Raw genomic sequence first — 60,948 nt, 5'->3', positions numbered from 1 at the left:
GAGGGATGAATCCCACCTCCGCTGAGGCTGGTTCCTCGCCGTCGCTGCGTGCGGGGAAGGCAAATGGTTTTTCCAGGCAGCGCCGGGGAGAGCGGTGCTCACCGAAGCCGAGAGCTGCCGCCGCCCCGTCCCGCTGCCGGGACGGCTCAGCCGCCAGCTCCAGCTTCTGCAGCTCGGGATTTCCTCCAGAAGAGCTCCCCGGCTCTCGGCGAGGGAGGATGGAGCCGGGCGCGCGCATCTCGGTGCCCTGCCACCCCAAAAACGCCACCGCCCAGCCTAACGCCTCTTCCAGAAGCACCGGTGACCTCTTGGTCATCTCCTTCCTCGGCTGCAGCCTGGCCACCGCGCGCGTGGCTGGGGTGGTGGGAAACATCTCCACCTTGGTGGTCTCCGTGAGGTGCACCGGCTCCACGTACGCGTACATCGTCGCCTTGGTCCCGGCCGACCTCCCGCGCTTACCCGCCGTCCCCTCCGTGCTCCGCACGTCCTTCGTGCAGGACCGGTACTTCGGAGACCTGGGCTGCAGGATCCTCTTCAGCCTCACGCGCGCCAGCATCTTCATCCTCACCGTCGTCAGCACCGAGCACCACCTGGCCGTCGTCAGGCCTCCGGCCACCCTGCCCGGGTCGAGGGACCACCGGCGGGCGGCCACCTACCCGGTGGGGCCGGTAGCCTTCCTTCTCGCCATGCCCACCCCAACCCTCATCGACCCGCGCGCCGGCGGCAGGGCGACCGAGCGTACGTGCCACCCCAGGCGTCGGATGGGGACGTGCGAGGTGTATCTTGCCATCCTCTTCGACACCCGCATCCTCGCCCCGGGCACCGTCGTCTGCTGCTTGTACGCCGAGCTGCCCGGGACCTGCCGGCGGTCCCAGCGGGCTCTTGTTCTCAGCACCGAGGAAACCCGCCGATGTCCCAGGCAGAAGGTCCCGCGTGTGGTCTTCAGCACCGGGCTCGCTTTCTCCCTTCTGCCGGGGCACGCGGTGCTGTTGGCGCCTGTGGGAGGCCGGTAAGAGCTATCGAGTGTGGTAATAAATAAAAGGATGGAAGGTGGCAGCAGAGCAGCTCCGATCGCTGACCTCACCCTGACCCTTTTGCTAAACGTCTTTCTCACAGTAAAGTTTTTATCTAGGAGTTCTATTGAAAACTAGTTTATTGCCAAATCAGTCCAAAAAAAAAAAGTTTTCCCGGAGGGAATCGGGGCTCGGGGCTCCCACTGCAAGTCCTCTGGAAACGGCTTTTCCGGATCGTTTCAGCCAAACCCTTTGAGATGAGCCGTTTGCCCAGGGCTCCCCACAGACCACCGCCGTCTCCCCCGCCCCGCAAAAGGGGAACGACATTTCAGTGCCTGGGAAGCAGCGGACGGGGGAGCTCCCCTTGGATTTCCACCAAAAAGCAAAGGCATAAGGGACCCCGGCACAGTGGGTTCCCACTCTGAGCACTGCATGTGGGTGCTGGGGGGGTCCCACCCTGTCCCCCCGCACCGTGGCCATCGATGCTCGTGGAGGTGAAGCGAGTGGCATGGAGCCACCCAGGACGCTGCATTTCCCTCTCGGCCAGCGGCTGTCGCAGGCGGGGACCCCGCTGTGGGGCAGTGCCCTGGCCCTCCCAAATCCCAAAGGCGAGGCTGCGTCAGAGGACAGTACAGGCACCCGGTGACAATAAACACAGCCCGCGTCAGACAGCAGGGATCGGTCTCTTTGGATAAAAGACATTCGCTTGCTGCTCTCCTGCAGAGCCAGACCAAGCGGATCTACCCATCGGAGCATCCAGCCCAGATCCGTATCGCGCAGGCACGTCGCCGTCACTGCCCCCTCCAGATCCGTACCGAGATACGCAGCATCGCTCCCAGGCGTCCGGACACGCTCCTGGACCCCACCGCTGCGGGACTTTGATGGCAGGTCCTGCCTGGCCGTGTCCAAGACTGGAATCGGGGGAGGCAGCCAGGCTCATTTAATCAGCATCCAATTAAAATTTAATTTCAAAAACTCCCAGACCAAATGCTTTACACCAGCCCGGGAAGATGCTCCCTGACCCAGGTTACCTCTATAGAGGAGACAAAGCTGGACCGGCAAGACTCACGTTGCTCGCTTATCTTTTCCTCCTCATCACCACATCCAGAAGTTTCTCTCTCAGATCTCTCTAAAACCCGGCCAAATACCACGACCAGTGCGAGGGTCTCCCCAGCCCTCCAGGAACATTCCTCTCCCTCCTCCCTGCACAGGGACCGCTGTGGCCCAGCCATATGGTTTCCAGCCGCAGCCTGACCTCCGCTGCGGGTGCCAACTGTTTCTGAATCTGGGACAGAGATCAGCAAACTTGGCACGACTCTCCTGCGGCTGTCTGCAAAGCCACGCTTACCCGCCCCTGAAACACCCCTCTTCTGCAGGCCGTAAAAGCCCGGTTGTGGTGCAAGAAAACATCTATCCTGCTCAACCTGCTGGTGCCTAACCTGCTTCCCGTCATCTTACATCCAGCCCCGAGCTCTCCAGGCAGGTTTTCTTTTATTGCGTGTCTCCGCAACGCAGCAGCGTCCTGGTCCCGTGTCAGGGGTTCTTGTTCTCTCGAGGGATAGAAGCATTACAATGATGCTGCTGCCAAGGCTGGGAGAGGGTCTGCAGGAGAGGTGGGAGTTGTTTGCATCATCCAGCCAGCAAGTAGTTGTGAGATTGCAGAAGGGGGTTATAGAAATGTATAACCCCCTTCTGACCTTGTTTCAAATTAGCAAGATCAGAAAGAGAGGCAGCATCCTCTCCTCCTGCCCTCCATCCCCCACCACACCTGGAAGGATTTAATCTGTGATTATTTATTGGCAAAGCTTTGGGGTTTTAGTTTTACCCTAAGCCACATGTGAAGAAAGGCTGAAAAGGGAAGCGAGAGGGAGGGTTTAGCTAGGCATCAAACTGCAAAGCACCAACAGAAAATATCAAAAGGTTTGCTCGCGAATTAAAACCCATTCCGCCATGCCTTTTTAAAGCGCAGGCTAGTGGGCAGGGGCCGTCTTTCCCAAGCGGGCAGACTGCCCAGGACACAGGAGCATCATCATCAATCAGAAAAGAAATTGCCGCTACGAGACCAGTGCTCCTCCTCAGAGTCTGGTTTTGTACATCCTGCAGAAAGAGGCAGAGACTGGAAAATTTAACTTGAGGAATTTCATTGACTTGCCAAGCTTCCATGAAAGAGACAGTCAATTCCTTGAGCTCTGTAAGATTTCCTAAGAGAAGCATTAATTTTTTATCATGTTTTCAAAAAGTTCACATAGCGCAGAAGTCCCACAGCAACCCCTCTACAGCATACCGCATCCACCGGAGCAGGCTACAGGAATCCTTCTCTCTCTCAGCTCTGTCCGCATACCAAAAGGATACCAGAAATCAGGAATACTTTGCAAAAAGTATTTATTAAAGAAAAAAACAAAGCAGGACCAGTGTTTGACAGAGCACTGAAGGACTGACAGCAATTCTTGCTCCAAATCATCAAGCAAAAATTGTTCAGTCCCTGCTGCTGGTGGAAATGAGGTGGTGGGCAAAACCAGCTCCCCAGTCATTTGCTCAGTGTGTATTAGTGCATTTTATCATACTGTGAAGTTACTCAAAGAATAAAAAATATTATTGAATTGCTTCCCCCCCCTTTAAAAAAAAAAAACAACAACAAAATATGCAGAGATTAAAGAAATCCTAGTTTTCAGCTTTAGAAAGCGCACACCCTGACACTGAGCACTGAACGACTGAACGATCACTGCCAGCACCGTCCTCAGACTCGTACTGTCTTTCTCCACTTGCAAAACACCACTAATTAGAAAGGAAAACAAACAGGAAAGCAGAAATTCCTCAGCATTAATGAATCTTTCTCCAACTCTCATTAAGGGGGGGGGGGGGGGAATTATAATTTCTTTCCTGAAAATTGAGGTTTTGGAAAAATAACAGGATAAATAAGGTAAGAAGGGAAAAAGATTAAGGCTGGTAATTAATCAGTTAAAGAATGAATGAAACAAAGTGTTCTACCTGGAAAGGAGGAGTTTTATCTGGGCAGCCCATATAAATCTGTTAAATAAATTGCATTTCCACACCTTGGCCACTGAGTTTAGCTACCACAACCACAATCCCACGGCAGAGGTGCTGGTACTCAAAACAGCGTGAGCCAGTTTTGTGAGCAAATGATGCTCGATATTCATGAGAGACCAGTGCTAACACCAGGACAGCTTCATCACACGGAACTCTTAAATAAACTGGATTTTTTTTAACCTTACTCACTATTTGGTAATGCTACATCATTTTCAATAACAGCAATACTTTTTTTTTTGTTGCTGCCTTTAACACTTTGCCTTTATCCTCCACCCCTATCTCCAGCTAAGCTAAGCACAGCACTACCACACTCTTTAATCATGAGCATATCAATTTTCCTGTGACTTCCATAAATATTTTAACAAAATGGTGGATACCAAGGGTTTAAAGTTGTGAGTTTATTGCATATGTAACAAAAATGAACATGACCTCCTGGGTCCAGCCTACTATACAATCACTGTTTATTCCAGCTGGTTCCATAACCACATTAAATAGAACTAGTATTTCTTTAAATACTTTGATTTAGACATAAAATGAAACATTAGTGTACAACTTTCACAAAATAAATCTGCAATAAAAACAGTGGGAAGAATAACAAGGATAGCAGCAATACTTAAACATGACATTACAAAATAATAAATTAAAAAAAATACATTATAAAGTGGTTGAGGAACAAAAAATTAACAAATTAAAAACAGATCCATACTGTGTTTCTGGGAACTTGCTGTACCACACGGCCCTGAACCTGGGCACTGGCTCCAGAGGGCCCGGTGGCTGGATCACTAATTTACAAAATCTGTTGGATTTCATAACCACCTCGACTTGAACTAAGTACATACTGCTGAGCAAACGCTGATTTCACCATCTGGAGCTTTGAGCAGCCTTTTTGAAGCAGGGTCTTGTCTAACATAATGCCCAAGTTAACGCTAACATTCATAAAACAGTCTCGTTTCTTCCCGATTTAAAAACACGAGCAAAGTGGTGGTTTCCTACATCCCTGAGCATATAGTATAGGCTGATGAGCAGTATCAGGGCAAGCACTGAAGGTCTGTGCCAATGGACCAGCTTTTAGGTTTGCCTTTAGGACAGGAACAAAAGACACACTGTACCTTGTATTTCCTTCAGGTCAGATCCAAGAGTATCCGTGTACAAGGTGGAACGTGTAATGACAAAATGAACGCCAGACTTGATGTTATTCTTTGGGCAAGTTTGAGAAGTAACAACCAGTTCAAGTGCTGGCAGACCAAGTGGGAATGAACATACAAATTCAGACAGCTGAGGTTATCCGAACAGCTCCCGAGAAATCAGAGAGTCAATGGCTCAAGCCACGCAAACTCTTGTTTGCATTTCATCCTTCCCTGGCCTTGAAACCAGCCATAGGAAGAACAAGCCATCGCTTAAAACCCATTCTGCCTCGCTTCTTTATTTTCCTCCATCCAAGCCAACCAGCTTTAAGGCCTGCCTCAAACGCATGTACAGAACAATACAAAAAAAATGTCTTCATCGTCACTGAAGTGGCACAAAATTGCAAAGACAACACGATGGGAGAGGTGGTGAAGCTGTTTAAAAGAGAATTGAAATAATTAAAAAGACAGTGCCCTATTCTCATTACTGTCAGCATGGAGGAGGTACCTTGACAAGGGCTTTTAAATACAGCAAAAAACAGACGGACTTTTCAAAACAACAATCCTTGCCTATTCTTATTTTGTGCATTCAATAAAACACTGACCTAGCAAAGACATTAGGAACTATCATATGTCAACTGTGTCATTGACATAAAGCTACTTGACCTATAGATCTCCAAATCAAGGGCCTTTACCTTCACCTCGCTTGGTTTTTACTGAGCCAGTTGTGCTGCATGTAGAGCTTGTGTGATAGGATTTTTGTTAGTGGTGGGCTTTAGTATCTTTTTTTTTTTTTTTAAACTCTTTTAGTGAAAAATCCACATGAGACTGCATGCAAAGCTTTTGGGCAATAATCCATTTTGCAGTTTTCCTATCTGACTGGTTTATTGCACATTCAAACAAACGTACTGAAAGGATTAAATACACTCTATGAACAGGTATGACTTCACAGCCATTTTGAAAAGCCAGGGCTGTGGGGATTCTGCTACTCAGCCCAAGACCGTACAGATGCTTGTCTGCTGACAGTTGCATTTCCTCTCTTTTCTGCAAAAGTGTCACACAGTTTCATTTACGTCCCAACAACCACTACTGCAGAAACTGGTCCCCAAGTGCCAAAAGATTCCTACAGAACATGGGTCTAAATATGCCTCTCCTGTACAGTCTTGCAGGATGAGCATCTTTAGCCACCCCGTGCAAATCTCACAATATGGTACAATTTTACACCTCCAATGCAATCCTTACTCCCAACAACAAATCACAAGAATTATGGTCAATGGAAAAAAGAAAACCACAAACAAACAAAACAGAGAAAGATGCCAGGGTTTTGACAAGTGTCTACTTTCTGTCCTATCACAGTTTAAAGCTATTATCAAATTCAATTAAAAAAAGACAAAATAGAAGTATTCCAGTAGACATCTTCTAAGAACGATCTCTCACCCACAGCTGAATTTCAATGCACTATTCCATAAACATAACATCTGTTAAATGTTTCAGTAATGAATCTCTCTAAAAATCAGGCTTGCCAAAGAAAAAAATCCTATACAAGCAAGTCTGCTTTACTTAAGTTTAGACATGTTTGATAGATAACTGGGTCTTTCTGAAGCCGTGTTATTTGTTAAAATACTGTCTCATCTTGGTGTGCAAACTGGAAAAATTGTTAGTGATTCAGGTATTTGATTTGCTTTTGTTTCCCCTGGGAAGTTGTTTTAGCAATGTGTTAGAGAACAAACCTTTCAATATTAGTTTCAGATATTTGACAAAATAGCCTTATATGGCTCTCTGGAGAAATTTTCATCCCTACAGAACTGAAGTCATAAATTCTTCCAATAGCTTTCCATAACATTTAAAATGTACTCACTGTATAGTTACCCTTTTACCTCAACCTCCAAATAAACCTTTCCCAAGGCCAAAAACCTCAGAAGTCTGCTCTGGTAACTTAGCTTTCAGCAATTTCCATGTGAGTCTTAGAATTTGAAGTCACACAAACACATCTCGGGTAAAACAGTGGCACAGAAATCACAGCTTTGGGACTGAATAGATTTTTATCCTCTGTCTCTTCCTTACAAGGCTTCTCTGCAAGGTACTTACATCTGAATGAACTATGGAAAGTAATTCTGCAGGAGGAAATAATTGTTTTCATGTGCAAAACAATTAGATTTCAGCCAGGACAACCAAAAAGAAATCACACAATACCCATTTAAGCTGTCCCAGATTCCTTCACTTTTCTCAAGGTGAGCCACAGCTTCCACTGGGAGCTTCCTGCTAAGGCAGAACTTGGATTTCTTTACCTTTCAGTTAAGTGTTCATATGGAGGTATTTTCTGCTAGAAGTTTACTTTTTAAACAGGTGTTTAAAATGTGCAATGCAAATTCTAGTGCCAGTCAGACACTATGCACCCGCCGGACTTTACAAGGGCTCAAGCTTGATTTAAGACAAACTAACCAGGTACACCTACCAGTTGCAAGTCCTCAGCAATTAAGCTCATTCTTAATTATACTTTGATTCTCCTGTTAAAAAAACCCCACAGGTCACTGACCCTATCACAATATGTGTTACAAATCTAGCAGAATATCCTGTGTAACCAAAGCCAAATGCTGAACTTGGCTGCATTTCATTTTATGGGGGATGGAAGAAGAGGGAAGGGGTTATTGTAACAAAGGGGAGAAAATAGAGTTGGAAACCACCAACAAAAGCCCCTACCCCCACCCTCATCCACCAGCGGCGGAAGGGAAACAGCCCCATCTCTAAGTTGTCTAGAGTTCCGATGCTTCAGACAGCTTAGCAGGAAGTTCACAGCAAGCTTCTTCTAGCTTTTGATTTGGTGGTCCATGAGCTAGCATCTGTTTCCTTTGGTTGCTTTTTCACTCCACAGCAAACCCACATGTCTCTTCCACAGCTGTCAACAGCTTCTCATAAAGCTTCTCATATGACTCGTAAGGCGGAATGTCAATCCGGTTAAAGCTAGAGGTAAAATAACAACACATTGCAGTATATGAATCTAAAATATTTATTGGAAAAACAATTTCTAGACTAGCTAGATCAGTGTAAAAAAAAAAAAAAAAAAAAAATCAAAGAAAGCCTCAGCCACTTCCGTGGCCAAAGGAGACAAGATAGAAAACAACTGCATTTCTGCAGCAGGAATGCACGACTTAATAGGGCAGCATTTGGGAGGAGGAGGCAGGTGTCAGATGCAGGAGACGTGCAAATAAAGCAAGACATCAGACAGGCGTACTCCCTGCTCTGCCTGCAGACAATCTGTGCCACTGCTGAAATGATTTCCTGTCTCTGAAAGAGTGAGACTTCCGTACGAGAGCTCAGTTCTGTGCCTATACTGTACCAATAGCACGCTTTTCCTACATTTTACATCTGAAAACTATTCTTTGTAATCCTGTATGAGGACTCACTGATGTGAGTCATTTCTCAGTGAATACTTCTGCTGAACACATAGAAATAAACTTACAAACACCTCACTATCCAGAATAATCAACTCTGGGATAAATGAAACCACAGATAGAAGACAAATCAAGCTATAAGAAGAGAAGTCGATTATTTTGCTGGCTGCAGAGCACAGATATTTCCAAGCTAGCAGAGCACACTTGGAGTCATCTATGCATATCACATGGTTAATCCATACACAGGACAAACAGAGATGACTCCTTTAAACCAAGACAAAAGGAAAGCAAGCACTGACAGGCAGAATGTTTTCATCTTACCAAGTGTGGGCTTTTGGAAGGTTGTCTGTGTTTGCATCTATTAAATGGATGGTAAACAGTCTGGGTCCTGCAGCGCCTGTAGAACCTTACAGACAGACATTCTAGTTAATGCACTTCAACAAAACATCATTCATGGACACAAATTTTGCTACTTATAAAAAGGCAAGAGAGAAAATTACAGCTGCAAACACAAGTATGTCATAGGCTAAATCTGTAGATCAGATTTGCAGCTGATGAAGGGATGGCAGAAGTGATAGGGCTGGTCATGACAATTAATTTGCAGACTAGTATTTCGGAAAGCTGCTAATTTTTATATCAACAAAGTTGCACCTTCAAAAATGAAAAGACTTAAGTGCAAGAAGGTTTTCCTTGTAAAACAGAACTATGTATTTCAATTTTGAACATCAGTTTACTGTCAGCCAACAGATAGAACTTTATCAGGAGAATCGCAACAGCCTACAACACTGCCACCCTTTCTGATGACAAAACCTGCAATTTTCAGGAACTTGTTTTAAAGTCTAATGGTTTGTTGCCAAACAATGAAGGGAATACAATTCTCATGTAAAAATGTTGTTCGGTCAGCTCTATAATCATGTGCATGCTTCCACCCAATGATTTTAACATCAGTCCGCAGAGTTGTAGGAGACTGATTAGCTAATATTGACACCAGTCAAAGCGCTACATGATGACAGATTTACCAGCTTCTACCACTATCAGCAATGGCTAAACTGTTTGCCATCAGCAGAGCTGCTGACAAATGTAAAACTGCTCTTGGGATCTAAAGTTTGTAAGTGCTTGAGTTGTCCAGTAATACACTGGTATTTTACAAGGGGCTAGTAAATACCACACAATTTTTATCTCTTTCTCCCACCACAGATTAACTCGGCCTCCACATCAGTCACCTTGTAAAGCCTTGAAACCTTGAAGTGGGACGCGCGTCGAACCCGTCACAAACTGCAGCAGCCTTGCCCTTCTTTCTTCATCGAATGTTTCCACTGCTTGCCAGAACCACTTCACAATATTGCTATCTGCCATGCAGTGCTTTAGACGTGTGTTTGACTTCCAGTCATTCAGGTCTATCTTATCCAGGCCTCCTATGATTAGCTGTTAAAGGATTAGAAAATGCTTTAACATTCATTCAGAGTAATTTCAGGTTTGCAGCTATAAAAACATACATCCAACCATTTTGCAAAGCCTAGCATTCTTTATGTGCTTGAACCGCCTTTTTGGTGCAAGGTAACACTCCAAAACAGTTTAGAACGGATGTTAAATCTCTCCAGTTTAACTGCAATGAAACTGAGGCCAAGGAGTACACTTATCAGAACTGGAATTTTCACAAGGAACTAGAGTCAGAAGCCCATTCAAGACTTGCTTTGATAAATCTACGCTACCTGAAAAGTACAGCATATCTTTGAGGGCATAGCACAGACTTAGAAGGCGGCATGCCATCTACTGCATTACACAACATCATTGTCCTGATGCAGCTTTGTCCTAGAGGTGCCAATACCAGCTAAGACAGAATCCTGCTCAGCTTACAGTAACATCCTAGTTGGTTTGTTGTTCCACAACAAACTACAGAAACTTTTCATCTGTTTTCTGATGTCGTTTGGGAGAGGCTCTGACACAGACCAGACATACTACTTCAATCTCTTTTCCAGATGACACCAGGTTGCAAAATACTGTAAAAGGAAGTCACTGCTGGCCATGAATCTAACCACCTCCCATGGCAATGACAAATAAATGGCATAGAGAAAACTTCATCACTCAAAATGTGTGTCATATTCTAAATTTCCCATAGTATTACAGATTGAAGATCATGTTTCTAAGAGCTACCATTTAGCAGCTGCCTTTTTGTGCCACCAAGACAGCACCCGCTTACACTCATTTACATTATTAGGACAGTTGTGACTGTTCTGACGCAGACAGTATTGAAATATTTAATGGATTTTTAATCTGCCTTTTCAAGCAGCTAGCAAATGGAATGCAATAACTTCATGGGATTAATGAGTATGCACGAACAACTAGCACAAAGCTAGTGCTTCCAATACCACAAATGGTCCATATTCCACAAGTTGCCTTATTTTTTTGAAAAGGCAAAAACAGAGGAAAAATTGCTGTAACAGGAATTATTTTAAGAGGTAGCATTCTGCATCTCAGGATTAAATGAGAAGACAAATTAATTTCTTTTCTATATGCTCTACACTTCTATTTTAGCCCCTGTAAACCATGCCCTCTGTGCATATGGAAACAGCCATGTATGAAAACAGTTACTGAAGAAAACAAGTTCTGGGGTAGGTAACACATTAGGTCTTGCCAACAGTTCCTCAAACTTGCAATACTTCCTCCCTGCCCAGACCACCTGCTTTGAGCATTAGTCCTTGGTTAGACAACATGGAGTATTTGTCTCTCCCTGTTTAAGTAGCCCTCTCAATAATGTTAACCCAAAGAATGTCTAGAATAAACCAAAAAGGGTTTGGCTAAACAAATACACAGCTTTCTGGTACGTAAACTGGAATAAGATTTGTGCGGTTTTTTTTTTTTGTTTGTTTGTTTTAAATCAGTGCTTGATTGTGGATCAAACAAATTACAAAACAATATTCCATGTGGATAAAACTTGTACCTCAAGTTCCTTCTGGTCGAAAGGCTTAAGGAGATGTTGAGGAATAAGTTCATTAAAACCCTTCTGCAGAGCCAGGAACTGTGCCTCTATTCCTCTCATAAATCGCCAGTTTACATACAACCTGGGGGGAAAAAAGAAAGTCAGGGATGATGAGCTAGATAGGACTGGGCTTTTTATAGCAGAGCTGGAAAATGCCCATATTACTGAGGAACTTGTTTTAATACACACGTTTTGTACTATGAAAGAAATGCTTATCAGTTCCTTTTTTCTATCCACAATTAATTATTGCACTATCAACAGAAAAACCAAAGTACAATTCACAGCTTCATCTTCCCAGGTCTTACAATAGTGCATTGTGTGAAAACACTCATGGCATTTATGATTCAGGTGTTTCCCCCCAAAATACTTATTTGATTAGTTTCACTATATAAAAAAAAATCATCTGTTTACTACCTTCTTTCCACTATATTTGCAGGATACATTTTTGGTCTGCAATACCTGACATATTCTTTCTTGTTCTCTTCTGTCACTGGAATATTCCTGCCATTTGGTTTGAGCTCATGCTGTAAAATCCGCCCAAAAGCATTGTGTTCCACACAAAATGTATGGTCCAGAACTGGGGTGATATCGTTCTCTCTGGCAACGGAAAGACAGAGGGTAAACCTAGTATTTTTGATATTTTGATAACTCTCAGTGGTGATGCTGACACTTTGTTATCTGAACACTTGGTTAGTCTTCAGGATGAACCTAGTAACTAGCCATCTGCATTTCACACCACTAGACGAATATTGCCACAATCACCAATTTCTATATAGCTTAATGCATGTTGAAGAGCCTGATCAGATACGGGTCATCCATCTAATTCTAGTAGTACTCAGGATAATGAATAAAGCCCTATATACACAAAAACACATACACATACATATATATAGCAATAATCTGATCTGCTGTCATGTATCAGAGTGAAGCACGGAAGAGATCACATGCAGTGAACTTCAACAACATCAGTAACTTTAAATACAAAATTCAAAACAGCATTTAGGGAAAGAAATTGAGACAACACAGAGCCGTGCTGGAGTCCCAAAGCTACACCGAATATTGGATTTTGTTCTGAACTGTAAGCATACAGAAGGCCACATTACTTCCATTTATTTCCATTTTAATCAAAGTTGTTTTTCTTTTGAACAAGGCTGTACTTTCCCGCAGAACTCTGTCCTGAGTTTGGGGTTTGATACTGTGATATTCTACCATACCCACGCAACGTTTAATGATTTAGTATCTACTTTGCTGCAAGGAGAGCTAACACAGAGTATGCAACGAGAACTTTTCCTCAAGTACCTTGAGCTTTTTGACACAGAAACAGTAGTTTAGTAATTTTGTACAGATCTCCACCATTACAAGATTTTTTGCAAACATTTTTTGTAAGGCTTTATCTCACTATTGCCAACATACTCTACCACATCTTCTCTACAGTGAGACAATTGATAAATACAGTACTTACAAGATCCAGACTAAACTTTTGTGTAATTCTGGGTCAACAGATTCCAGATCGGAGAGCTGAATGGGCTTCCCCAGCAGCTGTTTGTAAAAGGGAACCGTGAAACCCCCATTGATATAGTGTCCATGGAACACAGCCAAACCCATTATCCGACCAACAAAATGGAAATAAGACAAATGGTCCTGCAGGCAGAGAGGAGAGAAAATCAGGCAGCAGGAAGACACTGACATCTTGTGGTTATATCTGTGCCATCAGTTCTATGTTCAGTGCAAGTTATCTGCAACCCCCTGGGCAAAAGGAGCCACCATTTTTCCTCATAACATGAAATTTTTCCTCATAACATTTTCCTCATACCCATGAAACTCCCAGAATCCAAGAAGATATGACAGTTCCAAACGAATTAGTTTATTCTTTGTTTAACCATCAAAATCTTTTTGCTCTTGAGGAAGCAGGCCATGTGCTTGTTTCCTTCATGTCTTTCATGTTGCTTATAAACTGACTTCTGAAAACTGAGGCATAAGTCCTATGGATGAGATTCTTCTGATCTATCTTCCCCATCTTATAGAGCAAATGTCAGGAAATGTCATGTCAGGAAAAATTCCCCTGTACTAATACAGAACTGCTACTTCTTTTAGGGTCTGCACCAATACAAATCCTCCAGTAAGAAAAGAAAGCAAGCACAGCAGCTTACTGAGAAAGGGCAGGCAAGGCATACAAGCCCCTACAGTCATGGGGTGAACACTGCTTAGAAATACAATGCTGTCTACACAACTACCTGCATTCACAGTGAAGATTAATTTCACCTACGTGTATCTTCTCAGAACCACCGTGCATCCCAATCAGTACCAAGGAATCTCAAAGAAATCAGATACTTATCAAAGGATACCTCCTCTGTCATGTTTTTAATTTCTGAACAAAACCCCTCTGCTTCATACTATATCAGTATAAGACTCATTAACACATCCTTATTCTGCTTTACCCTTTGGTTCACACTCTTGTCATGGAAGACCAGCTGTAACAAAAAACTGCAGGGGACGTCTGTTAAAGTAGGTATGTTGCTCAGAAGTTAATACTTACAGGATTGATAGAAGAGTCTGGATTGATTTGCAGCATGTAAATATTATCTGTGGAGTACTGGAAGAGTCCATAATAGGGATTCAACATTTCATGGCACAGTAAATACAACCATTCTCTGCCCAAAAAAAACCCAAAGGTATTTTAGAAGGGTGCAACTTCCACTTAAGTTTCAGACAACACAATTATTGTGAATCATCAGTTATGAAATGCTTATTTCAAAATCAGATCACCTTCTACTGCCCGCCATTTACAGACCAAAAAGGTATGCTTAAAAACCTATCAGGTGTCCTACTTCACTCACAGGCAGACTTGTTTTAGTTTAGAAGTACTGAAGGGATTAACATCAATTAGAGAAGCTATAGCTAGCTGTTAGACAACGCCATCAACAAATTGAGTCTGAACAAGACCCACTTCCAAAAAAATCTTGACTTTGTACACAGTTCAGATATTTGGAGACTAAGACATCCACTCCTCTGCAACCTGTACAGTATAAAGAAATACTCAAAAAATCTGTTGTTTAAAATCAGCTCAATCACTGGAGGTCTTCAGAAAAGCTGTTTTTCTGCAAATGCTTGATGACTAGAGAAGCTCTGCTTTCAGCAGAGAGGCCAGAAGGGGCAGAGAGACCAAAAGCAATGAAAGAGGAGTTGTTAGGTAAATTCTCTCACCTCAGTAACATACAAAGACTGGAATGGAAGTAAAGCTATTTCTGACCTCACAACTCACCATGACAAATACCCCTTTATTATTAAATTTGGACACCCATCCCAGGTCCAAAATATTCTGAGAACTATCAACTTTAATGCTTAGAAGTGGAGCCATACTGATCTGAAAGAGTCTGTTACAGCAAATGAGCAATTATGAAAGCCATCAGGGCAATAGGATGTCAACAGTGGAGACACTCAAGGTTGCCTCGGGTAAGGCAGCTCAGAAAGTTCCAAATTCTTTCCTTTGTCCAGGGATGGGTTACTGAAAGACACCTAAGTGGGTGATGCAGCCTTTGTGGATCTGAGAAATTTCTCAGTGAATTTACACAATGCATCTGAGCCACGGCAAAGATGAGCATTTTAGCGATGCTACAATCAGCTCCAGAACTTCAGATCTGATGCAACCCACAGGGAATTATTATTTTTAAGAGGGAGGCAAGTCCTCTCTAAAATTTTAGCCTTTGTTTAGGATTAGTTCATCTCCACTCCTGCTCCAACAGATCAGAGGACTCTCTTGAATGTGGCTGAGATGTAACAAAAAGGAACCCCTATCGTCTTGCAATCCATTTGCTGGAAATCATACAGGTGTATTTAACAAAACCTTTACTGTGATTTGGATTTTACTTCAGAGTCTATACGCTTCTTGAAAGACCTCACAATTTGAGCTGATCACACTTTCACTTATGAAACTGGAGCCTGTTGCTGGGATCAGCACTTTCTCCAATAAGATCAATAGCCTGTCCTGAACAAGCCTTTTACACTCACTGCATAATGGTGATGAAGACAGAGTACCTATGGAGAAGAGGGGAAACAGAAACACCTCAATCCGGTGTTAATTCCAGTAATGTTCCCAAATACAAGGCACACCAACTCATTTAGTATGAGCCTTTGACACCAGGAGGGAGGTGGGACAACAGTTAAATCGCATGCTTCCACTTTCCAATCTACCATGATATGAAGACTGAAGCTACAACCACTACCTATAAACTAGATCACAAATAACTTACTTACACCATTAACAGATAATTTGAAAGGGAATGGTATCAGCCATGGGTCACTTTAAGAACAATTTTACAGTTAAAAAGTGTCAGACAAACCCCCAAATCTCACCTTGCTACTCCTCCATAATCCAGGCCTTCCTCTCCTCGAAATTTCACCATAAGCCTCTTTTTCAAGTCCTTTGGCCTCATCTTCATTATCTGACGGTAGGATTCCTGTATGTGTATTTTTACAATTAGATATTTTATTTCCTTCCTATAATTAAGTCAACTAATATGCATTACTGTAATACATACATTGTTACTCAACTACAGAAAACATTAGTCTGTGAAGCAAATTCCAAGGACAACTCTGTAACACTTCATGGTATTCACTACCTCTCTGGTGAAGCAAACTTGCTGTAATCAAAGATGAGTTTTACTTAACTCTTGAGTGACAACAGCTGCTATTAGTAGTAGAAAGTCAATCAAATACCTCAAATATTTCCTCTCTGGACACTTCAATGCGACAGTGACCAGCCTGTGGTTGCTGAAGAGAGAGCTCATGTCTGAGAACTTTCAACTTTTGTACCAAGTCTCTTTCATATCTCTGTGCAGGCAACTCCTCACCGTCTTCTAGTGATCCCTCATTTGGAGCTGGCAGAGGCTGCTGGCTCGGCTCTTTTAGCTGGCATTGATGACTTTGAAAGAAAAGTAGAATATTTATTCTAGAAGCTTAACAATAAGGAATATGTAAAACAATGATGGAAGAACTGATAAAGCTTCTCCAAGAGGAACCTGGAGCGAAATGGGTATTCAGCTGGGTAACTTCTATAGCATCATTACTCTACATTCAGGGACTTAAGGAATACAGATATTTACAATAAAGAGTTTCAGCATTTTTCAGCTCAGTTTTTACATGGCAATACATTGTGGAAGGCTGTGGAGCATGATCACTGAATGCTGACTGAGCAGTAATTAAAACGTTTGTGTGGTATTTCTCCCATATGGAGACAACTTTCAAGAGTGTAACACCAAGAGAGACCTCTAATGGAACAAACAACAGCTTTATAAATGGAACTACCTAACAACCGCAATGAATTTTATTCCAGCTCCATGCAATATAAGGCTGGGGATTCTTGACACAGTAAAAGTACTGCATCTATCGTTATTAAAAGAGAAAGATGTACCTGTTCCAAATAGTTGCAGCTCCATACATTCAAATCTCCTTACCCATCAGTGCTTTATTTGGGTTGTGGAGCAATATTTTTTAGATACAGAGATTCCCCAACTGGCTTTAAGCACAGACAACTCAGATCCAGGAAAAAGTCTCATCTTGCGCTCAACAAGCACTGCCAAGCTGCTTCCAGGGTCAGTTCTGTAACAGTTCAGCTGCCTTTGCATGATGCAGAGCTTAGGCTTATTAAATCCTGCTAAACCCAAACTGGCTGTGCACAGCACCAGGTGACCAGACTCCAGCTGGCTTTATATTCCTGTTGTCTGGAGCTCAATGGAACATGAAGCCAGTTCAGGTCTAGCATAGCTAGCACAGAACTAGAACTGCTAATCCAGACAGGCACGAGCTGACTGCTGTGGAACCACCTGGCAGTCCCTCTACCCCACATCCCAGCATTTCCAGAACTGCATCATATTCGCTCCAGCACAGCTTGGGGCAATTTTGTCAAACCAGCCTAAAGAGATTAGTGTTGTGCCAAAATAAGCAAGCCCTCCCTTAAATCTGAGGGCTGCAAAGCATAGTAAAAACATTTTTGAAGAGTCTCTGCCAAAAGCTTAGATAAAACCAGCACCGAGAACCAATGCTCGGACCCTGACTAGAGCATTGGTTGCATCTGTTCTGCAATATCATTATCATGCAGTTTTTCAGCTCCTCATGACTCCCAGACTATACTTAAAATTGGACAAAAATAAAAGATTTAAGAATCCAAACTTGACATGAACTATTTATCAGGCAAGGTTCTTACTTCATGATGTGATGTAGTCGTGGATCTGTGAATTGTGTGGTTCTGTTGTTATGATCTACAAAATATATTCTTCCTGAAACTGTACTTCTAACTTCCCAGCCTGGAGGCAAAGGTCCCAGTTCATCACAATTCACACTGTTAAGGTCTCTAAGGAGAAAACCAAACAAAATGTTAAAGCACTTCTGAAGTTAAGATGAGACCAATTTACATTAAGGGGAGACGGGGGAATGAATTTGGTGCTCAGTGATTCTAGGCTATCAAAGTGTTAGGAAGGAGAGAATAGCTATTTTAATGCTGTCTTTTTAGAATCCTCAATCTAAGCAGTGCAACTCCCTATGTATGTGTGGTACATGCATAGAAAGGTAAATCAGCAAAACACCTTCTGTCTTTGGAAGGCTTGGAAAGTAACAAAGCCATACAGCTTAAAAGTAACTTCAATATGCAATATCATCATTTAGGTGATGACAGGGCTTCTGGGGGCTGTAAAAGGAGGAAGAGACATTTTTTCATAGCAAAAATTTCATGGAAAAATTGCCATTAACACTAACGTGATCCACATGCAGAAAACTAAACAATTAGCAAAGGCCTCTGCACCAACCACTGTCTCCAAACACCCAGTAAGCTAAGAGGCTAAGGCAGCCAAATACTAAGATCACCTAAAAAAAAAAAGTCACCTCTTTAATTAGACAAGGTTAGAATCCTAACTATTTTACTGATAAATCATTGAGAGTAAGGCTTTACCAACACATTCACCCCTTTCATCCTAGATAAATTTCGGGTATCACTCTACGCGCTGCTAAAGGTAGTCACTCACTTTCAGGTAGTGTTCAAACTCAATATGTAGGATGTGCTTACACCTAGAAAACTGAAAACACTTAAGGCCCCAGCCACCTAATAGAGGAAAACACCAAGAGTGTCAAGAAAAGGAAGGAAGGAAGGAAGGAAGGAAACCTGAAGATTATTTTTAGACAGAAAAGCTATTGTTAAGTAAAGTATTCTTTAGACTGCTGGCATGGATTCATCTGTTACCCAGGGTTGAAGACACGACTCTATATATTTCCTTACCTAAATCTAACCATGCAACATCAGTATAAATGAGTAAACGGAGAGGCTTTAGAAAGGTAGAAACACTTTGTACACCAAAGGCTTCATTAGTGTCCCAGTGAGTATAAGCCAGCAGGGGATACACAGGCAGACAGACAAGCCTTTGTTAGGCTCCTTAAAGAAGATTATGGTTGTAACCATTTGTTTCAATCAGCTGTGCATCTGAAAGTACTGTAGAGATCTGATTACATCAAGTTTTAACCTACATCTGTGCTAAATGCCAAGGTTAGGTTTTGGCACTGCAAGTTGGTAGTATGAAAGCCACCTTCAACTATAATAAGACTGACCTGTGACTCACAAGATACTGTTGTGTCCACTTACTTTGCTGGTCCTGAAAACCTGGCTCAAAGGTTTGTTGAGAGAAGTAGCAATACCTTTCATTAGGCCAACCAAAACCACTTGAAGAAGAGACAAGGCTTTGGGTGCACAAGCCTGACATGAGTGATGTGAACGAATGAGCATTGTAATTTCTTCTTCCAGCGATACTAGCTAATCTAACATCAGCTATTTTCTCTCTCTCAACTTTATTTTTCATATCCTTCCATATACTGTGGTTTTATCAACACTTCTGCCCACACTGCTTTATATCAGTTTTCTAATATCCTGTATCACATCCAGGTATTATCCAGCCAGCGCAGCAGCTGAAGGAGTAACAAACTTTGTGTTTCACTCTTCAATCTGGTGCGCAGGGGGTCCAGTGAAACAGCCCAGATTCAGAGCTCCTCAAGGAAGAGCGCCAGACCTTAGTCACAAAGACCTGGATTAACTGCAGCTTAAGGTTTAAAGAAGCTTTACTAAATTAATCATGTGCAGGATTCAAATTTTCTAGCTGCAAATCACTGGTCTAAAGCATAAAAAACCCCAACACCACTTCAAGTTTAAAGTTGACAAGTAATCTCTGCTTCAGTTATACATGAGTGAGCACTATTAGAGCAAAAGTTACAAGCTCAATACTCAAGAAACAATGGTTTTAAGAAAGTAGTCACTTTTTTCTTCCATTTGCAGTCCACTGTTTTCATACAAAAAAGAAATTTAGGTAAGATTCAGATATCTGTAGCTTCACCAAAAGTCATATTGACATTTTAGGAATAATTTGTCAAATGGGAATTCCTGAAGGACTACATATTTTTTTCCCTTTCGTTTTACATGATTCACAAGTAGATAACTCTCTCTTTCAAAAAGAGCAATCGTTAACGTTTGGTGAAAAGGTAACTAGAAAGATCCAAAACTATTCCTCTGCTCGTAGCTCTCCTTTTAAATTTAGACAGGCCATTTAATAGATTTTTGCTCTTAAAGATTCAGCCTACTGCCACAGGACCCCCCCCCCCCCCAAAAAAAAAAAAACAAAACCCAAACAAACCCCTGACTTCGTAACTATAAATACATACCTTGGTATCCTCGGGTCATGCCATGTGCTAACTCCAGTCTGTGTGTGCAAAAAATAAACCTGTCCCTGTACCGTTGTTCTTTGTTCTATGAAAAGGGAAGACAGATTATTCTTAATTACAAATCTGAAAAAATCAGAATAAACAGTTTGTTCAAAGCCATTACCATATTATCTTTCTGTCAGAGCTAGGAGAAAGTACCTGAGCCATCATCCTGATCTCTTGCAGCATAGACTGTTTTGTCCTTAAACGCTGTCTTCGCAAATTTACTTGACTACACATTTCTGTGTTCTTTTTGAAACTCACAAATCCATGCACCAGTATGTTTTAGTTTGCATTTTTATTTTTAGATTTCAAGACAACCCAAACCCCCAAACTGGATTTCTTTACTCCTAAATTTGGTGTGCTCTTTTCTGAGATTTAAATTCTCCTTAATCTCACCCTCCCTAATCTTCTGTACTACTGGCTTCTTTGTTGCTTTTATATATTCCTGATCTTTTCTCAAATGTGGGCTCAAACCTACACAACATGCCAAGGGGGAAGGAAAAAATAGCATTACTGCTCTAGTTTAAAGAGCTCTTTACATTCGTTCTCCCTAGATACACAGCCAAGATTAGCAGTGAATTTTCTGTAACAGCATCATACCACAACCTCATGTTTAATTTACCATCAACCCCTCAGTGTATCCTGGCATAGCCAACTGCTAATTAGCCAATCTCAAACTCCCATCTGCACTGCTTAGTTCCTTTTCCAAAATACAGACCATTAGATGCACGTGGATGCTGCATGTTCTAACAGGTAAACCACATCTATATATTAAAATGGGAGAATTTTTCTCTGAAGTCTTTTGAAAAAAACTTCAACTTTATAGTTCTGGAAAACTCTTACCGTAGCCTTCTGGTAGGTCAGGCGACTGGTGACCATGCGGTCTGTTCTGAGGTGTTTGTACATGACCTCTGACTTCAGGAGTCCGAAGTCGCTGTGCCTGAAGCCTCTGATCTTGACTGGGGGACTCTACGAAGCGACAGTTGCCTCCCCCAGCAGCCCCCGTAGTGTCTGTATACGGTGCTGGCTCTTCCATAAAACAGCTCAGCGGCCTTCCCGGCCCGGAATCTTCATAAACCGTTCTGAAAATGGGGAAACTTCAAGAGTTTCCATCACAAGAGAAGTGAATGCAGAAATAACTGTTTCTCTCTCTCCCTCCGTTACTTCAAGTACTGCAACTTTTAACCCAAGATATGCCACTTTCTTAATGGTTTTATCCCCCACATTTCCCATGGAAGTGCCAGAAGCACTGGTAACAAAAAATATCAAGTCCTACCCAGTTTAGCTTATTTTCTTCAAGTATCCAGCTACAACCTTACTACCTGATATGTATTCCCAGACAATATATTAGTCACACTGCTATTTAATATTTTTAGTGTTAATTACATTCTTTCCACATATAAACTATTCTTCTAATTAAGTGTAAAGAAAACAATCCTTACCCTTCATTCTCCAAAAGCCCTCTACAGTCTACTACAGAACCTCCTGTGCCTATTCTGTCCCGTGTCTGTAAACTGACTGAAATAAAAAAAACAAACACAAGTTAATAATAAAAGAACAACTGTTCCCTTAAAAACAACATAAAGACAAAACCCCCACATTTTTACAGGGTAAAATATTAAGGAAAGCTATATCCTACACACAAGAGCACACCACTTACCAAAACTCCTTCTATAACCCTCAAGCATTACTGATTTTTTTAAAAAGGGAGAAGCAAAACCAGAGGCATCACCCCCTCAAAACTTAAGCTGAGCCTATTTCTGTAAATATCAAACATGTCAGGTTCTACATCTGTGTTTCATGAGGATCCAGAAAGGCAAGGTGGAAAGACATTACTCACCACTAGATGTCATCATTACGGTGAAAATTTGGGGTTTGCCGAATACATTTCCTTATCAATGAAAAGCTTGGGTTGGGTGGGGGGCAGCAAAAGGTGGTAAAATGGGGTAAATTAGCCGTAAAACTAGCACTGCCTTGTTGAAATTTGAAAATCGGTTACATGAGTCAAAGGTATTAAAACAGCAAATTTGCAAAATTTCTTTAACTCCTCCAGATCCTCTTTTCCAGGTAAGATTCTCTTTGCCTGTCACCTTGGTCCAAATGCAATCAGTTTCACAGTAACATTTACCCTTCCGGACCTGCATTAGAAACCTTACCAGATGCATTCCCTCTTTTTAATATTGTTTCCCATTATCAACTGAGAGAAAACAAACTCCTACATAGCAGTACGATGAAAATTTTCAGGTTATGTAATTTAATCCCATTAAAGTCAGAAGAAACAACACAGAAAAGGCACAGAAGCAATAATGACTACAGTTTTGTTTTTTTTTTTAATACAACATTTGTCCAGATAGCGTATTTACCCAAGAAGATGAACATTTAGCTGAGAGGATTCTTACCCACTATTTGGCCTCGTACAGCATCGGTATCTGTGGGATTTAGTTTGCATAGATCCAAACGCTGGTCTGCAAATGAGAAAAGGGAAGATTAACTAAACACCAGGGGTGGGTGGGAATACTATTCACTACTTAGATACAAGGCACTGAAGGTTCTTGATTGCACCAGGTAGGAATTGCTCTTACATCCAGTATCTTTTAGCCTGCTGATGGCATTGGAGAGGAGTCGGACACACCCCAGGAAGCCAGCTCCCTGTTTCTTGTGGATTTTTTTATGGTTCCATACACTGATGGTTATGGAATCTGTCTTCCCAACATATCTAGAAAAATACATATTAGAAGAGTAATTTTAGAAAAAATAACCTCTTTTTACTCCACAGAATTTATGCTTTATTTGGTACAAATTCTGATACATTTTAGTGCATTGGTCATGCTGCTTTATTATCAATACAGAAGTGCTTAAGCCTGAAATGGTGTTATTAATGAATTACTGCACTATGATTTCACACAACATGTTAAATTGTTACTGCTGCAGCATGAATTTAACTACAGACAGCCTCATTAAAAGCTAAGCAACAAGCTGATTAACGTACAAAACCTTTAAAATTTATGATTCTAATAATTTGAAAAAAATAAATCACTACAACAAGGACAATCTTTTGTAAAAGCTGGGCTGCACTGCTCCAGTAGAGCTTACTCTAAACAGTTGTGCTGTGTACCTGACACACAAATATTTCCAAATTCAAATGCCTAAAAGCAAAGTACCACTCCTTTATTAACAGGTAATTTCTTGTTGCAAAAAATCAGTCCTCCTCAGCAACTGTGACTCTTCTTGCTAACACAAAATGAAGCTGCAGTGCCAACCCTTGCATTCTGTTTACTAGATAAATCCCTGGAATATTTTTTACTTATGACTTTATCAACAACTCACAGATCATAATGCTGGTTCCATTTGGGGTCCAGTGTGTTCTTCACAGTGTCAGTTGAATGGCACTGACCTGACCCATCAACAACTATTTTTGCAAATGGGTCAGGAAGTCCTGTAGAAGGGAAAAGGTGCTATGAAACATAATACTTTTTGGATTGTTTCTTCCAATATAATGCTATCATGAGCTCCCACTTGTGTCCCGCTCCCCGTCAAGAAAGGAAAGTTGCCATTATCCTAAAACTATTTTAGTAAATTCAAAATAGGGAATTGAGGTCCTAATTAGATAATGTACTTCTGTCATACAGATTGGTATCTGCCATAAATTCTGAAAGTTTTTAGAAAACAAAAGGTTAAACGTGCTTAATTTAGCAGTGCTTAAGTAACCCATGCATACTGATAAGTAGTCATTCTTATTCAGTCCTTAACATAATATGGAGACTGCAGCACTGGGATATTTTACTCATACCCTTGGCACTCTTTACAAATAAAGCCCCCTTTGAGATTGATGCTCTTGGTATCCCACAACACAGAATTGTAAGCAGCTACCTGCCTGCAGTCTCATCAGCCAGACTTTCAACCAGAGTTTCTGAGTCCTTGGTCTTTCCAACCCTAGAGTCTATGCTATCTAAATACAATACAGGGTAACGTGTACTCATGTAGTAATGCAATGTTACTGCAAGAATGGAACGACAGAACAAATGACATACATAGATGAGCTACGACAGTAATGCAGAATCCACAAATAAATCTGATTAATCAAGAGCAGAAAGTTATACAATTAGGGCATACTTACTGAAGAAATCTTTCTTTGCAAGATTCTTGGCACATAATACTGCAAAACAAAATATCAGATAAAGAAATCTTAAAACCATAAAAAAAAAACTTTCCGGCAATCATACCAGCTACAATACTACCTGATCATAATTCATAAAAAAACCAGCCAAATATTAAATGTGAGCATTGTTTTCGTTAGATAAAAATTCACATAAAGAGAAAAATTCCTTTGCTGCTTTTGTTCTATTGTTACAATACACAGAAGATTTAATGAACGTCCCTCTGTGTTAAAACCTCCTAATTTTCTATACTGCATGCTTACACAAATACTAAGCCAGATTTTTTTTGTTGTTGTTTCAGAACCCACCCATTTTAGAATAAGGACTAAGCAGTTTCTGAACCAAGAACAGTTCTGGGGCTCCTGGATGAGACCTCTATGCTAAGTCCCATCAAACACAGTGCAACCTCCTGCTCTTTGCACACAAAAGGTACATGATACATCATAAGACAAAACATAGGAGGTACGCTATAACAGCATAAGCAGTTTGCAAATACAAAAAGGGTTTGTGGTAAGTATGACAGGACCTCACTCAGGAGAAAAAAAAAATATACCGGAAAAAAAATTGCATCAAGATGTTTTCCTTTGAAAGGGCCACAAATGAGACATCATTTTCCTCTTTCCAATTCTACTAAATAGCACAGTAGTTTAAGCAAAAATTAGATCAGGAAACTCACATCAATCTCCATTTCTACGAGGTCTATTACCAGCTACAAGTCTAATTTTGCTTTTCAATAAGGACTGCTGAGTATGATCTCAGCAATCCAAATTGTTCAGTATCCATTAAACTCTTATAACAGGCCAGGAAAAATAACTACAGAGCCAAAGATGAAAATATTAGACCTCTAACTTATCTAAAACTAGGATCCAAGAAAGGAAGATAACTATAAAAGACCTAAGTATTTTTGAGGGTAGTCTGTTTCCCACTCAGTTCTGATCTTTCAGCATGAGAATGAATGCTCAGAAGATACTCAAATGGCCATTTCCCCTGGTACAGACCATTTCTCCTCCTCATCTCCATCACACCTTGCTCCTGACTTACACTCAGTCTCACCTTAACCCTATATAGGGGAAAGTGAAGACGCGGTAGCAAAGATATGGCTTTTTTTTTTTTTTTTTTTTTAAAAACACTTCTACTAGAATTCCACCTCTCAACTCCAGAGCAACATTCCCCACCTAACATAGCTAGGAGAATAAAAACTGCCTCACCTCACGTCAAGCAAACAGACCAAAGTTGTCCACTCTTTAACCCAGATGTTCATGGAAAAAAATACACAAATCCTCCGTCTTAGTAATAATTAAAGCAGCCACACCAGGAAACTATTCTTAGAATGGATTAAAAATTACTTATTTCTTACATTGGCAAACTGCATAATCAGAGAGAGCTTCTCTTGTATTTTTTTTAAACAGCTGATCAAAAAAGAGAAGTCTGCAGGACTATGGCAATTCAATTTGAAACAAAACAGGATTACAGAATCGCCATCCGCTGTTCTATGGAAGCACAACAGGGCAACCTTTAATTTCCTCTTCCTATTGCGAGTGCTTCAGAAGAAAAAAATACCAGAAAAACAGGGAATAAGTACAGGTAAAATCAGAACTTTTATGTTCTGGTACTAGCAAAAATGAATTTTAAAGCTCCTGTGAGTGGTGGAGCTTTTCTTTTTTTAAAATCAAATAAATCATTTTACTTCCCCATCCCCAATTTTAAGAACACATTGAGCTGGAAAAGTATGCCACCTGTAACTATCTGCATATAGTCTGACTATATAATTATTACCTTTATTCTATATTTCAGGTGTGCTTTCTAGAGCTAACTAGCAGCATAAGTTTCTAAAGCTATTATTGAGGAATTATATTTTTTCATTTAACTCTTCTGCCTCTGCCACAGGCTTTCGGTTTGCAGTAGATGAGCACAGCTGCCAATTTTCCAGTTGCAGCCTGTGAAACCCTCAATTTTAGGTTGCAAAAATCATTACTCTTTCTTGTAAGAAAAATATTGGCACAACAGCTAATAGTCGAAATAAACCTTTATGGAGCAATCTCCAGAATAAGGCTGCCTGAGATGGACCATTGGCTCTGTTCCACTATGTGCATATTAAACCCACTAGAGCAAAAAGATATTGTCAAGTGCTCTATCACTTAAAAGCCATAGATTTCTAAATTCCAGTAAAGAAACAGGTGACAAAGGTCAGCAACGGGAGACTTGGACGTGAAACCATGCCGTCGGCAGAGCAGACTGCCCCTCCCTGCTCTGTAAAGCTGGGTATACGCCAGATTTGCTTCTTAAATGCATTGTCTCCAACAGGACTTCAGCAAGACTGCTAGCAGGATCTGACTGCTGCTACTTCAAGCCCAAAACCCGTGAACTTGGGTAGATTTAGCTACAAAGGCTTAAAACGTTATTAATTTTATCCCTGCATCAGAGTTGGTGGAGGAGAATGGGACGGATACTTATCTGCAAACCACGCAACTGAGACAGGCTTTGCACAAGCTTTGCACAAACCCCCCTTTTCCTACTTTCCATCTTTCCAAAGTGCTTTTTCTTTTCGTTTTTCTTTCTTTTTAAACAAGAAAGGTTTAGGGCTTGTCAGCAGGAGCAATCTCCCCACATTTGCTGCAATGTTACAGAAGGTACTAATTCTCCTGACTTGGGCATTTACATTCTGCCTTCTCAAAGTCAACCGACTTGTTTCAGCTTGACATAGTATTTGTTTATACTCCGCTCTGGATTGCTGCACAGCACTGAAGAACTATTTTTTTTAATACAACAGATCCCAAACAACACTGAAACAATGTCTTTACATCTAGATTATAATATTTATAAAGGGATGGGAATGTTTTTTTAAGTACCTGACATTATTGAGATAATTTCAAAGGCCAAATTAGCCAGCTGGGTAAAGTACTAGTGTGAAAGCATATTTGGCAGGAGGTGAAGAAAGGACGAGCCTTATACAAAGTGAGTATTCACCCTGGGGATGTCTTCAATGCAGATGTAACTTGAGCGAGTTGAGCGGTTCCTCTGCCAGCCCCCGGTTGTCCACCCTGCTTCCAAAGCAGAAATGAATCATCTGCTGTGGTTCAGGAGGTGCCGCAGGAGCAAGCTACAGACGGGTGTAGTAAGGCAAGCACAAAGTGGCACCAATGTCTGAACAACCCAGCCGAGAATTGCATCAGAAAGCTGCTGCTTCATCACCGAGACACCTATCTCTGCAGCAAGACCAGCATTTTCAGAAAGGAGCCAGAGAAAGACAGCCTGGGTGAGGAACCATTTCAAGCATCCCCAAGTAAACAGACCCAGTCTACAAAATCAAAGCCTTCGTGGCCAAGTTCCTCCTTCTGAATTGTCAGCGCTCAAAGGATGGCTGCTAGTCTGCAAGAGAGTCCTCACATTGCTGTCTCTGCATCAACACCGGATTTATTCACACACACCATACCCCATCCCATAGCACACTGCTGAGACGCTACAACGATTTTCAGCTGCATGGTGCTAATATGCTACAACTGTTTTCAGCTGCACAGTGTAAAAACTAGGTAGGCGTGTTTTGAGACCCAGGGGAAAAAGAAGAGGGGGAAAAAAAAAAAAAAAAAGGTAAGCAATAAAAATATTACGTAGGTCCCAGCCTGTACCAATGCAAAATAGCAGGCAAATTTGCACCTGGGACTGCATTCATTCACACTTTGTGAGTTAAAGGTAAGAGCCTCCTTGCTCAAATTACGGACTTTTACACGTGGATAGGATCTGAGCTAACGACGGCCTTCAATTTAGTACTCAGGTTAATTCTGAAGACAAGACAAATCAGCAGTACGTCCACATCTTCCTTAGGAAAGGAGGGGGGGAAGGTCATACTGAACGATGCTAGCAAATACACCTTTCAGCCATCTTTGGCCTTCCCTTTGATATTCCAGGTTAATCATTTGTGCTTGTACAAACAGGCAGCTAGATTCCAGGATACATTCGTTTTGTTTTCTGACAGAAGATAAACACAGGCCAGCAGGCTGATGACGTAGAAAGGACTTTACTTAATATTTACTTCTGTGTAGACCATCTTTAATCATAGAGATATGTAGCATAATCATTAAAAGCATTACAGGTTGGTTGGTTTGTTTTAAGATATAAGCAAGAAGCAAAGAACAATGAGGCTTTGGAGGAGAGGGGAATAAAGATCTTGACATAAAATGAAACCAAAATTACTGCATACCATTGAAAAATAAAAAAGGCCGCAAAGCAGGTCAAATTTGATGCATCCAAGTAATGGAAACATCTCTGCTAATGCTTCAAAGTCTGCCTAGCTTTTGACTTGTGAAGCTGGTAAGCTGTGTCGGGAGGTAGGGTTGCTTCAGCTCTGCTGTATGACAGCAGGACAGCCCCCTGTGCACGCCAGCTTACAGGCTGGTTTCTACACCAAAAATTCTGCCATTCTGAAAAACAGTTTTCAGAAGGCTGCACGGCAAAAATAATGTGCTTGAAGTGTAAAAAAGCCTCCAAAAAGAAGAAAAAAGCAAACATCAGCTATTTACTACATGCTGCTCTAACACCCCAAAGCGCTGTGACCCACAATTAAAATCTTTGCTGAATCTGTTATGTGGAATCACGTCTCATCCAAAGGGTTTGGTGTATTTTGTGGAAAATATTCTGAATACCACAAGCCAGCTCTCCTGAACTGCCTTTATGAATGACTCTGCTTACCGTTCCTATTCTCTGCACATAACTTTAAATGAGACTTCACTGCAGATAAATGTCTGTTTTTATTTCTACTACTAGGCAACCCATGAAGATTTTAAGTGTTCTGCTTTTTTTAAGGGTGATGATCATTTTTATTTGGTAGGGTACAAAAGAAAGGGCTTATTGGGAAAGGAAAGATGGCTGAAGGCACCAAGTGTGTAAAAATGCAGTTTCTTTACAGCTAACTGAAATATACCACTTTCACAATTCACAAATTGGAGTTTAAATTGTCACCACAAAGGCCAAGGTTTCTATTCTAGTCCTTTTTTTGTTTGCTTTAGGAATACTTTTGGTCTTTCTCTTCGTCTGCTTGAGACTGAAATGCATAAATCCACAGACTGCTTTAACTTCTCAGTAACCAAATCTGAATCACTGCAGCGCCTAGTATGCAGAGAAAAGACAAACAAAACTGAAGTCTTCGGTTACATTTGCCAAATAAACCAATTAGCTGTACAGAACTAATTTTATACAGACGTGTACATTGAGTGGCCTTCACTAACAATCTTAGCATTATGATGCCAACGAGATTTGCAAGCTGACATGTAAGGCAACAAAAAAAACCCTGAGACCCCTCAGACTTCAGGACCAGCGTCCATCTTGCCCTGACATTGGAAGACTCTGCCTGAACTCATGCTAAAACAGACCTTGACTACCAGATTAAAGCAGTGCTTCATTAAAAAACCTCAATTCTCAAAGAGTTGCTAGATTTGATACACGAAGCCTTTTTGTGGCCCTTTTGTGTAGGCTGCAGTAAAAATCAAAGCCTCTTTTCAAGGCATGCTTTCCTCGTGGGTTGGAACTTGGCTTCATGTAGCCAGTTGCAAACACTAGACAACTTTGAAGAGATCTTCAAAAAACCACACACCCAGAAAAAGCCATTTTTATTAGTCCATTAACATGTCATTAAAGTATCTACTTAGCCAGGAATCAAAATTCCGTCCTACCTAAGCAGAAACCAGTCACGAACAAGAGTCAGTCCTCGTAGTGCAAACAATACCAAGTTGACAGAACAGAAGAGTTTCATCTCCAGGATTCCTAAGAATTACTCAAACTGAAAAATCCTCCTGGGCACTGACCAACAGTAAGTCTTCATATACACACCAGCAAGGGCTGATTTAGCTCGCAGTAACATAAGTCATTAAAAACCAGCACAGGACTATTGGAAGAACAAGACTCATTAAATTCCCAGTTAACCGAGACCATGTGCAACACAAGACCAGTAAAGCAAGTTTAAGAATGAACTGACTGAGATGTAAAACTTGGAGAAACACTAAGATTTATGGAATAGGTTCAAGAACTTTGCAGGGATGAAAAAGGGAGATCAATAGGAAGCTGAATGAATGCTGATGTACAGAATCAGAGAAAGGCACACAAATCAGAGAGGTGGAAATAAGCATTATCCAATTATCCCTCATACTAACTGTTCTTTCTTTTCTTCCCCCTCTGCTCACCCATAACAAATGCCTGATATAAAGGCTACCTCCCAGATTAAATCTTTCATTAAATCCTAGCTATTACATCAGTTTTCTTACGACTCTGCTATGCCTTCCTCTAATCCAGGCCAAGAACCTTCTCATATTCTCTATATAGTCTCCTATTTCCTAGATAGACATAAAACCCAAGAATCCCCAACTGCTTGAGTCTTACAGACATGCCCTCAGCCCAGCCTCAGCTCCAAAAGCAGAAGCTGCCCATGGGATTTATTTGCCCCATGTACCATGTGGCAAATTCCAGCTACATTAAGTTCCTATTTCTCACTCAAATGGTACCTCCAGGGGCTTTTTTTTTTTAAAAAAAAAAGTTTATTTTTTAGGGCAAACATTTCATAACCTGCTGCTTCACCACCTTCAGTTATTTATTCTTCTTGGCTCTGCAGAGACTGCAAAGCTGTAAAGAACACAGCCAGAGATGCTGGGGCAAGAGTGAGACCGTAACTGATGAAGACTCCTCTGTCATCAAGAAGATGCCCTTGAAGCACTGTCCTCCCTCACATCCTTGCACCTTTTCTTTGCAGATTGTCTCCCAACACGTTCAAAGCACAACCACTTTCTTTGACAACTGGAATTCAAGAGGTAAGTCAATTATTACTATTGCCATTTTACACTCTCAAAAACACCCTATCAATTACACAGTCTTACCGGAGAAAATGTTAACAGAACATAAAGTCATTTATATTGACTGTATGGTTTTTAAAACTCAGTCCTCCACCCCCACCAACACATCTGCCAGAACCACAACCAAGTGGAATAATAATTTTGTAGAGAGAGAGGGATTTACCAAATTCAGTCAAGTTTTTCCTTTGTTAAAGTGTCCACAAATGGTCTCCCAACTCTCTGAAAACAGAGTATACACTCGGGCTTCAGCTATAGTATCAGGTTCTCTATATGCTAGTAAGAAATAGAAATATCTGGAAAGAACTCAAAATTTCTGTTAAAACTACACAGAATAGTATCTTGTTCTCAGGGCAAATACAATCCCTCAGCTGACAGCGAAACAAAACAATTTCAATCACAAAATTCCTACTGGAAATACAAAATGGCATTTTACATTTACTCTACACTTCATTGTGCAAGTTATAGTTACTGGGGTCAACAATTCTGGATTTCTTCCCTTACATCTCTTGTATCTCCAACCACGTGCACTTGCATTGAATAATTCATATTTTCAAGCAAGTAGTGTCTATCAAGATAGGCTTATCTGCACAGCTTGCACATACTTGTGTTCACATTTTGTGCTGTGCGACATCATCGCCATAATGAAGTTAAAAACACACCACAAAACTATGTGGCTCAATTTTCTTAAATTACATTAAAACTAAGGAATAAATCTACACTGAAGTCTTAATACTTAGCTTTTATAGTTACCCAAGCACTGAAAAAGCATCTGGAAAAAAATTCCTAAAGCATGAAAAACATGTTCCTCCACCCACATGCACTCATAACTCAGATTCCAAACTGAATTTTACTAAGATTGCCAAAAATATTTTGCACTTTTAACACTTGGAGTTTTCAAAGCACCTTTTTCAAATCCCTACAAATGTCAATACCTAACAGGACCATATACTCAATCTAACATTGCTCACAACAGGTTCCAGGCAGAGCTGGGGATCAAGCTCAAACCTAGCCCTTCTCCTATACTCCCAGTAAACAAAAGGCCCTTTCTAGAAATACTGTCCAATTCTTCAGACATATAGATTTGTTTCCCTGCAAAATGCTAGACAAACAACAGTGAATTACTAATCAAATATAGAAAAAAACCCCCAACCCAAACACTCTAGATATTACTTAGGCAGAAATAACACATAGTTGACACTCCTATAACAGAGAATGAGAGCCCCTGTGCAGCACAGTCTACTGCTCAGTCAGCATTTAATTTCGGTGTGTTTCATATAACGCGTCTCTGATCTCCGCTTTCGTAAGTTAAATGTATAAAGCGTTAAACACCTTATTTTCATTACCAAAAAGAAGCTTATAAGGACTCTCCTGTGCAGCTGATCATTTGCTTACTAATTCAGTACATAAAAGGCTTTTCCAATAAATATTATGTTCAGTATAAACCACAGAAATTTAGATTCCCCTTCTTCCCAGATATTCTCTATGGGGCTACCCACACCACTACTACAACTATACGTTTTATAACCAGTCTGTGAGACTCAAGTTACAAGTACATTTCTGTATTAACAGCAGCTTTTCTTCCCCCACAAACATCATCCAATTAATGGACTTGGAGCTTTTACAAGACATTAATTTCCTAAGTCCGTGAGGAAAACCTGCACAACTGCTCTCTGCTGCTTTATAAAGGAGGAAAAAGTACAGGACAAGAGACCAAAACCAGAAGCAACACATTTGTGGATGCTTACCATATACCTAGAATTAGTAGAAAGCCCAAGCAATCAGACCAATTAAAACAGATCCAGCCTTGGGTCCTGTCCACGGAGCAAAACATTTTTGAAATGACAGGAACAGAACACACAACTTTTGTACTTTCTAACCCAGTATTATCTCCAGCTCTCTTCATATACATATTGTCTTGGCTCAAAATAATCTGCTTGTTTTGCAGAAAGCAGGAAAAAAAAGACTGACCTGCCACTGCAAACATGTAAAACCTGTGAAAGCAGAAACCTCAGTATTGAAAATCTTGGCAAAGGCTGACTAGATACAGACAAGCAACTTTTCAATAGAAACACTGAATTTCTGTCAAACAGTAAAAGGTCTAAAACTTCCAAGCTAAAGCGAAGCAGATTTTTCAGTTGAATACCTAAAACATATGTTTTGTATCTCCAAAGAGTGGCTGGTATTTACATCCCTTCACATACAGGTAGTGTCAATATTTCAACAAAGCAATTTGAATGTTAAACACTATTGTAAAGGAGGAAAAACAAATGCAATTTAACACATCTCAATTTAAGAACTGAGATTTGTTTTTCCAGAACCAGTATTTCACTTCTTTGATATCTTACTGCAATTAAATAAGGTACAAAATCAACTTTATAGGAACAAAAGTTTCCAATGGGGACATTTTAATAAACAGTACAAAATTAATGTCTGGTTTTCATCAAGCTCTAAGTAGATTGCTTAAAAGCAAGAACATTGTTATTTAAAAAATGAATGGCGTTAAGTTATGTGTAAGTTGTAAACTATGTAAACTATTAGTTCATCCCATGAGGGCTTAAATGTATCAGTAGAAGAGTTTTAGTTAAACAACTCACATGGAACATTGCCTTAAAGTTAAATATACAGGTTTGGCTCTGGCCAAAGTAGGACTGCTCAACTCAGTGTTAAACTAAAGCTGCGCTGTGAACCAAGAACAGGAAGCTGGCAAGAGAATTGCTTAGGTGACCTAGGACACTGCTGATGTTGAAATTAACTGCCAGCAAAATGGGGAAAAAAAAAAAATCTTTAAAAATATTGAAAATAAGAAACAACATATTTTGCCAGAGTAATTTTTAGAAGTTGCAGTTAAATGTATAAAACACTGATGACCACCATGGTCACAATATTCAAGAATCCACGTTTTCGTTCATTCTGAAACATTCAAGTGAAGAATCTCCAATACAGAAATTCCACAAAAAAAAGAAATTTAGCCTATAGAATATTAGGTACATAAAAAGAACAAGCCTCAAGAAAAACAGTGCACTGGGTTTAAGTTGTTTTAGTAAAACTCAGACACATTTCGCATTTAATAACTGGACAATCTTACAACATGCAGTTGCTAGAAATGTACTGTAAAGAGTAGCACTTACCAAGCACCTCTTCTAGCATTACTGACAACTTCAGCAACTGCTGCCAGCACAAATTCCAACAGGTACTGGATGACTTTTCAAGAGGCACAGTAAACACCCCAAATTTTTTTGCAAGTAAATGAAAAGCATTCTTTCTTTCAAACAAGGCAGCAGTACGATATCATTGCTTTAAAACCACATACCTAAGGTTAACAAATTACTTACAAAGTTTCCCTAATTTCTAGTGCATCTAGTTGTTTTCCATGCTTGTATTTTAACTGAGGTATGCCAAGTGCGTTTTGCCATGTTTGGATAGAAACATAAAAAGCCTCAAGTCTTGTCAGATAAAGCTTTTCAAAGCTATGGGCCTCACTGCCAAAGAAACTTTTTCATGCTCCCTCAGCTTTTGCCTTCTTTATTAGCAGATCTGTCGTTCGTTTTGCAGTAAGCATGATAACAAACAGATGAGATAGAGTAGTACTTTCTGAAGAGACTGAGAGCAAGCTCAGATTTAAAAAATTGGGGCAGTGAAAGTCAATATTCAGTGAAGAGTTAACAGTGTACAAAAGCCTAGAGCAATGAGTTCATTTTGTTCTAGGCTACTTAGTGAATGGACAGCCAAAAATTGAACCAGCTGGAATTCATTCAGAAGTAGTTCTTTCTTCCCGTAGCTCCCCAGGCTGTCATTATCAACCTGAGGATAACAAACATACAGATCTTCAAGATCGAGTTGGTGCTGGAAAGAAGTGGCATAGCCTAATAGCCCATAATAAATGAAGTTTTGATCCTAACTTGGATCTTAGTACTGAGGTATAAATGCTTTTGGTCTCCTGTGGGGAAAAGCGTAAGAATTGCCCAAGCTAGATGGAATTAAAACATTCTACTGACTTCTCTTCTTGATGACTACCTTGTTACCAGCTCTTGTACATGTAGTATTTAGTGAACAGTTTTAACCTATTCTTTTGCTGGGTTTCAGCTGCTGTCAATACAGAATAGACAGTATAGATTACTGAAAGGGGAAGACCGCATTTGTTTTAAAAATACTCAGTCAAGTAAAGCTATTACCGCAAAAAAAAGCCAGAGTTGTTCAAAATAGCACTTGGATACCTTGCTGTAGCAAATCAGTACTAAAGAGGAGGTGAGCAGTTTTATTTGTTGCACACAACTGACACCGTTATGTTGAGAAAGGAGCAGGGGTTCACATAAAGGACAATCCAGTATTTTTTCCAAGTCCATTCAGCTGGGCTGAGCAGAGCTTGGTCATTGGTATGGGCACAGCCACCCCACGATCGGCACGGAGGAGGATTGCCCTTGCAGCAGCTGCCGTCAGACCGGTGTTCTGCAGGAACACGAACCACAGGCCTGTTACAGCAACTCTGCGTACTGACATTGGGCAAAATACAGCCACGCATCTATTTTTGTCTTCATTACCATTTCATATTCAAATTATATCCATCAGGTTCCAGACGATTCAAGAGGCACATGCAAAAAACTGGAAAAAAGACAGCTTAACTGTCCCGGTAAAATTTAAAAAATAATTCAGGCTGATTAAGTGCTTAGCTACAAAAAGGGAAAAATTTCCAATACAAAAACTAAAATAAAGGTGCAAAGTTTAAATTCAGGAAGAGGAAAGAAAACTTGTGTTCACCCAAATTAATTTCTTGGCAACACTTCTGATTTTGAGTAAAGTACATCAGCTCTTTTAGAATATTGTTTTTAATTCTTGGAAATTTTCAACTCTAAAATCTTCAGTAGTTTGTTTTGTGATTATTCAGGCAGTTATAATCCCTTTCAACATCCACCCAAGATGTTACAAATCGCTCTCCGCTTTCTTTATGTGTTTTTTTTTTTTTCATTTTTTTCAGAGAGCTCTGCTTAAACCTTCCTTGTTTACAAACGAAAAAACCACAGTAAGCCCCAAATGCACGACTGTATTTGTGAAGGGCACCGATGCTAAAAGGTGAGCAGCGATGCTGGATACCTGCCAGTCAATAAGCTCGTCTCGGCTTATTAGCCTGGGCCCCGCGCCAGCACTGCTGAGCTCGCAGGGGGTGCGTGTGACAGCGGTGGCACCAGTTAATGGGGAAGGAGGGGGGCTGTGCGTGGGTATGTGCGGGAATAAGGAAGCTGTGGCAGAGGGGAAAGGAGAACGGGACAGAAACCAGGCTTGTTCCAAAAAAAGACTGCAATTACAGAGATATTAATAACTTTTGGAAGCCAAATTTTTATCATTCATTCACCTACTTTTGTTCTTTCTATTAACCCCAGTACAGAATCACTATTTTCTTCTATAGGACATTTGTGCATTGGTTGCAGGAAAAACATCCCTACGTAACAAACTTTCTGAGAAATTAGTACAAAAGCTTTTATGTAGAGAAAAAAAACCCACCCTGATTTAATAACCAGCCCTATTTAAAAGCTACAATAAGAGAATGATGCATAAAAGACTTTTTTTGCTGCTGCTGCTGCTGTTATACGGCAAGTCTTGTCTACAAGGAGCACATACACACACTCTCTACAATCCACCTAATCATGTATTAGTCACACAAGTGGTAAATCCCTAAAAGCACTTTGGCTCGGGTCATGCAAATGCTGGATGAACCAAGTTACATCAGTTCTCATCTGATTTCCAAGCAATGAGATGCATGTGACTGCTGCTCTGCCCGAGGAAATGTGGGTCAATACGTGTGCATCCTACTGCTGAATTTGCACGCTCTCTAGGGACTTGCAGCAGTGTGACTCAGGAGCACCGGGCTGTCTGCAGGCGCACGCTGCACATATATTAATATTATCGCTGCTCCTTGCTGGTGCGTTCACACTACACCGCCAGTCGTCTGTAACGGATCTTCAAGGAGTCCAGCACACATACAGCAAAATACTCTGTCTCTCTTACAGCCATGCTCCATCTAAAATGTTAAAATGATTTAGAAGGCTGACAGGCACATCGCATGACAGTAGCCATTGAAAGGAAATGTCTTCCTTCAGAAATAATTAATCACCCGTTGTGTTTGAGTATAAACATCCAGATCTAACAGGCATGTGTTTCTCTCAGCTGAGCAGCAGCGAGATGGACAATCAAAAACCGCTACTGCTTCAGAGCTGGCAGTTGTGCTGCTCGCTTGCTCGGAGCGGTATTCCTCCCCGAGACATGCTCTAGCTGGATGTGGTTAACCAATAACCTCACGTTAGCACCCCCTCCTTCCAAACACGATTTCCAATTAGTATCAAAGTTTAGCAGATCCATGTTATATCAGTGTCATCGCTCTCTTACACAAGCAAAGCCATCCTCTGCACTTTAGGTATTTTAAACGAAATGTCTAATTCTTGTGTGACCTACGTGAAGGCACAAAACTGAGAGCTGAATAGCACCAAACAAGATTCATGAAAAGGAGGCTTTTATTCAGAATAAAGCTGTATCAGCCTATGTGTTACTCCCTTGTTCTAATTATATAGGACAGCATCTATTTAAACTGCCAAGTTAATGACTTCAAATTTGATCAATAGTCTCTGTTTATTCAGCCCAGTGCTACTGACAGTCACCAGGGATGAACGACAAAACAAACAGACTGGTCAGAGCTAATCTATGGTTGAGCAAGAAAAACCAATCCGCGACAGCAAATATCCTTCGATTTAGTCGGAAGGTGGGGAGGGAGGTCTGTTGCCTATGGACATTGACACAGTCCCTTTCCTTCATGCCCATAAAACATTTATCCACATTATTCTGCTAACAACCAACTCATGAGCTGAGTGAGCTCAAGCAGAACTAACATCATGGATACAGAGTGACTCCAACCCTTATCCTGTACCATCTAGCTATGTTAAATATTTCCATTTGTTTTCAGATTAAGTGTGGTAGAACATGACAAGAACAGGAGGACGTCACTAAGCCTTTGGATCGTAAGCAGTGACTTCCCTCATTGTCACCGAACCCGCTAAGGAAGGAAATTTCCTTTGGAGCAGCTTCAAGAAAGGCTGGAACCATCTTCTTGAAAGCAGGATGAAAAACGTCCTTGAGTAAATCTCCTGCCAAAAGATGCTAAGAATGTTTTAGTTATAGACTGGCTTCAGAGAGCAAAATAAAAATAGAGTTTAGAATGAAAACAGATAACATACAGCATGCGTGTAGCATTCTAAGATTTTTTTTTAAAATTAAAAAAATAAACACTTTCATTGCAAAGTCAGTTTCTCAGCAGTAGCTTAACAGCAACATATGTGGACCTCCCCCACAGCCCTGGCAGTTTTTTTTAAGAACAACTTGCAAACTACTCAATAAAGGAAACCCCCTTTCTAATCCCAAGTGAATCCACAGTCACAAAGGCTGGGATCTTGATGAAAATGTTTCAGTGCATTATTCTGACCAGGATGTTTGGTTACAATTTTCTCAACATTATACATTCATCACTTTGCCTGCAACAGCAACTGTTTGCTGTTTTCCTTGTACAAAATGTCAGTGTCCATTACATCAATAAATTATAATCCCACTACTGCTCTGAGATACCTCTATCAGAGGTACTATATAAATAAACTGGAGCTGGAACGAAAAGATACCATGCCTCTTCCTATACAACCTTAATGTATGTGTTTCATGTTCAGACATAAGATTTTATGCAAGTGACACCACTTGGCTGCAGGATCCTGCAACAAAAAATATGAAGGAAGTTCTCTTAAACAAAAAGTTCTTTATCAAACTACTATATTAACACATCCAAGATCCAAAATTTAATATCTAAAAAAAACAATACATGAGGACAGCTGGTTCAGTCAAAGCCTAAGACATTTGCTTTCCATTTTAAATTGATTAAATAGATTCAATACATTACATTTCGCACGGATGGTTAACAGTGCTAATATTGCAGATAAAATGAAATGCTGTATGAAGAAAATTCTCACTAGGGCTAGGTCTCACTGGATACATTACTTGTTCTCACAGTAATTTAGTATAACGGAGGCCTAACAGTTTCACCGAGCAGGATTACAAAAAACATTTCTTCACAGTTCATGACACAGAAGCTCCCAGAAATATCTATTTCTTCACTACCTTCTCAACACAGGGAATGCACCTGAAAACAGGCTAACACTTGCTTTGTGGGAACCATAAAATATTTGTTTGGTTTGTTTTTTTTAAGAAGGTGATTTCTATTTATCAAATAGTCGAGATATTAAAAGCAAGCCTTTTACTTGCATTCATATCACTAACAGGACTCGCACACCTAGGAATCTGATATTGTCCAAATACTGAATGACAAACGACTAGATAGAACCAAAAGAGAGCAAAATTTAATAAACAATTTTCATAAGAGAAAAACCTTTAAACACCATTTCACTCCTTACTAAAATAAGCTATGTGGCACTAATTTGAAGTGATAGTGCTGTTCTTTTAATTAAAAAATGCCAGTAGGAGGTTGATGCATTGGCTGATGCTGTAAGCGACGTGCTCACAGGACACAGATGAATCTTTGTGTAAGGAATTAGCACACAATTTCATCTGGATTAAAAAGCAAAACAAACCCCCTAAGTCAAAACAAACATACAGGGAGTGTTATTACAGGTGCTTGATAAAGTCATCTGGATGTTTCTCTTGGAGAATGTTGATAAGTTCTGGGGGAAAATAAACCCCAAAACCAAACCACTCTCGGTGTAGTTGTGCAACTAGGAGTTTAATTCATGAAGTCTGATTTACCTATAGGTGTGTGGTGGACTTAATACACGTATGTCCTTCCCCTTCGTACCTCAGAGCTCCTCTCCCACTCTCCCAGGTTGCTCCTTCCACATCTCCTGTCCACACAGCTGGGGCTGGGACTGGGCACCCCTCCTTGCCCCCTCTGGCAGCTCCAGTGGACCACGGGAGGGGGGATTTGTTCTACCAAGCTACTCGTCTCCAGGAGTCTTGGAGACCTGGTACGCTTAACATCTCTGCCCTTATCAAGTTTGACTGAAACCAGATGAAGAGCCAAAAATAAGTTAGAGGAGAATGACAAGCGCGATCCCTTTTTCAGCCTGGTAATTTTTCAGTCTGGAAAGAAGATTAAGCTTGTCCCATAAGTTTATCCATCAGCCTGATGGTCAACTAAGGCAGCACCATCTCCCAAATTCTGTAGACAGCTTTCGTGTACCAGGTTTAACTGCTGATTTGTGAAACCACCGAAAGCCTAGAAAACCAATTAATATCAGCTTTCCAGCCTAGAAGAAATCCCTGCAAAAATATTTGCTGGATCCTTTTCCCCTTGGTCTTGCAACATCTTAATTCCACCACCCCAGAAGAGGCTGGCAGCCACGACCAGGACCTCCTGCACGAGTCTTTGGTTGCTGCTATCATAAAAAAAGAGCTCTACATAGGCATCTGGAAGCATGACCATCCATAAAACTGGCAGCTGCTCCACTTGATACAGCCTCCCTAGTGAAGAAACATCACAGAAACAAGCAGGACATTTTGTCTTTACTTGGTATACAGACTATCAAAGAGAAGTCAATTTATCCAAAGGCTTCTAGTGTATTTACTCACCACTCCTACAATGACTATTTCAATCACGTTTACACTACCAGCATCATCTCAAACATCACAGATTAATCTGCTCCCTTCTGGTGTTTCAAAGTCTGTTTTCTCTCTGCACACTTGTAGGATTTACATCCTAAGGCAATGGTAAAAAAACCCTGGTACTACTTTCCAACCAGGCTTTGTTTTCTTTCCCCTCCCTACCCCTTCTATCAAAAATAGTTCTCATCTATGCTCTAGTTCAATTTGAAAGTAGCATATGCAGACTTGATAAGCATCCTGCGAAGGAAATGCCTTGAATTGCAGACTACTTACAACACATTTTCCCATGCAACTTTTTATAAAACCCATTTGATGGCTGGTTTGCTAATTTCTATTGAAGTTTATCAAAACACTATTTGTAGACTAGTCAAATTACTTCTGTGATTAAGCAAACAAAAAAACCCCTAAAAAACTGCCACCACTGTGACTGCAAGTCCAAGCCAAGCTGTTGGATTAATACTGAAGTATTATTTATCCTGTTACCAGACAGACCTTTAACGTTGAGAAAGTATTTAATTTTAAACTAAATAACACAACACAGAAAAGCGCCCATTTACATGTTTCATTTGCCTAAGTCTCCTAGACCATGTAAAAGCACTACTAATAAGAGCTGGTGACAGCGCAATTATTGGAACTGATTACATTACCCTAAGCAGATCTAGGGGTTGCACACTGGTGTCGGTCTGGCCAACTGACTCTCATACCTGTGCTCATTTATCGTGCTGTAGCAGATACATCTAATTAATAAGTCTTGAAAAAAGTCTATTAACATTTAATTCCCTAAAAATCTTGGAAAGAAGGACTAAAAGATGTAGGTGCTCCTATTATGGCATATTAGCTGTATACGAAGCATACCATATTTTAGTTAATTATTGCACAATATGCAGAAGTCAGTCCTACAAAAAGCCAGACATTTATTCCTATAGCCTATTTACAGTACTAAATTTAATGTTGGATTATTTAATGAATTATAGCGCATCTAGGAAAAGGTGCAGGGGCAGAGATTTAAACCCGAGTGTGGTTACATCACACAACTTGGTTACATCACACAACTACCAAGATGAACAGAGTCATTAAAGCGTAAAAGCTCACAGTTTGGACCCGTTCTCTGACTCCAGTACATTCACAGGCTGATGGACCACACCATGATTCAAACAGTTGTGCCACTCGCTGGCACCTACTAGCTCCCTAACTTCACTTATGCCTTTTAACCTTATCTCACCTTATTTCAGCACTCATCTGTGAAAGGGGGACCTCAACACAAGTATTTTCACTCTGGTTTAAAAACAATGTCAGGAGTGGGTTAAACGCATCAGCAGATCACAGCATAAAAATGCTTCAAGTAAGAAATAGCTGGGAGATGAGAAATTACGTACGCAGAAATTCTCTGCAAATTCCAAAAGCAAATTCCCAACACTTCAGGTATTTTGTTTTTCTTTTTCCACCAAGCCATTTCTGTTCTCTCTGATCTGTTATTTAGTAGGGTGTTTACAGACACATGAAATACAAACAGGCCCATCGTAGTACTTAGCATGACAGCTACCTGCTGCTTGGAATTTCTACTATATATGATGCTGAAGTAAATGTCATTTCAAGAGCCCAGAAAATTCACCCAATTTTTCTTTCAAAGGCTGACATCAGACCTTTAGCTTACATTTACCTACTTGATTCCAAACCCAAAGTTTACCAAATCTAACAGATTCTCTTCCCATTAACGCTAAACAAGCTTTTTTCAACAATGGGGTATCTGCTAATTAGACTTCTACTTCTAGAATATGACACCTCTGCATTTTAATTCTGAGTTTAAACTGAAGTTCCCACATGCTTAGAAAAACATCTGCACATGCAAAAAAAAAAAAACCAAAACCAAAAAAAACCCAAGCCAAAACTTATCAGCTGCAAGGATAAAAAACAAGGCTTCCCCTGGAAGTATATCAATCACTGCAAGTCTGAATCAAATTGAAATTCCTTGCTTTTCTAAATTCTGCACTTGTGTAGTCAAAAAACGATGTTAAAGCAACAGCACATTCCATACACTCAGTTAATTTTCATATGCAGTCTGGACTACTTTTTTTTCTTTTGCTCTTCAGGAAAATGGAGCACATGCATTTCAAAAGATGTTTACTTTTCAATAAACTTTTCAGGTCATACACCCTATGTACTAGAAGATGTAAAAACACTGACCACAGGGACTGAATTTTCTGCTGTAATGTCTGGTTTGCTTTGGGGATGCAATACAGACCACATTCGGGGTGTGAGAAAGAAAAGTCAGGACCATGAAAAAAGAGAGTTCAGACTGATGTTAGTAGTTGCCTTGAATTCAAAATAAATAAAAAGGCAACTATCTTCAATGGGTTTTTAACTTTTATTTTAAAGGAGAAAAATACAAAGGAGAGCTTTTCATATACTGTCCTGGAAACTAGGGAGATTAATTAGAAGAATAGACTTTTACACATGCAAATTTAATTTGCCATTTTGTGAAGTAAACAAGAGATGGAAACTTCAAATTGATAAGAACATACGCATTTTATTTTAGTCAAACCATCAGAGGAAATAGGCTGATTTTTATGAAAGACAAAAATGCAAACATATGAAAAGGTCAGAGAAAATGCTATTCCTCCTAATTCACTCATACAAAAATGCCATTTTACTCCCAATAATACAATGTATCTAGAAAGACCTCATCAACCTGAGGAAAAAAGATTGCATCCTATTGAAAATATTTCTTTACCTACTACTTGTTGTAGAAGCAAAAACTGTAAAAGCAAAAACTATTGCAAGAGAAAGATAATACCAGGTTATCTACGAAAGAAAGAGAAACAAATTTTATTTTCTTCAGCGGAGCTTCTTTGCAATCAGTTGGGAAAGAAACATCTACCATTCAAAAGAACCAACCATGGCTAAAATTGCACATTAGTGAGGACATTCAGGGACACATAATATTCCTGGAGAGTTCTAGTGGTCAATAATACTTGAAGTTAATAGCATGGTTTAACATCGCCCTTTATTCCTAAATGGGCTGCTGTATATTCTTACAAGAGCATCAGGAACCAAAGTGTAAAACACAAAGCTATTACAAACACCTAATTCCACAGGATTTTCCATCACTTCTTATGGTCATAACAGCACGATTTAGGATTATGAGCTTAACCCATTTGAACTGCTTCATCACACAACAGCCAACGTAAAGGGCTGGTGCTCACCGGGACGCAATGTGGAGTCCATCCTCTGCCCATGACAATTCCCTCCAGCTGTGGCGGAGGTGAGCACAGCTGGAAGGCGGAGCAGCCTGCAGCACCACGCAGTCACTGGGGGGATTGTGCATTATTTTTGCATTACTCCCACACAATAATGGATTGTTTTACCCACAAACAGATGAACAAACCTTCCATTTAAATACTTTCTGTTAAATTGTATTAGTATGCGTAATAGTGTCCCTATCCTCAAAAAAACCCAGGCAAGAGGATTTTTCATGGGGGAGGGGAAGAAGAGTAAACGAGTAAACCATGCTCTGCCAGCTTTATCTATCTATGCTGTGAATTGGGTAGCCTTGGGGATTTTTGCCTGCTGTGCTTAGTGTCCTTGACAACAAGCCAGTTTGAATTTTGGCCTTTAACTTGACAAAAATGACTTACTGAAGAGGAAGGCATCAAGCTATTACAGCCCTGTGGAGAGATTCTTTCTAAAACAGCATGCATGCTTATTCTGCCAATTCAACTAGAGTATCGTCAAATTTATCATCCAGCTCCTATACCCCCAAATATTCCCAATGTATTGCCAGTTCATAAGAGAATATTTGAAAGAAAAACCGTCAACATTTTTTGCTATGTCCTCCCATTGCATTTTAAGACTCTCACAAAGAAAGATAGAGATGGAAAACAGAAAAATATCCCCTGGGAACCTCTCTCAGAAATTACTTAATTTCCCTTCAAAGACATGTGAAACAAAGTTTAAAAACATGTAGCATCTTAACCTGTTACGGACCTACTGACTCTCCTTTAGCAAACATATGTGCCGGTTTCTTCCTATATTACATTAATACTTAAATAAATATTTTGTAAATTGATATATACTAATAAACAAGCTCTAGCAAAGCTTGCTGCATGGTTTAAGAAATCACTACTCTCACTTCTGTTTTTCTCTCCCAAAATCAACTCCCAACAGAAGGCAACACATGCACACACCTCAGCTTTTCAAAGTCCAGCATCTTAGTTTAAATTCTTGAGCAAGACTTACAGTGGGAAGCTGAATTTGTACTGAAGCAGCTGAAGTATGAGCACAGGTTTTCTTCCACCAGTTTCCCCATGGTGGGTGACAAATTTTTGGCAATGGGGGTCAGCAGACTAGCAAGGAAATAACATCTTGAGTTACTGCAGCAGTATCTGCAGGAACTCATTTGTAAGCACCCGAAACATCACAATCTAAGAGCAGCGCAGCTTCCTCTGCATAGCCATAACATGAGTGCTCAATGTCGACTACCCGCATGCTTAACTTCAAGCTTTCCAACGTACATGCTAAAGAAGGCGAGATGATATCAAGGTAAAGAAAGCTGGAAGTCAATCTACTGTAGTGCTGTCCTCACCGTCAAAAGAGGAGGCATCCTGGCATTGGCAAAAGCATCGAGGACTATACGTGAAACCTCGACACAGACGTACCCTAAAAACTAAACAGAACCACAACAGGAGGAACGACATGGTGGTTGTCAACAAGTATCTCGAGACTCAAGATCTCACCAACTCCTTTCTCCTCCTGCAACTGCTGCTATAGGAAAGAACAAACCATTTTCAGAAACAGCTTGTTTCACTCTGGGAGAATAAATCAGCATCAGTTTTCATGAAAAATATCAAAGCGCTAACACAGGTAAAAGCTTTCAATGATATTCCAGAATGTGGTCCTTTTCACAGTAATATTTTGACCATTTCCAGAGGAATCATAATGGAAAAACATAACGAAAGAGATTCAATTCCTAATTTAGAGAAAAAGATGGCAGATGGAACTGTCTTTTCTAGCCTTTTTTTTTTTTAACATTCTCTTCACTCAAGTCTTAAATGAGTTGCTCTGCTGTGTACATCCCTAAACTTCACAAGTATACTACACCAACCAATTTAACCGCGTCTTTTCCAAACCACTCTGCCTTATCGCGCTACCTGAACCAACATGGCCCAAACCAACAAGGCAGCCAAGTGAGTAGTTAAGTCTAGAACCATAAATAGCAGCAAGTAATGTAACCAGATTAATCCAACTTTAAGCACATCCACTGGACTTGCTTCAAGTTGGGCAGCAATCCAGGTAAACCTCCAAAACACACACACGGATGGTATTTCCATACAGTACTTCTTCATTCTGTGACCCACCAAGCACACCTCCAGCCAGCTACAGAAACAACCGAGGGGTCTCGTTTGTCTGTATTTACAGTGGCAGTTTTAGCAGCCTCTGAGTTGCTGTCAGTAAGAGGTCAGCTACCCAGCACATATAATATGGTGGTATAAAATCAACTTCCTCGCTGAGAAACTGGAAACACTGCTCATGTTACCCAGAATTGATGCTTAATTTTGCAACGCAAAGAGAAAGTATGATGCTACAAAATTTTAGAAATGTGATAAAGCCATTTAAGGAAATAGATGAGAAAACTGTTCTTAGACTGCTGGGTAGTATGGAATAAAGAAGAAATCATTAAGTAACTGCACAACCACATCCCAAATTGCATTTCTTTATATGAAGACATTCAGTTTGAGAAAAGAAAGTTTCAAGTTAGGAATAAAGTAGTTATTGTTTCTACTTTCCCTGCCTGAGGGGGATATTCAAACAAACTCCTTTTGGAGATTTAATTTACTTCCACTAGGACAATGGTGCTGGCACAGCTTTGACTTACTGGGAGAAACAAAAAAGGAGACTCGCTACCCATAGCCTGCCCAGAGGAAAAGATTGCTCTTTGGATTCCCACTCCGGCAGCCCAAAGATGCCAGCTGGCCGCCTGCAAAGGCTGCGCTCTCCACTTCCCCCCATGAAAGCAAGATTTTTTTTTTTTTTGTTAAAGTCCCCATAGTTATATGCCCCAAGCCTCTTTGCTATCCCTATCCAAGGGGCTCCGAACAGCCACAAATCTACCTTCATGAAAACGCTACTACTTCATAACACAAATGAGGAAGAGAGGCAGAGAGAGATTAAGCGCCTTGCTCAGCATCGCACAGGAAATCTGCGGCAAAGCTCAGCGTCGAGTTCCAGCCCAGCGCTCGAACCACAACCAGGCAACCCGCTCCCAGAAGACGTGGAGTAGAGAAAATCCTTACGAGAAGAAAATAACGAGACATAGATTTCGACATACTCCCAGATTACCATGCAAAATAAATTTGGAGCTACTAAACTGCCACTTCCCACTGTGCTCCCCCCATTGCACAAAACCGGCTCAATGTTAAATTCCAAATGCCACGGCGGGCTGGGCTGAGCGGCCAGCCGTTTCTGCCTTCTTGCACCAGCGCTCTTAGCCTGCAACCCGTAGTCTTTCTAATGTATGACCATAAACTTACAGACAGCCTATGAAGTATTTACGATGTCTGTCTGATATAGAGATCCTTACACAGATATTCATTGTTTCTGAACACTGGACATAAAACTGCCCAGGTCACCAATATTAGTGTTGCTATTGATCAGTCAGTTAACTTTCATGACTAATGTATTGATCAACGCAGCAAAGGGAAGCAAAACATACTGACGTTTGTGACACATTTTAACCTATGCCTTTGTAACAATCCTATGCGAACACTGCTCTTAAGGTAATGTAGTATTTTGTTTTCTACTTGAAGTCGCTGTCTTCTTTTATGTATTCCTTAAATTACAAATGCATATCTGCAAAAAGACCCGAAGCCACCCATTTACCAGCTACTAAGTGGTCAGGTTTTGTAGATGGGACTTCCCTAAACAGTGCTGACTACAGTGAACTGAAAGTGGCGTTCAGGATACTTGTCTGCATCACCTCTTTCTCTTTCTTTGCCACTGCTAAGCACTACCACCTTTCCTACAGGAATCAAATTTGTCACCTACAAATCCCCTCTGACTCTTCCTCTCACCTCACAGAAACCGCCCGCTTCCTCATCATCTTCCTCACTCCTCCCCAATGCTTCCAACACTGCACTTTCCTCCCCCTCACACCTGGGAGGACTCTCACCTATACCCTCCCTCCAAAACTGCAACAACAACCACCAGCAGCCCAGCATCTTCCCAGGCCACGTCTGCCAAAAAGAAAAACATTTTTACACTCTTGAGTACTCTGAACCTCGCTAAGCGAGATGCTTGGAGACGATTATTTGTATTCTCCTGTTATACCAACTCCTGCTTTTCTGTTAAAGAAACTGGTTTTGCCATCAGCCCTTGACACAGCCACCTGACCTTATACATGAGATTGTTCCCCCTTCCTGCTCCATCTATGAAGTGATCCATAAAGTTTAAACTAATGCGTTTTCCTTCCCAATCTTTTCTCAGTTCCACAATGGTACCAGAAGCCAGCCAGCTTTTACCACCTCAGCTGAGACACTGCTGAAAAAGCCAGTACCGATGAAGCCAGAACACAACTTGCAGCTTTTTTTGGTAGAAAAGTTACATGTTTAGTCCACTTCTTCACAGCCTTTCCAATTCCATCTGCAACCTTCGCCTGCAAGCTACCTGGAATAGGAACGTCTCCGATACCCAGCACAGTGAGACTGCAGTTTTCACGAGTACTTCTGGGTGATATAACAGTATGAGCAAGATGCATGTAAGCCTTGGAGATGATGAACCCTTTGGAACTTCCCCAGGGAGCAGCAACTGCAGCAGCAAACAAAGGTTTCAGAGAAGTACATCAGTAAAAAAAGGGACACGTGCTCCGCAAAGGTCCCCTGGCCTGTGGATTGTGTTCCTCCCTTACCCAGCAGATCCCGAGCAGACTTTTCAAGCACCTGTACTCACAATATCACTTTATTATTTCCATCCCTGTTTTGACAATTCCGCCACTGTTGCACTACCCCGATGACAGTACAGATACAAAGAGTCTGTGTTAGACTTAACAATAGGTTTTACCTTACTTTGCCTAGAACTGCTCCAACCGGCAAGAGACAAGGCCATGAATATCTCCGGCTCCTACATCACCAGCAGTGGTGAAAGCGCCAATGGAAATAAGAGGAACGGGCTTTTGGAGAAACTGAGATACGACGAGAGATTAGCATGTTTGAGATCCATCGGACACAAAGGCATTTTAACCCACCATCCAACTTACTTGCTGATATTGGGCTTTTTAATGTATTTCTAAACAGGATGCGTTGTTTGCCTTTTTAGTTCATTACGATTTGTATCAGAATAGGACCGACACCATTCTGCATAAGCTGGAAGATCATTTCTGATAATCATCACAGGATGCAGAACTTTTAGATATATTCACGTAAATAAAATAATCCCAACACGCTGCTAATACAAATACCTTTCCAACATACAAGAAAAAAATTATGTCTTTAAGCATGAAAGATTCTACCACCATTCGCTTCCCATTTACAAAGTAATGCTCACAGGCATCTTCAGACTAAGTGGTATTTACACAGCTATTTTGAGTAGTGCAAAATGTAAATGGTTTCTAATCATAGGAAACACAATGCAGGTAGTAAATCATAACAGAAGAGGTCCTCTGTCTTGATTTAAATCTGCTCAAATCTCTCAATAGCAAAACAGATGAGGAAACAAAAGCCACGCTAGCTACAGCTATTTGAAACAGGTAAGTCAGCACACTAGTCTCCAGCGAAGCCAGGAATACAGCATTGCCTAACGATTCTAAAGCTAAACCTCTCCCAAAGCAATTTATTTTTTGATGAAATACAGCAATTTTTGTCACACCACCCAGGTTTCCTGCTTGTAAAAACAGAAGATGTGTTTGAGCAAGCAGGAGATTTCTTCAATATAGTTAAAAAAGAAGAGGGGAAAAAAAAAAAAAAATCCATGAAGTTGCTCAATAAACTGAAACTTCAGTCTCTTCCAGAAAATGTTCTCAGCTAGGAGAGAAGACAGTGCATGCTAAAAGTAAAAAAGCATTTTGATGCAGCGTTCATCCTTTAAAATTAAAACTAACAGCTTCTCTCTGTTATTTAAATTATATCCTCCAGCTCAGAATAAGGGCTATGACCACGGCGTAAGTTACTTAACTCACAACATTTTTATTGACTGACTTGCATAAAAATAAGCCACATTAATGACTGAGTTGACATTTAGTATACATCACCACAAAACTAATTTCAGATCAAACATCATCCATACAACCTAAAAATATTTTCAGCCTTCTCACGTCCAAGAAAAGGATTTTCAGATTTACATTATCCTCACAAACTTTGGTCCTCTAAAGCACAAGCAGTGCAGTATCAAAAACAGGATTAAAAGAAAACCAGGATTTTTTTTGAAGAGCTGATTCTGATTGATTGCGTTGTATGCCAGAAGCAAGTTAACCTGTAACTGAAGTTTAACTAGGGCCGTTTTCTCATTATTTGACAATGTTTTATGCACCCACAGAAACAGCTCTATATAGATCAATGCCAGTGACTCGGAGTAGCACCGTGGCTCCTTCAGCCCCAGAGACCTTCAAGCATCCACCTGTTGCCTTTGAAAGGCTGGACTGGACCTTATTTATTAATAATTCACGCAGCAGTCTCAAGAAGCAGAAACTGTGTCTCTTCCCATTAAAGAAGCAGTCTCGGCATCGACCGGAGCAGCTTCCAGAAGATTTAAGCCAGGTCTTTGAGGGTGCAGCATAAGTTGGCTTATCCACACGTACACCCTCGCAGAGGCCTCATAAGGAGGCACAACGCGCACCGCTTCTGGTGTCACCTCTCGCTCGGGGAAGGAACTTCAAAAGTTGAATGCACAATTTGCCAGGCGAGACCAAGTTGCAAGGAAGGAGGAAAAAAAAAAAAACAAAACCCCAAACACTAAAAAAGCAACTAAATGCACGTTTTGTCAGCAACTGAGTCCTCCGTGGTACACGGGAGACTGGGGGGGTTTATTAACTAAAGCGAAGCAAGGCAAATTACGAAAGGCTTCGCTGAAAGCCAGTCTGTGGGAGAGGTGGCCCTGGAAACCCTCCTGGGGAAGGGTGCTGGGGAGACCCCAGGAAGGGGCAGGGTGGCCTGGCTTGCTGGAATGGGGTGGGTGGGGGTTTACAGAAGGACACACCCCCCCCCCCTAAAGTGGAAGGTGCAGAAAAGACTGCAGGAAGGAGCGAGGTGCTCTGGCTTGCTGGAAGGGGGGGACACAAGGATCATCCCCCCACAGGGAAGGTGCAGAAGAGACCCCAGGAAGGGGCATGGTGCTGTGGGGGGGGGTGGATGTGTGTGTGTCACAGGGACCCCCCCCACGGGGGAAGGTGCAGAAGAGACCCCAGAAGGGACAGGGTGCCCTGGCCTGCTGGAAGGAGAGGGGGAGACAGGGACACCCCCTCCTCAAAAAGCCCCCCCCCCCCCAATTTATGTCAGCCCAAGAGGGCCAAAGCAGCTGGTGGAGTCCACACTTGGGGGGAAGGGGGGGGGGGGCAGGGAAAAAAATATAAATAAATAAGAATTAAGAAAGGCTCCGCTGGGCCACAGAGGTGGAAGCGGGACTGAAAAAAAAACCACAAAACCGGCGGATAAAAGTTAAGTAACGATCGGAGGTCGGTCGCGGCCTCCCCCCCCTCCGCCCTGGGCCCGGTCTCCCCTCCCCTCACGCCGTCAGGCCGGGGAGGGGGCGGCAGCCCCCTCCCCGGCCTGACGGCGTGAGGGGAGGGGAGACCGGGCCCCAGGAGAGGTGGGGGGGGGCCCACAGATATACCCAACGTCGCCGCCGCCCCGTTACCTGTGAGGCGGATCTTGATGCTGGAACCGTTCCGGCGTGTACCGGGATTCGACATCGCGCCGGGAAACGGCGGCAACGCCGAGATCAGCCGGCAGCCCTAAGCACCGACCTCCCCATGCGGACTAGCCCGTTCGTTTCGATGCCGTTAATCTCCGGCCTCCCCGTTCCGCCGCTCGCCTCAGTCACCGTCGTCGCCGCCGCCGCCGCCGCCACAGACCGACGCGCCCGCCCGGCCCGGCCCGGCCGCGGAGAAGCGCGCTGGCCACGCCCACACCCCCCCCGCCCAGCGTACGACGGGAGGGTGGTGACGTCAGCGCGCGGCGCGGTGCGGCTACACCGAGCCGCCATCATGGGAAGGTCGGAGGGTGGGTGGGACGCATGCGCAGGAGGATCACGCTTTGAGGGGAGTGGTGTAGCGCCCCCTGGCGGCGGGGCGGGGGAGGGTGTCGGGGGTGACATGGCGGGGGGGGGTGACAGAGGGTGAATAGGGGGGCACGGGGGTGGCATGGAAGGTGAATAAGGGGGCCTGGGGGTGGAATGGAGGGTGTATCAGCGTTCCCAGGGGTGCAGGGGGGTGGCGTGGGGGGTGTACAGGGCTGGCATGGAAGGTGGCATAGCTGTGGCACGGAGGGTATTTAGGGGTGCATGGGGGGGCAACATGCAGGGTGGCGTTGGAGTGGCGTGGAGGGCGAATAGAGGTGCGTGGGGCGGCATGGGGGGTGTACAGGAGTGCGTGGGGTGACATGGCACTCGGGGTGGCGTGGCGGGGGAAGAGGGGTGCCACGGAAGATCTCAGAGGGGTGACCTGGCTGTGGCAGGGAAGGTGGCAAGGGAACGGGTATGAATGTGCGTGCGTCAAGCGCGTGGGGTCTGGGAGCAACGCTCACAGCCCTGGGCAGCTTGGGACCACTGGCGCAGCCCCCAGGACCCGCTCTGGACGGTCCCCATGTCCCCCCACCTTGCAGGATAACAGCCACAACTTCAGGTGCTGCTGCCCGCCAGCTCCGCCGTGCCCCATCCCTCCATCCTTCTCCTGACCCAACCCCCACTACTGGTTTATGAACTGCCAAAAAAAACCCCCAAAGTATCCCACAAACCAGCCCTCCCGCTCCCACCAGAAATGAAATCGTATTCAATGGAAAAAAATCCCTAAATCCAGAACCCCTCCAGAGGCACGAGCATCCTCCCGGCTCCCTGTACGGAGGCAAACCTCGGGGCCAGCCTTGCTTCACGCCGAGCAGCTGAGGCTGGGCTGTCTGCTCTGGTGCGTGCCGAGGGTACCCGCGGGCCGGCACAAGTAATAAATACCTGGCTTTTATTTCTTTGCTCTCCCCACCCCTTCCCAGGGGCAAGAGGAGGAAAAAGCCTTTCCCCATAAATTCCAGGGAGAAAGCAAAATAGCAATGGGAAAGAGGGGAAAGCCTCAAGGGTTTATGGCCAAGCATCAGGTGCAGCAGCAGACCTGGAAGCTCAGGTGGTGCTTTTCACCATCCAAATTCTTCCTTAAAATCCCCCTCCCAGCCTTCCCCTGCCCTGCAGTACTAACCTGGCTTGGTCCCCACACTGGGATGCTGCCCGTCCCAGGCAGACCCCTGCCTCCTGCCCAGCCGAACTTGCCCAAAGTCATCTATCTCTCCCACCTTCTCTTCCTTCTCACCAACCATCAGTTTTTGGCTGTCATAGCTCCCCAAACTGGCTCCCACAGGCTCTGGGTTTGCAGCCTCAGGGACATGCACAGAAACCCCCTTCCACCCTCTTCTGCAAAGCCAGACCCGGGTAACAAGTCTGCACGGTGCTGGGGAGGCTGCGGGGTGCACCCGTGGTGGTAGGAAACGAACAATTAGGCATAAAAGTGCTTTAGAAGAGACCCTGCTTCATATGCATAAATTAATTGGGTCCTAATTCAGGGCAAACAGGCCACCACAGGCACTGGCAGCACCTTTTCCAGCTCTCCAGCAAAGTGGGGACTGAGCAGCCATCACCATGCTCCTCTGGGGTTAGGATGCAGGATGTTTAATTAGAAAAACTACCTTTTTTGTGCATCTCTAGAGGGAGGTTGAGCTGCCCTGGGGAGGTATTGGGGAAGCAGCACAGCAGCATCTCCCCCTCGCTGGTCCCCACAGATGCCCCATCCCATCCCACCAGGAGAAGTGGGTGGCTCCAATCCCCCGGAGCAAAGCATCGAAGCCAAAATTGCCTCGGCGGCTGCTGCCTGCGCCCCGGGCAGGAGAGCCAGGGCCAGCAGTGATCAGAGGAGAGCAGCTCCAATTAACCAGGCAAGCAGACGCCTGTAGGTCTCTCACACGCCCACGACGCAGCACCACGCAGGTACAGCCCAGCGGCCTCGCCGTTCCAGCAGGCATCGGTCCCGGTTCTCTGGCCGCCGTGGGACGACAGCAGCGGTGCCGCCCCAAACGCCTCCTCCGCTTTGCTTGCCCTGCGGCACAGGACGGTAAGCACATACCTATACTCTTAAGAAAAGGGGCACGTTTTTCCCTCCGTTGCATTCAGGGCTACAGGGACACTATTTTATTGCACCTTAAGGATGCGACAGTGGAAGCGAGCAGCTTTGGTCCCAGGGCCCTGCGTAACACCATCTACCGCAGGCTTATGTCCAGCACACGCAGGAGAGCAGGAAAAAAGTCAAATAGCTCTGCCCTTTTTCTTTTTAGCTTGCTTTTAGTCAGCAGAGCATCAGCAAACAGCAACCCTGGTGCCCAAGCACCCGTAAGGGACAGCCCTGCTCAACTGTGGGAAAAGCCACATGGGCTGCCCTGTGCTGGACCACAGTCCAAAGTCAGGGCGGCCGCACAGACCCCAGCTCCGGTCTGCGTCTCCATTTACACTGAGGAAGCACCTGCCTCAGATTCGTTTTACCTGGTGAAATCTGACCATTTCCAGATGCCATATCAGCCTTGTCAGCAGCAGCATGCTACGAGAAAGCACACACAGCTGAGCCAGAGCCCTTTGTGTTAACCCATGGGCACAAGTAAAAGATTTTCACAGGCACTTGTTTCAGTTGCATGTTCAGGCATTGCTTTATTGCAGTTTTAACTACATAGTTTTGGATCCAAGAAATAAAAACCAAGCAGCACTTTGCGATTCATCAGTTCCAGCATTTTAGTATTAAATAAGTGATACCCAGCTCTGGCACACACCATCAGGGCTGCACCCCTCCTTACAGGGCACAGAATGCAACCAGGTTTTAACTACCAACTCCCTTTTTCCTAGGTGGCCTGGAGGAGAAATGCATAAATCCTCTGATGAAAAGATCCAGGGTGGAAGAAGTAGTTCTGCTTCCTGGAGAGAAGGTTTTCCCTTCAGATTAAGTTACCTGTCACATCACCTCCCACTGCATCTGAGGAAGCAAAGCCCTGAACCCACCCCGGGTCATTTTGAAGAGTCAAACCCCCCTCCAAGCAAGGAGAAGGAAGCTGCCACCCCCATCTTGTGTTGAGCAAAGCCCTTGAGATAGCTTCAACCTCCGGGGACTGAAGGGTACTAAGCAGAACCTTCCACAATCCATCAGCACTACAAAGATGGAGCAGCATCCAGCAGCTTGTTATGAACCTGCAACACATAACATCTGTGCAACGCATCTGCTAGCAGAGCAGTACATATAGCTGCAGGGATGGATGCAGGGCACCAGAGCTTGCTGCAAGCTGGACTCAAGAGCCACATCAACTCCATCCTTGCCTTCAGTTCAGCCTGCAGATAGAGGCCAAAGTTGGAGGGCTTGGAGAGGGAGGACTCCTCTCAGCAAGGGGCAGTGACTGACATGCCATGGAAACCTGAAATACAGGTCCTCAATATTAAAGGGCAGCTCTAGATCAATGGGCTCCAGGCTAGTGGATAGCATCTGGGAAGCTGCAGCGGGAAGCGAGTTTCTCCTACTGCAATAGCTGCCTCTGACACAGCCTTCCTGCTAAAGAACCAGCATTTGTTCAGCAGCTCCTGTGTCCAGACCCCAATAATTCCACAGGGAGTGGAGTAGCACACATAGGGGTGACAGTGACCCACCTTCCCCTGGCCAATTATCCTTCTCTGCCAGAAGGATGTCCTCTCACAGAAGTGGTTTCACCTGCAGAAGGGTGGAAACACCTTTTGAATAGCTTTTCAGAGCTGCTCCAGCCACTCCAAGTCAAGCCTAGAAGTTTCAGCACAAGCACCAAGACCAACTGAATTTGGTGGTAACAGCCTGCTCTCCAGCAGCTTAATGCAGTTAGGGAGTTTCTGGCTGTGCTTTCCACCCAGAAAACATGACCAGGAGCTCCAAAACACTTCTGCAGGGCCTTAAGACACTATGGAAAAATGTCTATACTACTTGCAACAGCAGCTTATGAGGAGGGGAAAAAAAAAAGGGTAGAAGTACAAAGCCAGAAGTGCAATTTATTGACAAGTTTCAAAAGTAAAAAGACTCAGCATGTTTGCTCCTCTTGGTTTAGATGTCTGAGCTCTACCAAGACACCTCCACCCACCAGAGCTGTGTAGTGCTTCATCTTCAGAAGTTGAAGTCTTGCTTCTCCACTGAGAAATCATATAGTCCATCTTGGCCAGTCCCAGGCTGCAGATCTGGATTTTCCTAGGAGGTTGATAGCCATCAGTTAAACATTCTGCATCTTAATAAACCTAAGCTTTTTGCACCAGCATTTGCCTGAAGCTTTTTTACAGCAGCTTACCATTTTATTCTTGTTTTAAAAAACTCTGCTGCTGTAACAAGCTGTTAAGATCAGCTTGACTCTAACAGGACCCTTGGAGACCAGATCAGATCCTCTTGTTCTTTACAGCACACTGAAGCTGCAGCATCCCTGCATCTCACACACAAAAAGCAGCCAAGACTACAGGCTCAGACACCAGAGGCAGAAGAAAAGAGCAGCTGGAGTGGCAAAACTCACTCAAATTAAATAGCCTGCTTGGAACAGCAACAAGCCAGGACTGCTTTGGAGAGACATTCCCCCAGCATCCAGCCCCTCAGGCAGGTGCCGGTGTGTAGGAGAGCATCCTCCACACCCTTTCACAGGGACATCCTACAGACCCTGTTCTGGGCAAAGGACTACGACAGACATTTGCTCCCTGCTGCTGCAGTTCACATCTAGACTGAGCCACGGCTCCGAGATCTGCCAAACTGCTAAGCCTCTTCCCTGATGTTTCCCCATCTGTAAGACTAAGGCTAGGACCAAGCATGGAATCTGTGACAGTCATGGGACTTTTGCAACTGCTAGCTGATGTCCTATCCTCTTTTTCCGTAAGTTCATTAGCATGAGAAGGGTCAAGTAATCCAAATGCAACCTGAGCACGGTTATCAGCTGAGTAGGAGGCTTCCATTCATAGTGACAAGCTAGCTCAGCTCCAAAGGAGGAAACTTCTCCACATTTGGTATTCATATCAGCAACTGCAGTAACTCCAGCTGATGCCAGTTTAAATTCCAGCAGCAAGATGCTATCAAGGCATCCATATCTGTTGTGCAACTCATCAGCTGACAGCTCAGAGCTTTTACAGACCTTTAAAAGCAACTGGAACAAGCTGCAAGGACTACTCTAGTCATGTAGAGGTCTCTTCCAATAGCCTATTTCAGCACCCTTAAAGTCTGTGCTTCATTCCAGTGTGCAATAGCTTCATGTTTTCAGAGGAGAAACAGCAAGAGCTCACATACCTCACCAGAAAAGTATTTCTCTATGATATTCAGCGCAGCTTGGTAGACCATGTTGTTTTCATGAGTCTGCAAGGCTTCAATTTTCTCCAGACCATCAAACTCTTCCACCAGCAGACACAGCTTTTCTGTCTCTCCCAGCTTCTCAGCTGCCTGTACCATCAGATAACCAAGCAGGAAAATACAACCTTACATCAGTAACAGGTCTGAGAAGGTCTTTACTGTAAGACCCTGATCTACAAGTCAAAGGACCACAGTCCTTACCTGATCCCAGGGATATGACTACTATGTATGTGAAACATCAGTCCCTGCTGGGATTACTGCACAGTGGCTTGACTGCCAACCAAACAAGCTAGCCAAACCCTACTCAGTCACATCCACACACTGAGAAGGAGCAGGTGTGACCTGCCACCCAGAATTTCATTTGCAAAAGCCATTTCACTGGTTCAAAGGTGCTACAAGAAACAGGCTTTCAAGCAAGAGGCACATATACATCAGCTGGCAGGGAGCCAAGCTGAAATGCCCCCAGGACCACTTGATTTCTCTGCAGCTGCATTTCTGCAAGACCTTCACCTCTGTCCAGCTCAGGGCTCAACACATAACCTCTTTTCCTTTCCAGAAGGAGACTAAAGTCACAGAAGGGGAAGACAAACACTTTGGGAACTTAATCTTGTCAGGCCCTTTGGACAACCCAAGAGTGTTCAAGAACAAGTTAGACAACATGAAGTCTACCTCTTACTCCTGCAAGATCATCAGCTGCTGTTCTAACCACACAATGTAAGCATTCAGCTCATACCTTGCTGCTCTTTTGGAGAAAGAATGCCAAGAGATGGGAGATCTTACCAGGAAGAGATTTGAAATGGTGTCCAGGATGACCAGGATAGTTTTGCTGTCTTTGGCCAAGAGCAGGTTGAGCAGAGGTTTGAGGACCCCAGACTGGACCAGCTCCACCACCTGCTCCACAGTACCTCCTGTCGTGAAGTTGGCCACTGCCCACACAGCCTCCTTCTGAGCTTTGAAGTCCCCCTGGAAGAACAGCACAGTGAAGGCACTCCCAAGCTTTAGCATCCCTCCGAGATCAGTGTGAGGTGAGGATAGCTATTTCCCTTGTATTCAGTTTGGGCTGACCCACCTTCCCCAGCACTGAGTGATGGGTGGACACCTGGCAGAGCTGCCAAGAGCAGCTCCAAGCCATGCTTTCACACAGGTGTACTCACAAGTCTGAGTGCCCAGGCTCTCAACAGCCTTGAAGCAGATTGCTCAGGTGGGCACACGCTGAGTGCTTCACAAGTGAGGCATCGTGGACCTCATGAACCTCAGCATTGCTTCTGCAGCAGCTGGATGTGCAGCTCCGCACCCATCCCTTACCTTATCAAGCAGTTCCACCAGAGGTGGCAATAACCCACAGGTGATAAGTTGCTGGATCTGCCGGCAAGGACCTGCTGCAATGTTACTGAGCGTCCACGCGGCTTCCTTCTGTATAGTTGGCTTTGCATGTCGCAGGAGACTGGGCAGGACAGCCAAGACACCAGCATCGATAGCTGCCTGGGTCTGCTCATCAGTCCCTGTGACTACATTCCCAATGGCACGGAGAGCTGGAGTCTAGACAGAGATTAAAAGGAGACGAGGAGAATCCTTACCTCAAGGGATACATGCCAGAAAGTCCAGTGAGATCCCTCACTAAATGTTTGATCCTTCAAATAAGGAAAGCATTGTGGGTGATTACTGTTGTATTTACAGATCTATTGTCCTCCTATTTTGCTCTAAGCCGCTTTACAGTCTCCATCCAGTCTGCCAGCCACAGCAAGCTGGAACAGAGCTGTGGCTTGACCAACAACCAAGTAGTACTGCCATCTGAGGAGACAGCAGACCACACTGGCCACTTATAGTAAGGACACATGCCTTCTCTCTCTTCAGATGTTCCTCCATGAAGGGACCAGAGGCTGGAGATTGCTGATTGTTTCTTACCATAACGATCAATTCTGGGCTGGCCATGAGTTCCACTAGCCTTGGGAGAATCCCTGTATCCACCACAATTTGGATGCGATCATTGGAGCCATCTGTCAGATAGGAAATGGCCCAGCAGGAGTCAGAAATTATTTCCTTGTCCTCATGTTCCATGAGGCAGGTGAGGACTGGCAGCATCTTCTTCACCGCATGCAGGCAAGGGTAGGGGTTCTTGTTCCTACAGAGGTTTGACAGTGTCCATGTGATGTTCCTCAGGAATCCAACCTGAAACACAAGGGAGGTGTAAGACTCTCACTACAGTAACAAGTGAGGAAGAGGTAGCACCCTGGTCCCTACAGCTCAGAGATGTTATCCAGTAGCCAGAAGCTGAAGAAGGGACACAAAACAGGTGACTAAAACAGTAGATTCACCCTCTCCCTCCCTCCCCAATACTAAGTTCCAATAACTTCAGCTCTAGTGGTGTGACAAGCTACTATGACTAACAAAGGTGCCAAACAGCTTACTTGCTGGGTCCCTGGGACAAGTTACAGAGCATTCTTCAGACACAATCAGGAATTTGTTTTTTAATACTAGCATTATTAAATATTAGCAGCTCATTGTTCTAGAGTACGGCCCCTCAAGGATTTGATTAAGTTGCATCATTCAGACAGTTCATCCCAGTAAGGATGCTCCCAGGAGAGCAGTGGAGCTACATCGAAAGCATTGGAGCTACCAAGGTGTGTGTATATGAACTGGTGCTTTGTCATATTTCTTCCACATGGCTCCCTAAGAGGAGGCAAGGGTGAGCTGGGCTAGGAACAGAGCAGCAAGAAAAGTTGATTTTTTTAAAAACATCTTGCAATGTAAACTTACAGAAGGCCTAGAGGGTGTTTTCTTAATGCTAGCCTGAAAGGCCCTAGTTATGCCTAAAGGCTACAGCTTCCACCACACCCAGGGATGGGAAATCTGGAGGCATTGGTACTGCTGTTACAGCCTGGGAGCTTCTCAGTCCACCTTATGCTTCTCTGAGAAGGTCCTTCTCCCCCAGAGACCAAGAAAGCAGTGGGGCAGGCAACATTGCAGAAGGGCAGAGATAAGCCACAAACCCAACAGTTTAGAGCTACGCAAAAAGCAGCAGGAAGAAGCTTGAAGGGCAAGTTCAGCCCTTCCACATGCATATGCAAGTCTACCTTGCACCAGTTTCATCTTATTCCCAGCTTGAGATGGCCAAAGCTGGATAGGAAAGCTAAGACTAGAAGACATCACATTGACTTGAAGACTGTCTGCTTGGCATCCCCAGCTTTGTATATAGCTGAGAGGCAGGGTCATTAAAAGCAGTTAGGACAGGGTCTCATTCAATTATACAAACAGCTTGTGGTTTATAAGGCAGATGAGAGACCACCATTCACCCATTAGCCAAGTGATTAAGAGCTGTTAAGTCAAGAAAATGAAGGTTATTTACTGGAGTCACAGGTGACACCAGAGCCAGCAAGGGAGGAATCGCATTGCAATTGATAAGAGCATCCCTGTACAGAGGACCATCACCTGTAGAGATGAAAAAGGGTTGTTTATTGCATCTGCCCA

General features: G+C 42.8%; 3 protein-coding genes across 8 annotated transcripts in view; 1 reads left to right on the top strand and 2 right to left on the bottom strand.

The window, feature by feature from the left end:
• Positions 1-218: 218 nt before the first annotated feature.
• LOC115335968 (urotensin-2 receptor-like) lies at positions 219-1,013 on the top strand. The gene has a single exon (XM_030002368.1). The coding sequence runs from the start codon at positions 219-221 to the stop codon at positions 1,011-1,013; it is 795 nt and encodes a 264-aa protein (XP_029858228.1).
• Positions 1,014-4,444: 3,431 nt separating this feature from the next.
• Positions 4,445-52,026, bottom strand: SMURF1 (SMAD specific E3 ubiquitin protein ligase 1). Of its 5 annotated transcripts, none has more exons than XM_030001770.2 (18): positions 51,768-52,026; positions 24,411-24,449; positions 23,621-23,729; positions 22,876-23,009; positions 22,693-22,758; positions 21,736-21,811; positions 21,137-21,390; positions 20,252-20,336; positions 17,760-17,906; positions 16,274-16,478; positions 15,911-16,014; positions 14,094-14,208; positions 13,020-13,198; positions 12,017-12,154; positions 11,519-11,639; positions 9,801-10,002; positions 8,899-8,983; positions 4,445-8,146 (listed from the first exon to the last, which is right to left on the bottom strand). In XM_030001770.2, exons 1-18 carry the CDS (start codon positions 51,820-51,822, stop codon positions 8,047-8,049), a joined length of 2,214 nt encoding a protein of 737 aa, XP_029857630.1. In that variant the 5' UTR covers positions 51,823-52,026; the 3' UTR covers positions 4,445-8,046. The 5 variants fall into 5 exon arrangements, with proteins under 5 accessions (XP_029857630.1, XP_040976205.1, XP_040976206.1 ...); XM_041120271.1 differs by lacking the exon at positions 51,768-52,026 and adding an exon at positions 48,588-48,693; XM_041120272.1 differs by lacking the exon at positions 51,768-52,026 and adding an exon at positions 48,588-48,693 and having other exon boundaries at positions 8,899-8,974.
• Positions 52,027-56,136: 4,110 nt separating this feature from the next.
• KPNA7 (karyopherin subunit alpha 7) overlaps positions 56,137-60,948 on the bottom strand; it is a 10,109-nt gene continuing 5,297 nt past the window's right edge. For both annotated transcript variants that reach the window (XM_030001745.2, XM_030001747.2), the window contains exons 6-11: positions 60,827-60,909; positions 59,386-59,649; positions 58,786-59,019; positions 58,261-58,443; positions 57,421-57,570; positions 56,137-56,349 (exon numbers count right to left, since the gene is read on the bottom strand). In XM_030001745.2, coding sequence (XP_029857605.1) covers positions 56,269-56,349; positions 57,421-57,570; positions 58,261-58,443; positions 58,786-59,019; positions 59,386-59,649; positions 60,827-60,909 — 995 coding nt within the window. In that variant the 3' untranslated portion in view covers positions 56,137-56,268. The remainder of the gene's footprint in view (positions 56,350-57,420; positions 57,571-58,260; positions 58,444-58,785; positions 59,020-59,385; positions 59,650-60,826; positions 60,910-60,948) is intronic.

The sequence above is a fragment of the Aquila chrysaetos genome, chromosome 25, assembly GCF_900496995.4.
Source record: "Aquila chrysaetos chrysaetos chromosome 25, bAquChr1.4, whole genome shotgun sequence".
Taxonomy (NCBI): domain Eukaryota; kingdom Metazoa; phylum Chordata; class Aves; order Accipitriformes; family Accipitridae; genus Aquila; species Aquila chrysaetos.
This window is presented reverse-complemented; position numbering and strand designations above follow the sequence as displayed.

Coding starts and splice junctions, on each gene's coding strand:
- LOC115335968 (XM_030002368.1), top strand. CDS start 219: ATGGAGCCGGGCGCGCGCATCTCGGTGCCCTGCCACCCCAAAAACGCC.
- SMURF1 (XM_041120271.1), bottom strand. CDS start 48,678: ATGCATCTTGCTCATACTGTTATATCACCCAGAAGTACTCGTGAAAAC. Junction 11,640..12,016: donor AACAAGAAAGAATATGTCAG/GTATTGCAGACC, acceptor TTTTCCCCCCAG/GTTGTATGTAAACTGGCGAT. Junction 8,984..9,800: donor AGGTTTCAAGGCTTTACAAG/GTGACTGATGTG, acceptor TCTGTCTGTAAG/GTTCTACAGGCGCTGCAGGA.